At 44.6% G+C, this 70906-nt stretch overlaps 3 protein-coding genes across 6 annotated transcripts; 1 reads left to right on the plus strand and 2 right to left on the minus strand.

The window, feature by feature from the left end:
• Window positions 1-1568: 1568 nt before the first annotated feature.
• On the minus strand, window positions 1569-32485 carry GOSR1 (golgi SNAP receptor complex member 1). 3 transcript variants are annotated; one of them, XM_074922942.1, is made up of 10 exons: window positions 32408-32442; window positions 32315-32331; window positions 31798-31906; window positions 30020-30107; window positions 29696-29803; window positions 29170-29261; window positions 28905-28979; window positions 13551-13580; window positions 4703-4785; window positions 1569-3371 (listed from the first exon to the last, which is right to left on the minus strand). In XM_074922942.1, the coding sequence occupies exons 1-10, from the start codon at window positions 32440-32442 to the stop codon at window positions 3247-3249; spliced, it is 762 nt and encodes a 253-aa protein (XP_074779043.1). In that variant the 3' UTR covers window positions 1569-3246. The 3 variants fall into 3 exon arrangements, with proteins under 3 accessions (XP_074779043.1, XP_074779042.1, XP_074779041.1); XM_074922941.1 differs by lacking the exon at window positions 32315-32331 and having other exon boundaries at window positions 32412-32485; XM_074922940.1 differs by lacking the exon at window positions 32315-32331 and having other exon boundaries at window positions 31792-31906; window positions 32412-32485.
• A 245-nt stretch (window positions 32486-32730) lies between these two features.
• Window positions 32731-60207, minus strand: CPD (carboxypeptidase D). Of its 2 annotated transcripts, none has more exons than XM_074922583.1 (21): window positions 59547-60207; window positions 56826-57073; window positions 48851-48993; window positions 47988-48157; window positions 47018-47385; window positions 46417-46608; window positions 45347-45514; window positions 44042-44151; window positions 43515-43617; window positions 42898-43040; window positions 42148-42317; window positions 41241-41552; window positions 39843-40038; window positions 39444-39579; window positions 38478-38627; window positions 37963-38058; window positions 37808-37872; window positions 37519-37650; window positions 36942-37127; window positions 36530-36629; window positions 32731-35865 (listed from the first exon to the last, which is right to left on the minus strand). In XM_074922583.1, exons 1-21 carry the CDS (start codon window positions 60194-60196, stop codon window positions 35639-35641), a joined length of 4065 nt encoding a protein of 1354 aa, XP_074778684.1. In that variant the 5' UTR covers window positions 60197-60207; the 3' UTR covers window positions 32731-35638. The 2 variants fall into 2 exon arrangements, with proteins under 2 accessions (XP_074778684.1, XP_074778685.1); XM_074922584.1 differs by having other exon boundaries at window positions 38478-38595; window positions 39424-39579; window positions 45347-45502; window positions 46405-46608.
• Window positions 60208-67245: 7038 nt separating this feature from the next.
• TMIGD1 (transmembrane and immunoglobulin domain containing 1) lies at window positions 67246-70649 on the plus strand. The gene is made up of 5 exons (XM_074923004.1): window positions 67246-67324; window positions 68336-68614; window positions 69112-69390; window positions 70244-70347; window positions 70617-70649. Exons 1-5 carry the CDS (start codon window positions 67246-67248, stop codon window positions 70647-70649), a joined length of 774 nt encoding a protein of 257 aa, XP_074779105.1.
• The last annotated feature ends 257 nt before the right edge of the window (window positions 70650-70906 follow it).

Below are 70906 nucleotides of genomic sequence, written 5' to 3' on the forward strand. Positions count from 1 at the left end.
AGGAACTGACTCTTTCCTCTCAATCTTAAGACCGTCTAAAACTACAAATAAAAAAATCCAGTTGATTATACAGTGTAATGAATCCAGCAGGAATTTATACCTGCAAAACCTCCTGAAATCAATATTGGTTAAGAAAAAACGTGCCTTCCCAGGAAAAGCAAACTCTCACGTTACCAGAAGCACCACACTGCTTGGTCCCAGAGACACACAGGTCAGCAAACCCCTGCCTCCACCCGAGCTCAGGCACACTCACATGCTGGGGGTAAGGTAGGGCTGTGGTCAGGGCTCCGGCCACGCCAACGCTCACCACTGACTCCACATGCAGTGCTGGGTGCTGCCCCAATGCCATTCCTCTGCTCCAGCAACCAGTGCTGAAAGATCAGATAAACGTGGACAAAAATTGTCTAAAGAACAAGGATAAACACATTTGTGTCCGTGTGAAGTGCGGCATAAAAAGTTATCAGTAGGATCCCTCGTGTTCTAATGCCTAGCTAAGGGGTTGCTGGACAGGTTTAAAATAGGTGCTTTCTCGTGTACTAGCAAGAATAAAGCAGGAATTTAAAAAGTGCGTGTGTGGTAATGTGCCCTGTAGAAATATTATGGATTTACTTGCTTCATTTCTAGGGCTTGCCAGTAATTTTCTTCGCACAATTCTATCTGGTTGAATTATGAAACTGCAACTTTGCCAGGAATTGCAGAAATGAGAATTCTTTAACCACATTTTTTTTTCTCCTTAGAGCAAGAGGAACTACACAGAATGGAAAACTTAGAGAACATATTTAGCAACAGGAGGCATACAAACCTATATTTTGAGATTCGAGATTAAATACTACAATCCACTGTTTTCAGTTTAGAGTCCATGGCTCTAACTACAGGCCCATGTTATTAGAGATGTTCAGGAGAATCTGCAAGTCTTTCCCCGGGCTATATGCAAGCACACCACTGCAGAACACCTGCTCACATTGCTGGAGGACTACAAGATGATGATGAAGGCAAGACTACAGGTTAATTAAATGTATTTTCCAGCACAAACCTCAGTCTGAAAACCAACACAAATAAAAACCATGGAGGGGTTGCCAACACTGAAACCATTTCCAGTAAAGCTTTATCAGAGATCATTCAGCACATTTCCGTTATTTTATACTAAAATAAAGCAGTTCCTCCATAATATTTTCATAACATGAAAAATCAATTATGTTTATATATTTATTATAATCTACATATTTTCCATAGCAGCTTTTTCACACAATAAGATTAAATATATGCACCAAATAATCAATTAAGTCCAGTAAAAAGACTGGTTCTAAGATTAAATAAGTGAATTTATTTACGGTACTGCAGATCTCATATTGCCAACTATATAGCAACCAAATCCCACAAATCCTAAACAGAAGCACGACTGCTGATCAGGGTCCCTTAGGGTGGTGGTGGAATCAAAGAAAAAGCACTGGGGAGAAGAGGTTTGATCTCCCAACACACAGATTCATTAATAAACCTCCTTTATCCATCAAGGTTTTTCATAACCCCCCTTTTTGAACACTTCATTTCAAACCAGGAACATTCCCAAATCAAACAAATAATCACCCTTTATTTAAAAAACAAGCCCCACAGTTTTACACATATTAATTCCAAATGCTTTCTAATCCCAACAAGACGACTGATGAGAAGCCTTTGCTGACTTTTTAGCACAAAGTTATTAGTCTGCAACTAAGCCTTCAAATTCATACAAACATTTTAGGCGCAACTGTGTGGTTCTGCACACTACACAGGCACAAGTCTCTACTCCCTCCAACAGGTATTTCACAGACACTATAAAAAGCAGTAAAAAATTGTGGCTGTCCTGCTAGACATTGTTCCAGAAGAGAACCTGGAGACTATCTGACATTTGTGGGTAATGGCATCCTAGAAATCTGTTAGAAGCACTGTAAATTGATTGAGAAAGGAGTTAATCAAGTCCTTCGGAAGGTATTACAGTGCCTCAGTTTGAATTTATTGGGTTATGATATGCCAGATGGAAAAGAGCTGTTGAAAGAGCAGAAAAATCTGTAATTTGTGAATCTGCAATGTCAAAGCCATTCCTGACATCAGCTTTGTTTAGAGTCACAAACACAACAGGATTCTTGTTGCATGTCTGGACACACAAAAAAAAAAATTCTCCCCCCAGAAAATGGTAAATAATAATTGTTTCACTATTCATACATTCAACTCTTTACTATGAGGAGTTATGGCCAAAAATTATGCACGCAGATACATTTGCCTCAGGTATGACCGTCATAATTTTCATTTCCAATTGACAGTTTAGATTATATCCTACTTATAGTGTAAAAATATTAACGCTATTAGAATAACTTTATCTAAATTACAATATAGACTTTTCAAACTGCTTATCGTGTCTTTATAAAGACCTTTATGATGCCAGCCAAAATCAAAGTATTTACACCCAAAAGACTACTCTTAGGTGAACTCATGTTTGGTCACTTCTCAGATGACTGAACACTATAGTAAACAGCTGCTAGGACACTGTGCTCCCTTTTTACAAAGGGGGACTTGTTAGTCCCTTTAAAGCCACAAGAAACCTTACAAATCTTCCTCAGAGGGTAGTTTATTTGTATTCTGTGCAAAAAGTGAATTGAACAACTTTTTTTTTTTTTGAACTTTGAGGAATTTGTGTGAAGTACAGTTTTCACAGCACAAGTTATGCAGAAATAACCAGTATCTCAACCATGAGTTAAAAAGAATTACAGAACATGTATTTAGTAGTAAAGCAACCCGATGGCTTAAAGCTGCAATATTCTCACAGGGTGAAAGTGTTCAGTACTGTGCTTGGCTTACAGGGGAAAACAGCATCCTGCTGAGTTTCCACCCCAGGCAAGCGTTACAATCTTTTTTTCCACTTACCAGCCAACAACAGACCTCCCCAGCACTGCTGAGCACAGCAACTGTTCTATCAGTCCTGGTTAGTGTCCCATATTTACTTACCTTTGCAGTGAGAAAGGGAATTAAAGACAAACAAATCCCACAAAATTTAACCAAAGGAAGATGTATGGCAGGGAAGGAGAAACACTGCAGCTTCAACCCAAACCCAGTGTCGCAGTCTACCATCGTAAGCTCTAGACATCATGCTGATACTCCCAGCCATGACGAGCAGGCTGTTGGAAGTCTGTCACTTCCCCCACTCCCTTTTCCTTGACTGGGGGGGCAGGGATGGTGGTGATGAGTTTAGCAGAGTCCAGGGGGGAACATCCATCAATGAAAAGCATATAGCAGCAGTAAGATGGTACAGATGCCAATAATGCCACCCAAGATGAGGGAATCTCGTCGTTTCCGAAGGTTGATCCTTTGAATCAGGCTGTTCACTGCTGGAAACCGATCTTGAAGGGGTTTGAGTCAAGGTTGTATCAGCAAACAGTATTTTCACTAACATGCCTCAAAGTCTGTATGTGGAAGTCTCATTACTGCAAGAAATGCAGACCTACTCTCAAGCTGGAGAAAGCAGATGCAGTAAAAAACCCCTGATGGATAGTTAGTTAGCAGGATTAGTACCTCACTAATAACAGACAACCCAAGAGAGAAAATAACATCTCAGAGTTCACATTTACACAGAATTCATCACCTTATCACCTAAATTACCAGCACTTGATATACTTTGTTCTCCAATACATGAGGCTTACTTACTTTTAATAACTGTATTTAAACAAGAATTTTAAAAAAAATAAAGAGTTTATTAAATAAAGAAGTTACATAAAACATCTGTGGAATTTATTTAATGGAATTCTATTACTGGTGAAGGGATGAACCAAAGGCATTTGACTGAGAAAATCATGCATGTTGCATGACTATGCAGTGTTCAAGTGCAGCACATAAGGAAGAACTCCTCCTAATGTAATATCATAAAGATGTAAATCTATCTTTTAATGTACAAAATACAATTGCCAACAAGATAATAAGTTTCAGAGCTTCATGTCTTTGGAACCAAGAATCTTTTAAGGCCAAAGCTTATTGGATTTTTTTTTTTTTTGTTCTTGTCAGTTGCTAAGAACTGTAATGAAATTTATGGGTTACCAAGATACATCTCTTCAGGATGTAATCTGTCTAATCAAATGATGCTAATGTTGTTCTTTGGGCCTTTATGACAGAAAGGAAGGAATAGTGGGAAAACAACAAACATGCACAAATTGACAATCTGGCACATTCTTTAGCCACGAGCACAGAATATGAAGAGAAACCAACAAGCCAAAATCCTAATATCTACAAAACTGTGACAGACAAGAGGACGCTCAGGTCATTAATACTCTTAGCTGTAAACCATAACAAGCAGCAATGTATGCCAAGCTTCAGTTCTAGACAGTCTTGAAGGCAAAAAGTAAAATGAAATTACGCTTCTACAAAATCATATAGCAGTGAAGGCCATAAAATCCCATTGCAGATCTCTTACCTGAAAATTAAGCTCCATTGATTTATATGCAGTTCAAATTTGAGTAAAAACAACTTATGCACCACATTCATCATTAAGATGCATAAGCGAGATTATCAAGTGAGACTGCTAAAAAAAAAAATGGTCTGTTTGTCACCAATGACAATACCACTACAGGTCATGCAGCCACTGACATTGCAAAACATTCCGATCCCCAAGTGACAGAGTGAAAAATTGTACTATACCTCTTGTTATGCACTGGCAGCACAAATTTTTAGGAAAGGATACTCGCCAAGGTATTCATCTTGCTTTGTATCGACTTCAACATCCCTCTTTGAGAAGTCATATTTTCTTTAGTTGCCATGGCGATGCTGAAGAAAGAAAAAGAGTGGATCAAGTTGTTGGTGCTAAGAATAATCTACAGCTAAAACAAGAGGAGAGCAAGCAGGCAACGCTTCTTTAGAGAACAATGAATGAGGTGAAGTAACATGAATGAAATCACTTTTTTTTCCATTAATCTCTATCCTGTACACTTAAATGATTTCTCTTTTTCTATAAGTCATTAACAACTGAAAACACTGCGATTTCTTGAAACAGGCAGGATTTTGGCATATCTCTCCCAGCCCCAACAAAAAATAGTACTATGTTACAAGCAAACCTAAGGGTTTCTTTTGGCATAAGTTTTAAATTTAGGAGTTTGCTTCATCACAGAAGCCCCATACTTACTTTGACTCTAGAGAGCATATGAAACTTCTTCTCTGCCATCCGGATATGATGGTTACAGAAGTATGAAGCAAATAAGAGCTGACTCACAATTAAAAATCAATTTGCAAAGCGAACATGCTGGCTGAGAGGAGATGCAAGTGCAGTTTGAGACCTGACACAGCTCATGGAGCTTCACACAGGAGGTTTCTGGACAGTCAGGCTGGAATAAAGAGTCACCAGGTCTTTGAAGACATTTAAGCACAATGAAGAGTTGGGATCTGCTTGCTTTGACTCAAGATTAATACTGTCACCTGACTCCAGGTAAGTGGGCAAAGCCTGGATTCTCCTGCATTAACATCTCTCCCCAGCAAGCCTGATCTGACTGTTTTCCATAAGCTGGAATTGAGGGAGCTGGTGTATAATGCAATCATATCAAATGATGCTTCCACCACAACAGCACAGATATTGAGCTTTGGTCCTAAGAATATCATCCATGGGTATGTAAGTTTTCATACTCCATTTCCTTACTAATACATGGTCCAGCTGTATGTACTTTATCCAAATATAAGAACACAATATAGGTGAATATAAAACAATTTCCCATTTAAAATGTGATACATTCTGAAAGTCGGAAAAAAAGCAACTGTGCTCTTAAAAATAAGACATTTAAATGAAGATTTACAGAACTACTCGGCTGACAAATATTTTTCGCTACGTTAAGTTTCTCTTCAGCTCGTAAAACAAAGAGTTATAGGAAAATGAAAGGGTAGGCTACTACTTGTAGCCCCAGGTAGTATTTCTTGTAGCTACTTTGACACACTGCAGACTCACATCTAGAGAAACAGTACATAAAAGTTCAGGCTTTTGAGATACAGTGCTTAAGAAGGAACAGTATGACAAATACTGCTCTCCTTGGCTGGCATGCATTTCAAAAATAAAACAAAGTAGGACATAAATACAACATGGCTGCACAATAACTCAGAAAAGGTCACCTATATTGCTGCTGACTGTACCTACATGAATAAGAATGATTAAAACGAGTTCTTGGACAAGTTTGTCAGCCTTAAATATGGAGAAAGAATGTTCTGGAAGAATAAAAGTTAAGTGGAACAAGACAATACAACAGCTATAAATATGTGAAAAGGGAACTAAAGCTGTGATTTCAGAAGAGAACAAACAGACAGGAAAATGCAAAATGTTTTTCACCCAATACAGACATCCAAATTTTCAAGAGCATTTAATGCTTGCTCACACTCAGTGTTTGTATGCAAACACGACACAAACATCACAGCTAACCTGAGAATTCTTTCTAAGGAGAGGCAGGTACAAAGCACCAAAACACAGAGTCCAAGCTCAACATTATTCTCAAGTCCTGCAGTATAAACTGGACATTGCATTTTACATAAAGCCTTAGTATTTACTAAACTGCCTGAATACACGTGTTCAATACATCAGGTCCTCAAGCACTGTTCTGTACTGAATTTATCTGGGTTTCAAGGTTTTCAGCTTATATTTCCGTAGCAGCTAAAATGTTGAAACACCAGTTGTCCAGATACTAGTACTAAAGACTTAGGTTGATTTGGCATTTTGGTACTGGAAGGTGATAAAAAAAAAAAAAGCACCTTTAACCACCCTAATGTATCTTTCCATGTAAAACTGGTACAAAAAGTCACACACACCAATTTGTACACTTATTAAACACAGAACTGGCATTCCTGATATTTTTATAACAAAGACCATTAGACACATTTTATTTCAAGTTTCTCTCTGAACAAAACAATATTTGGAACGAGCAGCTCTGGATCATTCGATGTACCACTGGCTTCTCTACTAGGACACCACAGCCAGTATCACAAGAATAGCTGACAAAACCCAGCAGAGCCAAGCCTAACAGCTGTCCTTCAGGATTCACAGCGAAAGGTCAGTGCCACTGTTCACAAATGTCTTAAAAGAAGAAAACAGGCCAGATCAATGATCCCTAAAGCATTTCTGGAGCAGCGAGTTCCTTTGGGCTTGCTTCCATTATATCTGCCTACTCCATTTCAAGGAGCCCTTCAGCCTTCCTAAAATGTGCCAGGCAAACTTTATGGGGAAAAAAGAAAAAAAAAAAAAAAGAAAAAAAAAAGAAAGAAAAAAAAAAAAAAGAAAATGAAAAAATTTGCTACCACCTCTTCAGGTGAAGGCTGCCTTTTCCAACTCTGTTTTTGCCCATAAAAACTAAGAGATCACCATGCTAAAGCCCGAGTGTTGTAAGTGGTAAGATTTTTTTTTTAGCAGCAGCAGAATACCTTGGAAAGCAAGACAAGTTCATCACACAAACATATGTGAGACACAGGTGACAGAAGGGCCAGCCTACGGCTCTCGCAGCTTTCAGGTCACAGAAAATACTCTCTCAAAAGTTCTATACAGTAAATTCTTTTAAATAGAACAACATGCATTGACAGGGCAGATCAATATATTATTTTAAGGTTATATCAGCATTCTGGTAAACTTGGACACACATTAGGAAATCCAGAGTTTATCAGTCATAAAGAGAATATAAACAGTTTGGTAATATGTAGGCAAAACCCTGACATTTTCAATCAGCAGTTCTATGATTAGAATGCTAAATCTGTTCCTAAGTTTTAAAGTATTAGGTTTAAAGAAACAAACAAACCAACCAAACAATGGAAGTTTCAGGGCAGAACTATGAAAAACCTTCAAGTATTTTTTTATTTACAGACAGCTATCTAGCGTAGTTTCTTTTATACTTTTGAAGTGCCAAATCAGCACAAAGTGAAAATGAAACTCACAGTTAATTGGAAGCAACTGGGCTTGCAGTCACCTCCTTGGTGTCTATAAAGGAGTTGCTACAACCAGTTAACCAAAGCTCTTAATTTCTGCAAAAATAATGAAGAAAGTCTACAGAGCCTCTCCTCCTAGACTGTCTAGTACTGAACCTCAGCACACTGTGTATGCTTGTTCCTGGGGAATATACCAACTCATCTAACCCATAAATGCAACTGATTTATTTGATTATACAGCACAGCCTTTTCAGGACTAAAATTAGGAGAAAAGTTAAAATTAGATTAGATGAGAAATGAAGAATCAAATCATTGCCTACCCAACAGTGCATGAGTATACAAAGGAAAGCATCTAAGAGAAGGTGTTAACAGAAATTCTGAACAAAGAATAAACAGCTGTATATCAATATAGAAAAAAGCAGTCACCATCAAGGGCTGAAAAAGGGGCTACAAAATCAGAACAGTTAAGTACATCAAACCGTATCACATGCGTGAAGATATGGCATTTGACAGATTATATACATTTACAACTCAGCACACTGGTATTTTAGTTCTCTAAAGTAAAAAGCAACAAACCTGCAAAAACATTGCATTTTCTATTGAGAAGAGCATTCAGGAAATTTTGAAGTACTAAGAATCAAGTTGGAAAAAACCCCATCTCCTAGCTGTACACAGGAAAGATTCCTCAGTAACCTACAGCTTCTTATCTTACACCCCCACACTGACTTGATACTTGTCCAGATAAAGTTTAATACAGCATTTCTCAAAGCACTTCTGAATTAAGCCACATGTTTTCATAAGATGCATCCAATGACTAATTAAGGCATCCATTAATTTACAGATGTGAAAATACAAAATGACTGCCAGGATATAAAGTGTTCCTGAGATACCTCCAAAATGCCTTTAGAAATAATTATTGCAGATTATCGTGGAACACAAGGTTCCTGCTTTAACATCTGAGGACTGACACTGTCCATTTCGTATAAAAAGGCAGAATGTAACTGTTTAAGTTTACATAATACAAGACTGAAACCTTCTTCCTTTCTTTTATCCAATATTTAGAAATATTTAGCTCAATGGGCTAAGTTTTACTGAAGAGCTCTGAAGAAAAAAAAATAATTGTTGTGAATATGATATGGTCTAGTAATGAAATGTAATTCTGATATCCATGAACAAGAGTTTAACTGGATTCTAGCTACCATTAACAAGTCAAAATTAAAGTAAAAAACCCCACTGTTATTCATGCATAATTTGATTACTCAAAACATGAGCTGGTTTACCTAAGCCTTTGTATCTGTAAATGAGACTATTAAATTTAAGAACTACCAGAAAACACGCAACTCCTGAGGACTAGTCCACTGATTTGTCTTGTACAATATTTAGTACTGCAGCTTCCTCATATCCTTCATTAGACAGTTTTGGTTTCATTCCCATCCCTAACATATGCTTATTGGCTTACTGTTGCCATTTCTTCACTGACAAATGCATTTAAAAAAAAATTAATCATATTCTTCCCATTCACAATATTGGCCCCATTTCGTTAGTCACCACCATAATCCCCCCAGATCAAGGATACCTTATTCTTAGGTTTTAAAACTTCTACACAACATTTACAATAAAAGATTAAACGCATCTTACTGGAATCAAGATGACCCTGATTTAACGTTTCATTTGGAAACTAGCATGAACTATTCTCGGTGCTGCACTGGCTTGAACTACTATAGTTGGGTGTAAACCAAGTTTCTAAAACCAGATGGTATTCTGCTCCCTCTATTTAATATTAAAGCACTGCTGAAGTACAACATTAAAGACTGCTGCACTACTGAGGAAATCTCTTCTAGGTAAGCCTGAGGTCACAGCCACGAAGAGCCCACCCATCTCTCCCACAAATCAGCAGGAGTATCCCAAATTCCTGTGTTTGCAGACATACTTTCTCAAAATTTCACTTACATTTCAAGTTTGTCCTTGAATGTTCAGTAGGACTGTGGGTATGCAAGCAGCCAAATTTCACTTCAGAAGCAAAATAACTGATATTTGTACACAGTTTTCAGTTTTCACTGGCACGAAAAAGGGCAGAGTAATAAACACTTCTAGCTATTACCACAGTCAAACTAATCTAACATGCAGAGATACACTTTTAATGCTGCTTGACTTGGAAGCAAAGTGTTTTTACCTAGACAGATATTTAAGCCATTAGGTATTTTCACCCCACATAGCAGCGTATTATCAAGTGAAACGGACCAAAAAGTCAATTCCTTGCTTCACCCATTGAGACAGCTCAATCAAATCTACATTGATGAAGAACTAAACCAAAGCTTTAAAGGAACAAGACATGTTTTGAAAAATCAAATAATTGATGTATTACTGGAACTTATCCTTCATTTTGTACTCCATGAATCATACCTGCTCATTTAAATTCATGACAATGTCTATGATTAAGGGAATGGACTCTGTGACTCTGCACAGAAATGCAATCTCTAGTTATTAACTGGTAAAAATTCTGATTATATTGATCATTCTTTGCATATACATACATATATGTTCGTATCTATAAATATACACGTGTGTATAATATGCATACATACACACACACAATCTTTCAAATTACTTTAAAGACTATTGCGTCTTTTGATGAAGCCTAAGATGAAAACAAAAGGAACATTCCCCCAGAAATGCAAGTGATTTTGCCTAGACACTCTGGCAAGGCTCTTCTGAAAAGAGCTAAGGCTCCAAATCTAATTCATGCCTTTCCATTCCATAAAGTCAAGATTCAATGCAATTGAATCTTTCCCTTTTATTAAATCCTAATTATTATCTAAAGAAATACCCAAACTACATAAGGAGATGATTTTTAAAAAAAAATTAAATCTATGGCTTCATAGTGAAATAGTCCAATCTGTGAATATACAAACACTGACAAATCAGCCTGAATCAGGCCTCAGAAGCAGTAACACAATAAGAACTTGTCACACTGTACATGCAAAACTATAAAAGAATTCAAACTGAGCCAACCTAAAAATGTAAGTTGTTGGAAAACAAAAAATAAATCATTTGCTATTTTGGAAAAGTGCTAATGTTTGAAATGAAAACCTGAGAACATCAAACATATTAAGCAAAATCTATGCTTATATTTAAATATGGCCAACAGAAGTGAACACTGTTCTAAAAGAACTGCAGTATCACATCCCACTCGTTTCTGGAAAGAAATATGCTGCAGTAAGAACCCGTGTCACGTAAATAATTTTTAAATTGATTAAAAGTTTAGTACTAACAAAACATCTGGAACGACAGCCCTACTCATCACTTTAGTTACTGAATCATTTCAGCTTAGGTACCCGTAAATCCTCTTGCACATATGTTTGCTCCCGTGGAGGAACCACACGGAGGAAGACTCAGGCTCTGCACTTCCTCGGTTCTCTTTGCTACAGAAAGTTAGAGCAAGGGTTTCACAATTCGCACTAGCTGTAGTGTCCCTGGCAGTGGGGTCAGTGGTGTGCAGCCTCTGCACACTCAGAAAAATGCTTTCCAGTGTTTAGAATCACTGCTTAATAGCAACCCCTAAAAATATAAAAGTGATTTCTTGACTTCCTGAATTACACCCAAATAATGAGTAATGAGCTACAGCATATGTAAACCTTGAAGACAGAGCAGTATTAGTAGCCAGAATAAGCTAATTACATCTGACTTCACTCAAGGAATCTGCATTTGAACAGCTTCCCCTGCACAATTTCCTTTTTTACTTGGTTTACAATAGATAAAGCAATTGGTAATCAGAAGCTGAGTACATTTCTGTCCAGTGAAAAATCACTTAAAATGCAGCAGGGTTTACCACCAATTAATAACATACCTGAATACTTGCAATTACTGGGGATGACAAGAAAGAGTAAAACAAAAGATTCACCCTGGTTTCAGAGTCGGAATTGAATTAGGATAACATAAATGAAATTACATTTCCTACATTTCCTGCTCAATGTAGTTACTGAACAAGCTCTTTTTCTACAAAAAGAAACACAGAACATTTTTGGCAACAACCACAACAAGAGGTTCATTTACTATAGATAATAAATGGTGCAACGAGGAGTGCAGCCTCTTAAAAAAAATCAAAGTTAATTTATTAACAGAAGGAGCACTTCCAGTAAACAGCACCAAGCGGCTCTGAGCAGTGTGTGGTGGGGTCTGCTGGGTGAGAAGCAGTCACTGTGGAGATAGCCCATCTGTAGTCAACTACGGGACTGCAGCTGATGCAAATGAAACTCCAAGCAGTTTTAAACCAGCCAGAACACCTACTGATGGCACCATGGAGCTTCTGAGTAGGCTCAGGACTGAGGGAGGAACCTGGTGGGTGATTCAGGTGGCTGCCCAGTTCCTGAGCTCCAGTTTGCTACAGCTACATGCTCTTGCACTGGTTAATCGACATGGAGGTTCGTATCACACATACAAACACTCTCAGCTTCTCTACTGACACACAATCAAGAAGCCAGGCGAAGAGCTCAAGTGATAAGATGCGAGTCATGCTGCAGGATATTAAGCTTAATAAATCACCGTATGCTGTTTAATGCTCTAGTTACTGGAGTGGCAGCAAATCAGAGATTGAACAAATGTTGAGCACTTTTATGAGACAGAAAAGTAGCACTACAAGCATGGCAATAAAGGAGAGGATTTTTAATCAGGAAAGGACTAGAACCCAAAGGATACCAAATATTCTCAATAACTGTGCCAAGTTTGGCAAATATCTTTATGAGGCTGTGGTGAGATTACAGTCACATTTTCAGACATCATTGGACTGACCACTTCTGTTTCACCACTGCACATTAATGTGGTTTAACACGTTCTTCCACCATGTTAATTATACTGAGCCCACTGAATGTACATAAGCTAGCCAGCCCTTAATGGACATAGAGCCTTGCTGCACTTATAATTACTCTTCTTGATCACTTATGCCAGTATATGCATTATCTGAAAGCATATCTTGCTTTCTTCCTTTTTTTTTTTTTTTTAAAGCAATAATCTAAAATTTAAAACCATTAAGTCAGGCACTCTGAATTATTGGTTTGCAAAATCCCAGAGTTCAATGGAAGATTAGGAAGGGCACAGATGATAAAAGTAATTTATGATGCTATGGTTCTAAAATTTCTAGATCAGTTAGAGAAGGTATTGCTCAAGTATTCAAACCACATAAAAAAACCAAAAAGATAACTATACAACAGCAATAACCTCTCAAGCCCTTGTGGTAAAAACCCTTACCTACACCAGCTGCACACTAGGGTGCAGAATACACTGAAGGATTACAGAAAATCGTGTTGTAGAAGAGTGTCACTGTGAGAAGAAACAACATGACTACTAGAATAGCCCTCAACAACTCAACCTGAGATTCACTCTGCTCGATCATTCCCTTTGTTTTTGTAGGGGCTATTCACCTTCGAACGGAAACACAGATTTTCTAAACTAGGATGAATAAAATATTGAAGTAACACCATTATGTCAATATTAAATAGAAAAAAAAATAAACCCAACCACCAGTTCATTGTAATACCGCCTATGAGCTGTAAACAATAGTTATTGTATAAAGTGACTGATATCTTTAGACACAATTCAGTCTAAACACTGATTGTACAGAAAATAATGAAAATTAGTAAGTTCACTCCTACCTTATTGTTTCTTCTATCAGTCGATCTGAGCTGAAAGCCAAAAGAAAAAAAAAAAAGGCAGTTAAAAAAAGTAACAAGCACTAAGTATTATTTTAGATTACTAAATCAATGATCGCCATATTACGAACCTTAACAAATTTGCCCTTCCAATGTCTTATTTTAGGATGTTGCCACTTTTTGCTACTACATAGATTTGGTATATCTGATGAGAGTCTTTGGAGAAAATGCACATAGTGTCCTCTGGAGCAGCATTTCCCGTCTTCAAGAGCTCAGGAGAACACACAAGGCACCGAGAAGTCCGAAAGAGGGGAATGGGCTCCATGATTCATGGCTAATTAATGTTAACTGAGCCTGATGTGCACCAGGTGCCCAGGACAGTTCAGAGAGGAGTAATAAAGAAGGAAGTACCTAGTTTTATTGCTTTTTAATCCTGGTCAGTCCTGCCCACCCCTTCAAAAAACATAATTAACAATAAAAAGCTGAGACTTGGTTCCAGGTAATAACATCTCAGAACACTGTTTCAGAGCTAGTTTACCAAACACTGTTTTACAGTGGTTAAGGAGGCAAGTTCTTTCTATAGTAATACCAGTTGGATGAGAATTAAGCGATGCTTATGGGAAACAGAATACACGCCATCTGTAAGAGAAAGACCTTGATAACACGTGCCCCTTCCCCCTCGCTACCACATATTAATCAAGTTTCTGTGTAGCATTGCTGGGAAAAGGCCAGCCTAAAATACAGCACCACAGAGAGAACATTTCATTAAAAAACACGGATGTGCAAGATTAAGGTGACAAACATGATCCTCAGAAGACTTGAGCGATTTCTCTTTTTCTGTACTTAACTTCTTATAGACCGGATTTAAATCACTGTTTTACAGTCAATTAAGAAATCCCAGAAAAACATATTTTGTTACAGCAATCACTATCTCAAATGTAACACTGACATAGGCTAGGTGACTGCATCATCTCTTCCCATATTGTAGAAACAACGATGCATCCCTGCAATTGCTCAGTTTACCCCACAGATTTATGCAAACTCCTAGAACTGGAAAAAAAACCCAACAGTGAGTTTGCAGTTTAAGAAGAAAATCTGACAGAAAGAAGTTCTGTATTGTACTGGATATTGCTTCCAGTACTAAAGCAGAATTTATTGCTGCTAAACTAAAAGGATTAAAAAACACTGGAAAGGCCACGACTGTCTTCATTTTCCACCCTCCTTGTTCCAAGTGTTTTGCCACCTCAGGAAGGAAGGTACCAACGGCCTCCGGCGCAGCACAGTCCTGCCTCTGACTCAGCCAAAGCTGCCCGATTTGGAACTTTTCTTCTACCCACAGAAACTCTGGAGATCCCCCCACACCTCCAGCTGGAGGCACGGTGAAGGAGCACGTTGTGCAGCCTGCACGCACGTGTGTAAACTGCTCGGGGTGGGGGAGATGCTAACAGAATGTCCTTATTTGTCTGTGAAGAGGAGTGAAAACATGAAGGTTGCTATTTCAGTCTAGTCCATGGCTTGAAATATGGAGACAGCACACAGAGCACTAAAAATATTTTGCCCAATTTTAAGTTGAGAGGGACTCAAATGGGGCAGCAAACACTGAAAACACTGGAACTGGAACCCTCCTTTCTGCTCCTAAAACAAAGTCACAGTCCAAAGATTCACGTCGGTTGGAAGTACATCGGTTTAATCAAATAAAACAATTTTCATTCACTGTGTGGTATTTATCACCACTGGCACAGCAAAGTAAAACACCATAGTTATGCACACAAAATGATGTAAGCAGTTTCGAGTCTCACAGCATCTGATGTCCCCGAGGCAAACAGAACAGAAAAGCAATGCATTAAAAATTTCTGTAATCACTGATTCTCAAAGATACAAAATTCATCTGAGAGTGTGCCTTTCATACATAGTCTCTAACAGATAGGTGTATTATGTGGGCAGTGCATAGTAAGAGTAAACTGAAAAAACATCAGAAACCTGTCTGAAAAGCAAGAATGGTGAACAAGAATGCACCATTTTTGAAAAGGTTTGATTTTTTAAAAAAATTTATTAACAATAAAAAGATTTTAGGAGCCAAGCTGGAAATAAGTTACACTTCTAAAAATTCCATGGAACAAAATGTCGCTAGAACAGTCCTATTAAAGAAAAAAAAAATTCATTATGAGCATTACCAGCTCTTTGTCTATTTAACTGAAGAAATTACAGTATTTTTATGATGATGATCTTAAAACAACAGGGAAGTTGAATACATTCAAAGACCTTAAGTGAACTAGGATGTTCTCCAAGGTTTTCAGAGCACGAAAATTAGGCTTGCCAGTTCACTGCAGAGATACTAACTGCTTTTTTATGTTAGATAAAGCTGTAGTTAGGCAGTGTTATTAATTAGAGACATAAAGACAGAAAGTATTTAAAAGGTTCAGATTCAATTATTTTGTATTTATGTATGTATACACACACATAAAAATAAACTCTGGAAACATAGCTACCTGTAATACGACAGGCACAAGTTAATAGAAATGTATAAACCCAGTGAAAAACAGTTCTCAATACCAACAAACAGGGATGTCAGATGCAAATGCCAACAAGGCTTTTAACAGGTATCTGATGTCATGAGACCAATGTTCCTCAACTCACATGGAGGCCATCCCAACTATTTAAAAGGATGAGATGCATGTGAATTTTCTGCAGAATGACTGATGTATAGGTAAGGGTAAACTGAACTCTTCTAGTCTTAAATAAATAGCTGGGAAACATACAGATTTATGAAACACAACTTCCAGTATGAGCTGCCCATCCCAAGAAGCATCACTTTTTGACAGCCCCAAGAGGATTTCCAAAAACATCTCTACTTGGAAACCTCCAGCAGGTGAACAGCCTCCAGCAGAAAATGAACAGGAAAGAAATTTTGGTAAAGGCAGTGTGAGCAGGGACATTCTACGATAAAAATCTGCACATCATAATCTCTCAGAGTTCTGTTAAGTTTTGTACCTCCTGCAAAAGTTCAGTTTAAGCAGATGCTAGAAGCTTTTCTAGAGGGAACAACATACACTCATACAGCATCTCTTAACATCTTTCGAAGTTCTTGCCAAATGCAGATTGTAACATTCACTTACACTGATAACCAAAGAGGAGCAAGCAGTTGTTTCATCATTTTACAGTTCACAACCACACAAATTATCAGTCATATTTAAGGAAGATCAGGAACACAACATACAACAGGGCCCAGAGACCCAAGGGAAGTTTGCACAACTCTATTAATAACCTGGTTTACACAAATAAAAGTTGGTATCACAATTATGAATAATGTTCAACTGACAGAATAAAATAAAAAACATTGGAAGAGGTAATTTTGCTTAGCTTACACATTCAAAACACTACAAAAGAGGCTCTTCAGAAAAAAAAAAATAATCTCTTAACTTTGTTCTGCTTTCCAAGCAAAGACAACTAATCCAGTGGACATTACCTTATGAACATTCAAGCAAGCAAATGATGGTTCTGGGCAACATTAATCTGATTTGCCATCTGTTTCAATAAGCTATGCATTTTCACCTGTCGAGACAGATGGGACTTTGACAAAGCCATTTAAAAATACTATATGAAAGAAATGCTGAAAGATGCTGAGGCAATCACCTACTGTAATAAATGGCACAAATCCAACAGTAGCAGTCATGCATATGAAATAATCAGGCCTATGTGGTGTAACTGCTGTCTTCAGACAAGATTGTGCAGTTTGTCATTTAAATATGCAGACAGGTAAATTAATCCAAAGGAAAAAAAATAAGTTAAATACGCCTCTAGGACAGAAAAGCAGCTTGCCCATCACATCAAGCTTTTACAACTAAAGAAAGCATTTTATGTTCTTTGTTTTTTTTAAAGCAAATCTCTATGCCAGTAGTTAAAATTCTACTGAATATAGATGACTGCTTAGGTGAGGACTGGGTTTCTCTCACATCCATAGATTTTGCTGCCGACTTACTAGCTAGATACCCAACACAAGCACTTGCCAGAGAAACAAGATAGAGCAGTAAGACTCATCTGCACACAACTCATTACACAATGCACTTTTTAGACCCTTCAGATGAAATGAAAGGCAGTATTATCACAAAGAATAATTTAAAAGTTTTAGGGAAAAACCCTGTAGAATAAACTAATATAGCATTTAACTATTTTCTTACTTTCATAAAGAATAATTACAGAAATAATAATTTTACTTTGTTCTTTCTCTCACTGCAAGATCAATCAGTAGTCTCAGCTCTTTCAAACTGCCTGCAATAAATCTTTCATATTTTCACAGTCCTGGATCACCAGGCAGTGTGGAGCTTCCAGGAGTGCAAATATTGCAAAACATACTTGATATTCTAATACAAATATGCAGATTACAGTGAAGCAAATCAGACTTATACAGTCAGTTATTTCCACCATAATAATCATTCCTAACTCAGAAGTGAAACACTGTGCACACAAAAAAACCCCAGCTCTGACTAATTTTTTCTGCTTGCCATCAACATACCTTTATCATCTAAACAGATCAGAAGATTGTTAAGCTCTTTAAAAACTTTAGAAGAATGTAAAGCAGAACACTCTTTTTTTTCCTGTCATAACAAACACGATATTGCAGATTTTATGAGACTTGTCTCAAGCTTGATTCAATTTAGTGTCAAGGAAAGAGCAAATTCCAGTGGAGCTGCTTAGCTAGCTTGGACAGTCTCCTACAGTTGCTAATGAAAACAAAAATCGGTGTATAAGCCTACTCACCGACTGAGACCCAACACAAGAGCACGGCAAGGCAAACATATCTAGGGTATACAACACCCAAAGAGAAAAAAAATTATACTAGAGGACTGAGCAGACACCACAAAATTCACTCCTGTGTTTTTATTGAAGATCAGAAGTAGCACCTGCTATGAATGCAGCACATGCAACAGCACAGGGAGGAAAAGGATTATATTTGACTACAAAGCATACATCTTACACTTCTGGCATAAGAAGAGCTAGTTGGTCAAAAACAAAGATGTGAAATAAAATGGGCATTTTCAAGGAAGAGCAGTTTGCCCACAGAAACCACACTGAAAGCAGAGAAAGGTTCAAATACAAACACAAACTGCTATATTTTGTGGGTTCCCTTTATATGTTAACTAAAGCATAAATCTGGATGCTAAGGAGATGAAGTGTTTTTACACTTCCTGATCCAGTATGTAAAATGCAGTAAGAGCCTACAACAATCAAACATAAAACCCAGCACAAACATGAGCATTAAGTCAATGCATAGATTTGCTCCAAAGGAACAGTATGTTATTACCAACATCAAACCTACAACCTCTGAACATGGAAGCTTATTTCTACAGATCATTGTACTGGGGAGCCTTGACACTCGGTAATCACTTCCAATAAGAATGAGGTAGTTGCAAAATTGGAAAAGAAAAAAAGCACAACAGCACAACTTCACACTGCTTTTAATCAATGCAAGCAAGTCTTAAGTCTAGAATGAAAGGCACTGGAACATAATCCACTGCTCTAGGCAGGAGTTAACAGACATTATTTGGTGTTGAATTTCCTTCCAGTGGTTCACATGTATCTTAAAGGCACGCTTTTCACCATAGGGAATAATCTGCCAAAGGATCTAGAGGGAGAAAAAAAAAAAAACAACCAACAAAACGGTGAAATCTGCTCCCTCAAACCTACAATTCTATGACACAAAATTCCCTAAAAATTGGACTCCTAGCTACATCCTTAAGTAAATGTCCCAACAGCTTATCAATTCCAACAATTTGGACTTAAGATAAGCTAATATAAGTACTTTTTTGCAGCTGTCTAGCATCTGTAAACATGTCTATGTATGCACCACAACCAATGGAAAGATTAGTTGTTCTCAGTTTAAAGAACAATTTAATGGATGCAAGCAAGTACCAAGGGGTGCTCTCACTTTGTGGGGAAATCCCTGAACATGGGGACCCACCTTCACAGGTCTGAGAACACCAACAGGTTGTTTCTCCTGGATTTCAAAAGGGTACAGTCTGCACCTCCACTGAACTCCATGGACTTGTCTGGGAATTATCAACAGAGTGAAAGAAATGTTTCTGCAAAAAGAGGAGTTAGCCAAGAAAGCTCTTTAGCGCACAGAAAGAATACTGGGGAGAGTGCCTGATGTTTGAGAGTCCCAAGAGGGTGAGCAACAGCAATACTTATTCCCTTAAAGCGAATCTATAAGGAAATAAGAGCCTTCTCAATAATCTGCAGTATACAGTTTACCCAAAGAACGCAGTTAAAAACTTAAAATGAAACCAGCTCCTATGGTCTAAATGAAGTGCAGCAGCTGGTTGCCTATTAGTAAGCATAAACCCAATGCCAGGATGGCACCAACAGCCACATAATGAGGTTTCTAGGGGCTCTCTATGCATGGTTGTGAAAGTTCCTGGACAGATTGACCCTCCCATATAATTGCTCCATATTACCCATAGGAACAAAGTTAAATGAACTGAGAAGGGCAGGCCTTACTGTAAGTCATTATCAGCAACCACAACTGTCAGAACAATTCCAGTAACTTACTAATGGAGTATATCGGCATTTCCTCAAATTTTACATGCTGCATGCAGAACCAGCGTTCAGTGGGAATGCTGTTTTCATTATTACCTCTGGTTTAAAGCATACCATTTGGCTTATACCTTTAATTAAAGGGAAGGACCCTCAAAACCAAGCAACAGAGCCTTTGATATCCAACAGAGATTTGATGAAAAATGAGCTCTTCCGAGATAACCTGTCATTACTGATTTGTTGGGCACACACAGACAAGATAGATGCCCAACTTACAAGAAACACAAGCTGTTTATAATCTGTACTGTAACAAAAAAGATTGTGCCACTTTTCTAGCTCAGTGGTTTTTGACTAAAGCTAGACAAAGCTAAAAAAATTGTTCTACTACTCACACTCTCCTAAGCAACCTAGAAAAGAGAACACAAGGAAGAATGTCTTCCAGAAAAGCCCCATCATATAAACAACTCTGTAATTAATATCTTTTTAATTTCCAGTGAAGCTAACACAGAAATGAAGTGAGTTATGCCTAGGATGGCAACCCAATTTTAATTTAGTATGAAACCCTAAAATATACATTGGTAGAAATGCATTTTGCTTCCTGACTACATTTTCACCTGCTGTGGTTTTGAGGGCTTGTCTGGCAGATGTAGAAAGCTGTATGGCTTTCATCCAGGACTTAGCCAAAGCACCTAATGTTACAACTATCTACCTGCCTGTAAAGTTTCAGGACATGATTCTTAAAGCTGCACGGTTAACTATACAATATAATGGACAACTATGGTTTGACAGTCAAAGTGCACACAACATTTAAACCATCTACAATCCAAATACAGGATGCAGTTCATTAATGGGTGAAGAGCTCAACATTTTTCTTCTGACCCAATTTCACTGTGTTCTTAGGCTTGCCTTTTAATCTAAAACTAAACAAGATGCATTCTTCCAGAAGTGTGACTATACTTAACATAAACAAGTCTCTCAAGTGAGAGGAAAGCACTCTGCATCTTTCACTTGACAACAAAACTAAGGTCCTTGAAAGGCTCTAAGCAAAACTGTATTATCAGGCCAAAATAGGGATGCTTTAGTGAGAATTTAGTGATCTAGTTCTGCTTACTGTCATGGATTTGATAGAAAGTATGTACCCTCAGCAGATGGAGGTTGATGCTTTTTAACAAACCACTGGTCAAACAACACGCTTAGGTATCTGCATAACCTACCATACAGCAGCCAAGAATGATGAGAACCTCATTCTAATGCATGACCACAGAGGTTCAAGTTAAATAAACTCAAGAATTACATTTATACAGTTATGTGATAGCTTTCCAGAGATATGGTCTGTATGAGAAAAATGGAAATAATCACTATTTAACATATCAATATAAATCAAATTAAATTCAACAGCTTGTTTTTACTGGAGGTTCCAATAACAAATAATGAACAATCACTTCTGGCCTTAAAGAATAATGAAGTACACAGCCACGCTGACAAAAAAAAAAAAAAAGACATGCCACATTAGAATAACAATTCTCAGATTCCACGAAATAAATTCTATAAAACTCCACCATTGTTGATTCAGTTCAAAAGATGCACCTACTTTTCAGAACCAACCCATGTAAGAAGGATTTCAGTACCTGTCAAAGTCCTAATTTCAATACAGACCCTGGGAGTGTGGGGGGGAAGCTGTCCTAGTTAAGAAATGGTGTTGAAAGGAAAGCTAAAAACAAATAAAACATGCATCACTGACTTGTTTATTTCTGAAATGAGCAAGAAACTTCAGAAGCAAAGCTCTGAAGTTTGAAGTGTGGTTTTATATCCTTCCCTTTCCTCAAATCAAGGGCATAGTGTTGTTTCCAAGGTAAAGACAAGAACTAGAGACGAGTTTTAGTCCTAACCACCCTCCTTCTGTGATATATGGAGGAAATCTTTCAACACTGTGTTGTGAGGATTTGTTCTTTGGTTTCTCCAGATATTCATAAATACCTCGGACAGTTTCTGTAGCCTCTTTCCCAGGGGGTACATGGAAGTACATGCATAAACCTTTGTATTTTATACAGACGAAAAGCAAGCAAAAGAGATTGAGGTTCCTACTGCCAAGCCCTGTGTGACTGCCATCCTTTGTCACCCGGATAATTCCATTTCGTACTGGAAGTTACAGAGGAAGTCCCCAAACTAGGTTTTGTGCACGCGTGTGGCGGGTCTGTTGGGTTTTTTTATTTGGTGTGTCCCACCTCTTGCCTTTCTTCAAATCATTCATTTTAAACATATTGAAGCATAAAAATATCACAACAGTCATCAATCTCAGGGAAATTATTGATTACAGTATTTTCTAAAGCAATCCAACTATAAGGAAAGCATGAAAATAAACCTTGTGAGATGAACATAATCTTTTGGGGTAGGTTTGGTTTTTAAAGTCCTAAATACAGCACAGGAAGATGAAAAGCACTAGTTGATTTTACTCTAATGAAGCTCTAGCTATTTTTAGAGGGAAAACCTCTTTTAAACCCTGAAGTGCTTGGCTGATTTTCATGTTCTTTTATTAAGTTATTTATAAATAATATCAATACCCAGGAGAGCATCTTCCTTCATTGCCTGCAAGCTTTGAACCTCCCCAAATTCTCATTAAACTACTTCAATAACTTGCTCATAGTCATATAATTACAGTCACATAACAAGCAGTGAAGTTTCTTATTTCCAGAAGACATGAACTGTCTCCCTCATTGAGCAGTATTTACTATTAAAATAAGAAAATGGGTGAGTTGTGCTCAGTCTGGTGTTGCAGTTAAGTATATGATATGTCCAAGTCTTGTATAAAGTCTGGGACTGTTACAGGGGAAGCTGATCCAGCCACTTGCAAAGTGGCCTTGTGTCATTCTGCCATGAATCTTCAAGAGACAGAGATTCTGCCAGCATGCCTACAAATAAAACCCATTCAATCCATGCAGAGATAAGGCTAAAGGAAGGAATCACTGATGCATAACTGCAACAGAGAAAACTCTGCAGTAATAGGACACAGAGCACAACAAAAAAATGGAATCATATTTTGAAACAGGATTACAGGACAAGTTGGTGTGCATCTAAGTAAGCTTTTGCAATACCAATAATCCTCCTTCGTTCAAATCCCTTCCTTGAAAACCACTTTATTTGTGCCACTGCTCAGACAGAGCATGTATCCCTGCCCAAAAAGTTCATGTTATGGCTATTCAGTGGTAAGTCGGTCAGTAAGGTAATCACCACTGTCACCCTGACTGGCTAACTGAGGCACTAACACGCACTTCTGATGCAATAGTTTCTCAAAGTTCCTTATTCTAGAAACAAAGAAAACACGTGAATGGTATTGGGGAAAACAGTTACAAGACCAGTGCCACAGCTATTGCAATTAATGGCCAGAGAAACATTTTAACCCAGATTCCTCGCACTGTATCTTCCAGTTCAACAGACAAAGCACTGCAGCCTGCCATTACTACTGCACAGCAAGTCTGCAGCCAAATTGCATTGTAGCCAGTGCTTCTTGGCAAACTGTCCAGACCAAGGCCATGGATGGCATGTATTGTCTTTTCATAGCAAATCTGGTTTGTTTTTTTCATTACTGCTATAAAGCAAAGAAAATTATTCGTTATCAAGTGCTGCTTCAGTTAAAATCTGTATTAAAATTAAGAGAATGGAGCGGCAAGAACACCACATTCTGCTTTTACATGAACAAAAAAAAAAAAAAGTTTAATTTAGAGGCAAGTTTTGCAATTAAGAAAAACCCAAAACCCTTCTTGGGCCTGGCTAAAGCAAAGCTCAGCAGTTCTGAGGCTGCAAAGCAGGCAGCCAGCAGGAACCCAGGGAGGAGGCTCATCACACTCCTCCCTCCCTGCTGCTTCCCCAACCACCTTGGGAAGGAAAAAGGAATTGGTGAATTAGCTGTTTTTCCTATAGTCTTTCTCCTTCCAAGAGAAGATGAAAGAGGTGCAGTGGTGAAACACCAGAGCAGTTACTGCCCAAGCATCTGTGTGTCCTCCCCTGGCGACTGGAGGCTTCCCCCTCCCTGGGGATGGAAGAAGAGACAACAGCACTTCTCTGGTTTTAATCGAATACTGAAGTTGCACTGAAATCCGCAGGAACCTGAGCAGTAACAGCATGGTGAAAGGAAATCAGGGCGTGTGGAGCAGAGAACAGGGATAACAAAAGAAAAGGAAATGAGATTAAGGCAGAAAACTGGTAGCTTTTTGCCAAAAGATTGACACACCTGTAATCAAAACCCCTGTAAGGTGTCTCTGCATCTCACGAAGCTAACTTCTCTGTGCAAATCAGCACTGAAGTGAAAATCTGTAAGCAATATCAATATTTAGAGGAAAAATGGTCAACAAGTCACTCCCTCTATTAAGATCTGGACTGTATTATTAACAAAGTTTGAAAGCAGTTTCCCGGTGATTATTCTCTACTGAATGTGGCCATTTCTGCCCAAACAACAACAGGAAATTTGAAATAGTTCTGCTGAAAAATGAAATCCAATAATAATAGCAATAAAAATATTCAGTCCTCCAGATTACTTTCACATATATGAAGCACTGCACGAACATTAACTTTACCCTAATCATCTCCACGAATCAGGTATGTATTATTAATAGCACAATTACACAACTCCTGCAGATTCCCGTTATTTCTTTTGCTCACTTCTCTTATTCCTCTTTTTCACATGCAGAACACATCCCTCTCTGATTTATCTGCTCTCCCCTTTTTCTCCTTCAAAGTTTCTCATCCACCTATTCTGGCACCCCTACCCTCTCTGTTCCCCGTGCTAAACCTTTTAATACACAAGGGATGTTTTATGTCCTTAGCACAGGCACCTGCTTTCCCACCAGCCACTTCTTTTGGAAAAGGACAAATGTCTGAATTTGAGCACTGATTAATAAAGCAACAGTGATACAGTGGCCCTACAGTGACAGAACAGACCTGCTACCACAAATGCTAGCAACCGCTAAGTGGTCTAGTTTTATAATAAATTCATCATAGGGAATAAAATCTGTAATTTCTATCTAAACCTTGGAAGCCTTCATCAATTTTTACACAAATTCATTTGTATCACCTGATACAGTAACATTCACATATAATGCAAGTACAAGGGAAATTTTCATTTGCATATACACACACAATACTGCAAATTTAATCAAACGCATTAGTCCCTTCTTGGCTGACTTAGACTACAACTCATCAATAACTGCAGAATTTCTCAGGGCAAACACTAAGTTGACAGGACTCTTTCCTCTGAGGCAGCACTTTTCAGAGCAGTTTTTAAAATGCTAAGCTAGATCTATTCATCAAAATTGTTTTCTTTAGATGGAAAACCGTATTACAAGAAAAAGAATGACTTGTTTACCTCCCTAGCCAAAAGTAGAAGAACAGAAAAGATGAGACAAACACCTTTACTGAATGGCACAGGCCCAAGGAAACATGCATTCAAAAATCAACTGCAAACATGACCAGCCTAGATCTGGCATTTCTTTAAGCATCTGATATGCCAAAAGATCTGGGGTATTAGGTAGGAATATTAACAGAGCATCAATATTCAACAAGACCTGTCTTCCAGCCTCCTTTTAATTAACAGGTGTTAAAATTTTCATTAAAAAATGTAGGTATTATTGCTTTGCTCTCTAGAGGTAGGTTAAACTATCCTTGAGTTATCTGTATAGAAGTAGGAAACTGGGTGACTTATAAACTTCATGCCTGCTAGCCACAGTCAATAAAATTTCCAGACAAATCTCCCTTCCCAATAAAACTCAGAATCAGCCAATTTATAAAATGAATTGAACCAGCAGCGAAGCTTTCAGTCGAAGAGAGAAGAACACGTCATGCTTTCTCTAACCCTCCCAGAACGGAGGTGCATCAGCAGAGCGCCCAGCATGCCCCCAGCCCGGGGGCTGCCCCAAGCACCACCACCCTGATGTGAAAGTGCTCAACACCCCTGTGCCAGCAGCACTGACACAGCAGCCGGCCCCACCCGGGGAAGGCGAATCCAAATGGATGCACGATCCTCATGGCTTAATGGACAGCAGTTTATGTATTACAGGCACAGCAAGGCCTCGCACAGAGCTTCAGCTGTTGCAATTCCCTTGGTGCTTAAGACACGCTGGATCCTTTTATTCATTGAAATTTTGTACTCACAGATTTCTTATTTCCCCTCCTTTTTAGGATTACCTACATACGTAAAATTAAGACAGATTTTCCTTCATTCTTCTTTCAGAAGAGATGATGTTCAAAATGTGACAAAAAAATTAAAATAAAGATTTAGGCAAAAAAGCAGAGGTCCATCTTCTCGCCGAAGTCACTCCCAGAGACGAGCTTTCTAGCTCTCCTCCTCTTACTCCCCAGTGAGATACCACCAGAAACAACGCTGCCTAGGGCTGCCAGCATGCTTTTTAAAGAGCATTCACAGAAAACACCGCCAAGAGTAAACTCAAGTTTCCGCTTCTCCTGTCTCACATGGTAGTGCATAAAGAAAAAGGCTGACAGATGAGTCTGGTACTCTGCAGTGGGGTAATAACTCATGCAGTCTCCATTATCAGATCATGGAATAAATATGTAATAGGTTAAAGTACTTAATATGAGAAATTACACAGGGTCAAGACCAAGTGAACGCTCCAGTATTTGATACGAATATATAATTTCTGTGACATAATATGCTGCAAAGTAATGAAATAATAATACACCTGCAAAGTTTCTGTTCCCATCTCCATTTTTCAAGCTCTTTTTATAGGTTTCACAACTTCACTAAAAATACATTTGAGTTTTTACCGCTGTGTCTTTGTGACAATGTATATATATATTCATTATGTAGTTAAATCAATTAGTCTAACACCTTAATTTACTGTGCTGAAAATATGCAGCATCAAGACTCACACAAAGCTTGTCAGCTTATCCTAAGAGCATGTTTGGTGTAATCTGCCAGCTCCTTGTGATTTCTTGGGACCTTTTGCTAGCTTTTACAGCTTTTTGGCATTAATAGCTCATTAACTGCTTTCTCTGAAGACAAATATGTTGAATCTCTTTAATAATTTCCTCTGCCAGTATCTCTTTCAATTCAAATCTCAATTCAAAAGTTTTGAACAACCTGTGAGCTCTGGTTTCTCGCCAAAGTTGTCTTCTGCTTCTACACCAGATTTCTTTACACACCTTACAGTCATCTCCACCATGCAGTGGTGTTCCAGGATTAGTTTTGGACCTGTTTCCTAAAGATCCCCAACTCACACTTCTTGTTTTCATTGTCGTGGGGTTTTTTTTCAAGTCTTGACATTTTCAAATAATCACCTAGAAGATAGTTTAACTGCTTCCAAAACTGCCTTATTTAATTCCATTTTTCACGCATTTTTATCCTAAAAACATACTGGAGAGTTTAGCATGTTTAAAGAGATTAAAGCAATCAATGTCTCAACAAATGCTAGGCTCAAATTCTGAAGACATCTGCCGGAAAATATTTACAAAATGGTCTAAATTTTCTTCTCTTCAGTGTTTCAAACTGTTCAAAATAGTAGAGGAATGCCAGTTTCTTACAAATATATTTTACAACTCCAGAAATATTTGTAGCCTTAACAAACTACCAGACACATAAAAGTATTTACTAGCCTTCCAGTAAGAAACCCAAGCAAAACAAAAGACCCCAAATACAACATCGGGAAAGAATCAGGTTTACTCAAATTAACTGACACCGATTCTTCAAAGTACCACATTTCAGGTAACATTCACCTCCAAAGTACTAAGACTGGGGTTTTTTCCTGGAAAATTTACGTTTTCTGATCATGCATCTTTAATAATAAATCCAACCTAACATAAGTCATAATTCAAGCTTTAAATGAATTAATTTCTAAGTTTTAAAAATATTAAAGAAAACTGAGGATGAAATGGTGCTAAGCCACAACTGAAAAACTTGGCTTTCATTTCCTGTAAAAGCTTTTTGTGCAGTTCTGGCTAGAAGTTTAAGTTATCTTTAAGAGAGCACATTTGAGAAAGCCACAGGTAATTTTTTATTTATTTATTTATTTTAAATTAAAGCCTGCCCTCTTGTGTAAGAATGAGGTTTAGCATGGCTACAGCCAAGAACACAAAGGCATGAAGATCAGTACTACTTCTTGACTATCTAGAAAACATGAACCTTCCAGTGCTCTTCCTTCTGACTGTTCTGCTTTTGCTGAATGGGGAACACACAAAGCAGCTATTCGTAATCTAACGCCCTCTCTGCAACAAAGATAAAAAGAAAGTGCTTTCTATTTTGCTTGTTATCTTGGTCAATAAATAGTTGCAAATTGACTGTAGTTAAAGTGCACAGGTGATTTTGGAATTAGTCTCTTCCATCATCTTTTGTACACATTCAGTTGAGTCAAAAGGAAAAAAAAGGTTCTTCACTGTCTGACAGAGAAGAAAGGGAAAACCAGCTAAATCATTCAGACTTTGTTTTGTTTTTTAACTCTTATTCCAGTTAGTACACTATAAAGGCATCTACTTCCTTAAGAGGGGCCAAGCATGAAGTCTGAGTCACAAGTGACTTGCAAAAACCCACTGAAGAAAACATACAACGTCACTTAGAGTTGACAAGATCCTGAAGTCAGAATCACTGAAAACTACTGTGACTACTACCTGCTGTATGCATTTCAGTCAGCATAAGCAGTAAATGTTTATCCAGCTGCATAAGTAGCAGCACTGTCACAGAATACATAGTGCAAGGCATTCATTGTGAACTTACACATCTACAAATGGACCAAGCTTTCACACATACTTGAAATTAAGAATGTTTCATCCCCCAGAAAAGTTAGGCACGTCCAACATAAGTAAGTAACAAGTAACACCTACTTTCGAAGGTGTTCGTGTTCCTTCAGGAATAGTTCTGTTCTTCTGTTATTCACACCAGACCCACTTTTATATGATCTAGAATCCAACAACAAAACAAAACAGAATCTTATCACAACTGTAATAAGAGTTGTGAATTCAAGTAACTTTTGTTTTATTCAAAGCACAGACAAATAAGCTACGCCAAGTATTCTCCTACAGGAGAGTTTCCCACCTTCTCCCTCCGAGGCAGTCCCAGACCATGGCTGTAACACACAATATGACTTACTCGATATCTTTTCGTACTGATCCCAACAGATTCTCCCTTTCTCGTATTGCCAAGAAGTTTGCTTTGGTTTTGTGGAATTCGTGCGTATAATCCTGTAATAAAACAGTTATTTCAAAATTAGGATCCTGAGATCAATTTAACAACCCGATATACTCAAGTAAGATCCAACCATCTTTTCAAATGTTAACTGTTCTTTAATACAAATAGGAAATTCACATCAGAACAGACCACACAGACAAGATAATTCACTACAGTACCCTTCCCCTTTGTAAAGACACCCTCATAAGATGACATGCTTTACTGTTCCTTCTTAGTTAGGTACTAGGCACCAATATGACATAAAAAAAGGTATTTCTTCAACTCAGAGTTCACTGACTGGGGTGTCTGGATAGAAGAAAATTGAGATGGGATCAGTGGCATTTAAATCATCTGGTAAGACATTCAAGCATGCTCTAATATCAGCACTGCTAGTAATTATTCCAATCAAAGAAATAAAATAAGAGCAAGAAGGACATGTGTTTGTTACCTGCAATATGTCTCTATGACGCTGTAATGTATGCATCAGTGCAGCATTCAGGGACGGGACTCCTGCACTATTTGTGTATTCTGCCATTTTGTCATTTATTCCAGTAAGCTAGAGGAAGACAAAAAACCCCCACAAAAACATGAAATGGCTTATTCTTCTAAGAAAGTTACAATGTGTAAGTTGAAGGACCTAGCTCTAATGGCAGACACATGCCTTTAGAAACACTTGTCTAACACCCACACACGTATTTCCTAACATTCATCACAGAAATCTATACTGCAATGTTTCCTAGATGCCTAAGTAAAACCACAGAACTTGAGTTACCTTTCCCAGAAGTTGTTCAATCTCCACAGCCATGGTCTCAAACATTCTGTCCTGGCTTGATCCATTTAAGAGAGGAGTTGTGTCAGAGCTAAGGAGAGAGAGGAGGAGCAGTTACTGAAAAGAACATCAGCTTTTAAAAAATGCAAGAAATAAGGAAACACAAGTGTCAGGTGTTGGCCAGCTCCACTACCCAGGTTTCCTACAGAGATCCATTAAGCTCAGAAAAATTACATTTTCTTCACATGCCTTTAACTCTTATCTGAACTAATGACACAGTATTATCTGGGGAAAATATAACCTCTCCTTGGAAGACATGCCTGACACCAAATACTTGTCTACTACCAGCACGTGTCTAGCACCAATGCCCTTCTCTCCCCAACTTTTAAGCTTGATTTATTTATTTATTGGCAGGAGGAGCGCTGCACTATTAGCATGTTACACCAGCTACATAATTACACCTTAGTAACAGTGTCAGGACAACCCACTGACCTATTAAGCACTCAGTGTTCTACAGAGTGATGTAAACCACACAATTTATGCCAATTACAGTTTCATACAGTACACCTTCCCTACATGCTTTTTAAGATAAACTAAAACCATAATCAAAAGTCATATATAAGCAACAGAACAGAAGCACAACACAGAGTATGCCAACCTGCAAAGTATGAGAACTAATACCTTTCAGAGACTACTCATTGCTTTGGTAATCCACCATCACCAGAGCAAGAAAAGTACATTTTGCATAGGACAGCAAAAATAATTAAAACAATTAGAGTATCTGGCAAGTAACAGCACAGAGCCAGAAACAAGAGACTAGGACTCTGATTCAAGAGTAACATGATCATTCTTGAGACTCTCTGAGGCTTCCAGAACCAGAAATTCATGTAAAGGTTCAAAACTGATTCAATCACCAAATAAATAAATAAAAATATCAACACACACACATACAGTAGTCACACTCACAACCAATACACAGTGGTGGGACCCACAGTTAATAAGCAAAGAATGGCAGTTTTTAAAGGTTGTGCCCAGTGATGGAGGAGGTGATAATTAGTGCTGTGGAAATCCAGGGAAGACCTCAACTCTAGCCCATAAGCTACAAAGACTTGAAAAGTTTTACCACATTAATTCTTCAGTCAAACATGAATCTGCCTAAAGCAAACAGAAAGTACTCATACGTGTATGTATTTATCTGGCTCATGTATATATATAAATGTGTATCTAGCTCTCACTATTAGTACTCATCTTGTAAGAAAGCCAGAAACTGCCACCCCTCTTGAAGGGAGGGTTGGTCCCCTGAGCAACCCTGGAGCAGTCACAGCTGCTCAGTGCTTCAGTTCACTTACTATTAAATCAAGGATTACAAATACTGCACCAGACCACCTGAAAGGTGTAAGGCTGAATTCCCCTAATACTGATATCCCTGAAAAGCTCTTACTAGTTCAATGCAAGAAAAATTGGAAAATAAGCATTAAAAAGCTCTTCTCATCGGCTCACACACTAACGCTTCAGTTACAAACTGAAGTTTAAACTCAGCTTCCCCTGCTCTCAGCCTGCACCACTGCAGCCCATCATGCACCTGACTCATGAGCCAATATCACTCAATGTTGCATCAAGACCAACACCAGCGTCACAACATCAAGAAGTGCTGAAAGGAGCTTCTTAAGAAGCTAAGCATAAAAGCCACAGGTGGGACTAGCATGAAGCAAATTATAAAAATGAACCAAGTACCACAAGCAGCGTTTAAAACATTAAAAAAAATGGGCTAGTACCTATACCTGTCGCGCCTTCCGTCTCGGGTGCTGCTGTAGCTGGTGCAGAGTTTGCTGAAGGAGACCAGCTTCAGGTCCAGCTCGTTCTCCAGCTGCCTCGCCTGCTTCCTGAGATCTGCACAGGGCGGCCCAGAGTGGGGGAGAAGTCACAAACCCGCCGTGACCCCACGCCTTCAGGGGAAATGTTTTCACGAGGTGCTTTCAAGCGCAGCTGGCAGACACTTCTCGAAAGCCCCAGAGTGGGTAAACCCACAGAGAAAGGGGGGACCGACAAGGGGGGGGGCCCTGACGATGGGGGAGCGCCCCACGCTGAAAGTGGGGGCACGGCTGAATACCCGCAGGCCCTGTCCCCCACGGCCGGGGGGGTCCGGCGCGGGGTGCCGCCCCCCTCCCCGCGGGCCCCGAGGCCTCCCCACCGCAGGGCTCAGCCGGGCACCGACGCCTCATGGCTGAGGGGCCGACGGGGCCACTGCAGCCTCCAGGCGCGGGCGGCGCCGGTCCCCCGGAGGCGGGCAGAGGGGACCCGGCGGCAGTTCCGCCCTGCCCAGGCCGCGCTGTGCCCCGGTCAGGCCCCGCGGCACGCAGCCACGCCGTCCCCACCGCCCCCGGGCCCCACTCGCCTTCCCAGTAGTTGCTGCTCCCCGCCGCCATCTTTGTTGTCCAACGTCAGCCACGGCCCGGCGAGACCGGGCCACCGAGAAGGGCGGACCAGAGCGTCTTCCTGCACGCGCGGCGCCCGACGGGACGGGCGGACCTCCCGCGGCAGCGCCCCCCAGCGGCTCGGTGGCGCCTCGCCCCGGCGGCCCCGGTGCAGCGCCGAGCACCGGCGGGGGGGGGGGGGGGGGGGGACGGGGGGACGACGACGTGCCGGCCCCCAGCATCCGCCTTGCAGCCCCAAGGCCCGCCCTGCCCCGTGGAGGAAGAACGAGACAACACAGGTGGACATCAAAATAGTTTTATACAGATTATTGGATCTCAGTATACAGGTAAAAAACAGAGGGCCTGGCTGAGGGCAGAGCCAGGCCTCGCCTCAGGCTGCCCCATCCCGCTTCCAGGAAAAGGCGATTCAAGTCCCTTTTAAAAATGTACATTTGAAGGCACAGTGCACGGACCGACACGCTCCACGGACAAGGGCCCACGGAGGACTGGCTCCTTGCCCGAAGCGGCACAGGCACTCCCGCAGATGGACGGACAGACAGACAGACCGACGGCGAGGGGAGGCCACTCCTGCCTTCCCAAAACTGGCAACAAACAGCCCCAGCGCTTACTTGCTGCGGCTCTGAGCACAGGGCAAGAGCCAGACACAGACCTGGTCCTGCTGTGTAGAAAAGTCTCGTACGCTTGCAAAACATCTGAAATCCACTCACCTTAAACATGACACCTACTCCAGGCTAACTGCAAAACGCACTCTCGGAGGGAAAGGGCCAGTTCTTAATGAGACTTACTGCTAGTGGGACAAAGCAAGGCCAGCTCGGTCCCATTACCCGCTGCCAGAGAAAACAAACCCCAGAGCTCCAAGAGCCATTTGCAAACTCAACTTTAATATAAAACCCCAGCTGTGTCTCTGGTTAAAGCCCTCAGAAGCAGGAGAAGTTTGGAGATTAGGCAGGGTTATTAACGCCACTGCGTGCTGCAGCCCATTACCGATGGAAAAGGGTCACAGCCGAGGACCAAATCCCATGCCCAGCTCTGCGCCATGAGCTGGGAGCAGGCAGAGATGTTCATGGCTCCTGTACAACACAGGCAGCAAGAGCAGCTCTTTCACACCACAGCGATGTGGGACACGAGCATGGGGAATGCTCAGCCTCACGTCCCTGTTCCCAGCACACCTCCCCAGCCACATCATGTGTTTCTTGCAATATAATTCCCCATGCAACAGGGTAGAAGGTATACTGGTGTCTAAGGGTTGTCTTTGTTCCTCAGAGACCTGAACAAAATCAGCCAAGACCATGAGCATGGCAGCACGGCCACAGGCACATGGTTCGGGAAGAGCATCTACTGCACACAGAGGTGAGGAACAGCTCCTTCCCCAGGTGACATGGCCCAACAGTCTTCAACAGTTTTCCCCCAGAGACCAGGTCAGAGCCCTGCAGAACAGATGCCATCATACATGTGGGTGCAAACATCTCCCCCACAGACACCATGTGCAGGTTTCACTAGTGGACCTCCCCAAGCTGCCAGAGAACAGATCAGCTCAGGGCAAACTAGGTGCCCAAGATATTGCTGCACCAGGCTCCTGCACCCCGGAGTTCAGGTCAATGGGGCAAGAATCAAATAAGAAAATGAGCAGCAAGAAAATAAGTGCCTATTCTAACCCCAGCCTTCTGCCCAGAAAGCACAGGAACACCAGAGATATATAAAGGCTTTGGAAAGCAAACGTTTCAGCCATTCTGGACATCCCTTCTATTCCCCACAAATCCCACGTTTCTTAGGGATGCACGCTGCGGCTCCTCTTTCCAACTTCCTGCCAAGTGCTACCAAATTTGGCTGCTTTTCCCTTCCCCTCCAACACAGTCGTTCAGTGCTCCCTCGTGCCTTTGCACCCAAGGCCCCGGCAGCAGCAGCCACAACTGCAGACACACAAGCAGGTGGAGCTGTTGCTACATACTTCGGAGATGCTGTAGTAGCAGAAGAGAGCCAAGCCAGCAGGCTAATCTGATGCCTACCATCACCAGAGCTCGATGAGAGGGTGTTTCCTAAGTGCTCTGATCACTAAATGGTATTAGGTAGACAATGGCAAATGGCACAGCTTTTTTCAAAATTTAAGACTAAAACTGGGCCATGGACACCCCCATGACCTCTCTTCCTGCTGCTCCAGTAATGCTCAGATACAAAGCAGCAGTCAGATTTCACTGTTCCCTCCTGAATAGTGGTGCACTTGAGCAAAAATGTTCAGGTGGAGTCAGTAAGCAACTGCTTTTCTACAGTATCCACCACACTCAGTTTAACCATTTGCTTAGAACAACCTTCAGTTGCTCCTTCAGACACTGTGCTGTTGTAATACTAACGTGAGACCCCGAGGGCCAAATCTACTGCACAAATAAAAAGCAACAAGGGGTGATGGGGATAAAGTTTCTTTCTTCCCCAGAAGTCAGGAAGAGCAGTACCGCAGAGCTGGCAAGCAACTGAACTTTGTCAGAGTTCACTGAAGCTCTGACATTTGCTCCTTTCTCCAGCTCACATCAAGAACTGATGTCATCTCCCCCAGCTTTCAGGATGCCAAGTCACTGCCTGGAATTAGCAACGCATCAGAGGTGCTCCAAAACCACTGCAGATCATAGCAGGCCACAGCATCTCATGGTGGAGAAAAGCTCCAAAGAAACAGCTGAGAACCAAGGGCTTTTTTTTTTTTTTTTTTTTCTTTTTTTGGTCTTTTTGCAAGGGCTGCTCTGCAGAACGTGGAGTCAAGTGAAGGATTTGGCTTCCCCCAAGTACAGAATGGAAAACATGAAATCAAAACTGGTAGAGAAACTGCTGTGGAGTGTTGTAACTATGACTCCGTGCAGGTCTCGGGGCACTTCCCCACCATCTGCTGACTGCTGAGATGCCGGGGAAGTGCTAGGAACTCTGCTGGCCACCCTGTTGTCTTTCAAACAACGTCATGTGGACCTCCATATCTTCACCCAAAAATGTAACAAGCCATGTCCTCAGCCCAAACACAGGCTCCAACACCCACTGATTTGCATGTACACAGGAACAAAGCAAACAGTAGACCGAAGCTGGGAGTTGCCACCCACATCTCTGGAGGACACAACCTGCAAGTTAACATGTCAAAACTGAACCACAGGGCTCGTCCCCCCGCCACCGAGTCTGGTCCATGGAAACCTCCTTTCCTGCCTGGGAGGTGTCAGTGTTTGCTGGAGTACAATGTTTCTTCTTCAGTGTCTGTTTCATCCTGGAATTCGTGGCTCAGGAGGGACTTCTTTGAGCCAGTGGACATCATACGGATTTCATCCTCATAATCGTCGTGGTGCTGACGGAGGCGGTGGAAGCCATCCTTGTGTCTGTTGGACTTAATCGAGCAGACACACCAGATGATACAGGCAGTGAGGACCAGAGCAGACATACTCGCACCTGCCAGAGACAAGGCATTAAAGTTAATGTCATGTTCCCCCACCCCAGAGGCTCCTAGGCTTGCCACCACCTCTCTTACCTTCTACAGTCACAACCACTTTCCTTGCTTCGCTGTGACCCGGCTCCTTCCTCCCAGGCCACAGAAGCCATGCCATGCAAGAGAGCTGCTGCCAGAGCAGCACTGCACTAGCTTTATTTTCTGTGCTTGCAATCTAGGATAACATCACTGAGCTTCTCTGCAGACCACTGGGTAGTGAGGGGTAGACCTCGCCAGCCTCCCCAGTAGCTTCCACCTTGACACACACGAAAAAATAAGTCTCTTAATGCTTACTTGGTGCCACACCACTCAAAGAAACCTTGAGGAAGAAGCAAGATCTGCTAACTCCCAGTATTATGCACAAACAGGCTTTCCCCATTCCAGGCAGCTCAAAGTCCATTCTGGAGCCTTCAGAACCCTAAAACACTCTCTGTGTCCTGGCCCCTTCCATCTGCTAGCCCAGCATCACCAGATCCAAGGGTTGCTGGACCAGTTTGCAAAAGGGACAGCAGAAGATAGCTTAAGTCTGCAGGCTGCTTTTCCAGTTCAGCGAAGAGAAGGGTCATTGTCAGCATGAACTGGTACAGAAAGAAAAGCTCAAAGCTTTGATCAAAAGTGTCACTTTACCTGCAACAGTCACAACCAGCTCCCTTGGCAGACCAAATATCCTGTTTTCTGTGTCAAATACAATGAACACAGAGCTGGGTGCATCATGACGTACAAAGACCTGCAGAAAGATACAACAACTCAGACTCTCTCAAAGCTTGCACCTCTGTTAGGTGTCCAGACAAGAGATACACTTGCTGACCAGGGCAAGACCGGGCAGATGCCAAAGATAAGTGCGATGGAAAGAAAAGCTAGTGCTCAAAGAAACCCTCCTGTGCTGGGAAATTCTTCTCCATCCATTGTATCAAGGCAGAAAACAGCTACTCTGGGCACATAATCAGGAGCTCAACATAGCCAACTAGGCAGAGCCCAGACAGGGATGCCTTCACATGGCAGGGAGCGTGGGGAAGGTCTCTGATACACATTCACATACCTTGACATGTTTCTGCTGGTACCCGTCGGCTATTGCATTGATGCTGTGCAAACCTGGAGCCAACAGCACATGGAAATAGCCACCTTCTTTAGTAGAGACCCTCAAACCTTCATTAAGAATAATGGTAGCTTTAGAAATTGCCTTGCCACTCTTGTCCTGGACGAACCCATGAACTCCCTTATGAACCTGAAATAAAGCATTTCAAACCCTTTGCATTCACATCCAAGCGTACGGCACATTTGTAACTAAAACAGGATCTAATCTTGGCTTCAAAATACAGCCCATTCTCCATCCCTGACCCCCATACTAAATAGAAGTGCACAATACTGCCAGGACTGCTCAGCCCACTGTGAGGCAACACAGCACCGATGTTTAACTCTTGTGTCAACACATTTCCTGGTCACTTGCTGCCTCTGTTCAATCCATTCCTCACACAGTCTAAATTATGACCATCTGTAATTACACAGCACAACAAAAACACAAAGACTCTCCATACCACTCTCTTCCTCTCCCCCTCCCCACGCAGCCCACTATCTTCACTCCTTGCCAGAATTTCCTCCCCCAGACTGTGGCTCACCTCCACAAGCATGCTAAGGAGAGATTTCCTGTGGTCTGCCCACAGGCCAGGAAGCTGTCCTGCACTCGGGAAGTAACAGCAGCTGGTATAAACAGTGATCTCAGGACAACGACCAAATGTAACGCTGAAATCCTGCGAAAATCGAAACCACAGTTACAACAAGAGGTGGTATTTAAACAGTTTGCAAAGTGCAGCTGGAGGTGGGGAAGTTTTGCCCAGACATCAGAACAAATACGCTTTTTAATGCTTCTTTAGCAGAGATGGAAAGCTTTGTGCCATGAAGAAGTACCTTCATGCTTCCCAAGTGACTGTGCCATTCAGAGCCACGGATCACACCGCCAGGAATATTCTCATCTGTGAGAGCAAGAGCACAGCTGTCAGATCTGCTCCAGGCAGGGGCTAGCACAAGCTGACGGCAGCGTTAAAGGATTTACCCAAACATACCTGACTTATTTGGACAGCCTGGCTGGCCCAAATGCATCAGCGGATGGTTGTTTGCATACAGAGATGCCAAATGCTTCAGTGTTTCTTTGTTCTCCACTACAAAGGGAAAAGTGAGACTTTAAGAGTGCAGCTCCTATTCACTAGAGGAGCAGATTCCCATTCTAACCTCATGATCCTGTATTAAACAGTGACATACTTTGTTTCAGGGGCATTCCAGATTTCCTCTAACACTGAGGGGTGGTATCAAATAAGACTTTATACTGTCTTTGGCAGAGGAAACTTTTAAATACTGTTGTAGGAAAAGAAATGGTAAGTGTTCTGATCCCTAGCTGAATCCTCTGAGGTTTCATAGCTTTACTTAACAGACTGTCAACTCCACATACAAAGGGCTGAACACAAAAGGAGGCTACAGAACATCACCAGTGCAAAAAGCTCTTACAAGTGGTCACATGAACTTCTGCAAAGACAGCCCGAGGGTAACTGTTCATGCAAGGCCCTGGAGGAGTCAGTCATACCTGTCTGTGCTGGCTTATCATATGGGTAAGTGACAAGCAGAGATCCTCCATCCAGCGCAACAGAGAGGCTGAAATCCTGCTTCAATATCAAGTTCTCTATGATGGCTTTGGTCTCAGGCTCTCGTTTCCCCGAGTAACGGGAGTAATTGCCTGTAAATCAGAACAACAAATAGAAAAGGGAATTGACAACAGTTTCCTCTGTTATTTGAGAGGCCAGCAGAAGTACATTCTTTGGTTTTGCCTGAAGCTCAAGTCTGCTGCATGTATTAAAAGGTATCTGTTAGATCTCAGCAGATGCACCTGACAGATCAAGTAAAGCACCTAGTCCACACTACCCATGGGAGGAATTAATCTACAGAGCTAAACAAATGTGACACCTCACATTTCATCAAGCTCTTTACTTCTGTAATGCAGAGGGTATTTCATGTGTGTTTGCTCTCCTCAATGCCACCAAACGGACATTTTCTTAAGAAAGCATTTGGGATGATCCCAGCCAAGCCTGGCCAGAGAGAACACTTGGTCCCCAGGAAGGATGGGCATAGTCTTGATTCTGTGCTATGGATACAGCAGGCAGTTACATGGAAACCAGCAAAGCATAAAAAGAGGAGACTGCTTCCAGGGAGCATGAACAGAGGGCATTTTTCAGAAATCAGGCGTTGAAAGAAATCAATTAATGGGAAGAATACATTAGGTGTTGTCCAACCTGTGGACTGTTCCTAAAGAACTTGGCTTCATCTTTTCCTTAAAAATAAGAGACTGACAATTACCATCTGTAAGGGGGATCCAAGCTTTGGAAGCTGCCCAGCAGCTATGCTGCTTAGGCTCCAGGACAGGGGTTCTGCTCTCTTTACAGGTAGACCCTGTAACCAAATGACTTCACCCAACCCCTGAGCACCCAGCAGACTTCTCCAGCAGCCTGCATTTCTATAGGGACACCACACATCACGTTGCTTGAGTTTGCTTTACTTGTGAAGTCTGTGTCCAGATCTCTGCCATGAGCATTAGTCTGGCCTATCTTCGATGTGCAGCCTCTCTCCTGTGCTCTCTCACGTCCGTCTGGATTCAGGGAAGGCACAATCACAATCCGTGTTCGGTCAATCAGCTGGACAAAAGGAGGAGAAACAGTACATAAAGTGCAATTAGTAGGGTTCATTCTCTGTACATCTCATTTGCCTGGATTTCATGTTAGGAACTGCAGTTCCTGGTTCCTACTCGCCCTGTGAATCTCACAACCCCTCCCCATTATGCACAGGATCACTGCAAGCCACAAGCCAGTGTTAACAAGACAAGTCTCTCCCAGTGAGCACTGTCTTCTCAGGACAGAGCTGGAAGGCTCCAAGATAGTCCCTTGCACTGGCTCCTCACCTTTGTAACAGCAGCGTTCTTCTTGTAGTTCATACAAAGAAATTCTGCCAGTGCCAGGAGAAGCTCTGTACCAACAGGAGCATTTCCGTGAATACCGGCAACAAATCGGATCTTTGGCTCCTCAGGCTCAGACTGGTTGGGTCTGTTGGAGATTTCGAGGGACCAGATCTGACGGAACTCAACGCTCTGACCCAAGCTGCCGAGAGATGAGAAACCAGAGCATCAGCTGAGGAACAGAGCTGCAGCCCTAGGCCAACCTTACACAGAAACCCCGGTGTGGAAAGAACTGCTGCCAACCTCCATGAGGAGGCTGCACAGACAAGTGACAGACAAAACACAACCACATCATGAGGGCAGATTTGCAGAGCACTGAACTGAATTCACTATGAACATCGGTTTGAACACAAGCATCTGTGTCAGAAGGTATCCAGGTCCAGATGTACAGGACACCCAATGCTCCATATATCTCTATATAGCCTATGACATCACGACTAATTTGGAACTGCTAAATCCCCCTGTGCTTCCAATACTGTGCTGTTTTTGTTTTTTTTTTTTTTTTTCCTTCAGAGCAGGATACATCTGGACATCAAAGTAAAGCATCCAGCATAGAGGACAAAAGCAGGACTATTTCCAGTAACACAGAAATTGTTGCCACAGTCATGCCATTAAGTTAGCAAACTGAATGCAAGCAAAGCAGGGAACACAATCAGGGCTGATGCAACTGGAAGGACAATAGGGGCTACAGATCAGAAAAGCAGCCTTGGCACCAGCAGGGACAGCACATGAGCACGTTGTGCCTGGTAACAACAAGCAAATGAGGCCCTGGGACAAAGAGATTTGTGCTTTCTGAAGCTGACAGAGGGTAAGCGCTACAGGTCACAAAGAAAAGTGGAGGACTGCAGCAGCTGGTCTCCTGCAGGAGGGCAGAGACCTTGGCTCAGGGCAAACTAACTCAAACACGTCTTGCACTACTGAATTAAAATCTGAAGGCAGACAATCAAAAATCTGAGAGATGTAAGACAAATTTGATCACTTTAACCGTGGACTCCTTAGCAGGGTGGATGTCAGAAAGGATCTGGAAAAGGAAGGAAACAGCATAGAACAGAGATATTTGCAGAAACCTGGGGCAACAATTCTGGGAATATCGCCAGTCCCAGGCACCCCTTTAAGTCAGTAAAATCTGGAAAAAGCACATGGACGCATCTGTGAGCTCCTGCAGCCAATGCTCGGCCACCGCACCCTTATGTGTGGGGTTGCCTTGAACGCAGGGACCGCAGGGAAGAGGGGGACGAGCTCCCCACCTCCGAGCCATGACATTCATAGCTCATCATTTCACTACTTCCCTATCCCATGCTGCTGCTCAGGGAGTTGCTGAGCACTGCTACTTTGAATTTTCACCTGGTGAGATTTGTGATGTGTGGGTAGTTCAGATAGAGGCCTCGGAGAAACTCCGAGAGGTCCTTGTAAGGGCGGTATCGGTATGGAGAGATGTCCCCTGAGGAGGTCAGCAGGAGGCGCTCCAGGCCATTCTCAGCAGAAAGGTCTTTGATTAGGGTCTCAAACTCCTTCTCGTTAGGGTCACTGGTGTCTGGAGTGTTCAAGACAGGCACCTTCCCCTCCTCCACTTTGATGTCTGTCCGTGAAAGAGTGAAGTTGACTTGCACCCCACCTTTGCTGCCAACTTCCACTGTTTTAGTGACTGGATCATACCTACCCAGGGAAGAGAACACACAAGAAAACGTCAAGGGTTCAAGGCCTCACACAAGCAGCCACCTGCTTCCTGACCAGACACTCACATGGGACCGCTAGCACTCCTCAGCCAAAAGTGAGGAGCATAAAAACAAAGAGCAAGAGCATTTCAAGGGGGCATGGGAATGGCAGGAGGACAGGGAGAAGCTCAGGGCCCAACATGGCGCTGAGCTGCTTTTGGCTCAGGTGTTGCAGGGTTACGTGGCAGACTGGCAAGATGACAAGTCAGACTGCTTTAACAGGGAGCTTTTGGCAGCAGCTGTAGTGATGAAGTCATTTCTGTGGGCAGCTGTCTGCAAGAGAATTTCCCCTAAAGACAGTAAGTTATCAACTCCTTCCCCACACCACCTCCAAACAAGGGAAGATTTGGATTGTACAATGGCACCAGGTGAGCAGCCTTTGACATCAGGGTAGCATCACATTGCTAACTCTGCACAAGCCAGAGGGCAGGAGGAACACCCATGCCTACATCTGCTGTAGGCAGAGGTGATGGCACTGCTCCTGACCGAGAAGTCTATCAGGCAGCTGTTTGCTTCTTGTGCCACCACGTACTCACCCTCGGGCAGATGCTGTGATTCTGTACGTCCCCTGGACCAAGAGGCGCCAGTAGTCTCCATCCTTGTAGGTGGTCACTGGATGGTTGATGTCAGCAACACTGATGGTGGCGTTGAGAATGCCCCTGCCATCCACAGCGTCCAGCACGAACCCCCAGACACCGCGGTGAACCTGTGCACAGACCCAGAGCCCTGCTGAGCACCAGCCCTCGCTCTGCCTCCCGCCCCACACAGCACTGTGGGATCCCACCAGCTCCCAGCCCTGGACATTCAGCATGTCCAGAGGAGCAATGTGTTCCAAAAGGCTTCAGGTCAGACTTGCCAGCAGCTGGCATGGACAAAGATCACCTGATGAGTACAATGAGTAATTGTTTGGCTCAGGGTGCCACCACAGCACTCTTTGCTCCACACCTTTGTTTGCACGTCCCAGGTGCGCAGCACTACCACCAACCCCGACTCAGATGGGAGCAGCACACAAAGGCCACTCCAGCCTCAGAAAACCAAGGTAGTGGTAAATAACAAGCCCACACCTGCATCACCTGGATGCTGCTTCCATACGGATTTCTGGTATGTTGAGAAGAAGGGGAGAAGAGGGAGTCAAGACCTGTTCTGATGGGAATGATTTCTGTGGAGCAGGTACCCAAGCTAGCCAGGAAGCAGCACTCACTTCACCCCACAGATCAGCCCTCTGGCACATCTAATGTAAACCCCGGAGGCAGCTCACACAATTGCTTGGGGTCAAAGCATCTCACCTGTTTCATGAATTGGAGGAGAGATCGGCGGTTCTGCTCCCAGTACTTTGGCAGTTCCTCAGCTTTGGGATATTTCACACAGCCCAACTCAATGGTCACTTCAAAGCAGTTTGTATTTAAGTAATTCCAGTCTTGCATCCCACCTAAAACAGGAATGTAAAAAAAAGTTTTGGCAAGGTCTCCTGAAGGCAATTGTACCACGCTCAAAAAAAAAAAAAAATAAAAATCAGATAATAGAGAAAGATGAAGTACAAACTACAACATGCATTTTATAACTGAAGAGAGAGGGCTTTACAGAGGGCAAGATTCAAGCATCAAAGGGATGCCAAAATAGCAGACAAATAACCATCCTTCTTGTAAATACCTTTCATGCTAATATACTGCTGTAAAATTTTATGAAACCATTCTGCTAATAGCCAGAAAAACTACACTATAAATTCTTTCCCCCAGGAATAACTTTATCTGGGTACATTATTTAAGAGGTTATAAAAGAAACCTGAGTCCCAGTAATCTGGCCTGACTAATGCAGAGTTTGTGACTGATCAGACTAAATTCTTTAAGCTGCATGTGCATTAACTTGAAGGTAAACAGTGCAAGAGACTTCAGGTCTACTTTACCTGGAACATTGTACCACTGAGCCCCATTAGTGATGCCATGTGGGAAGTACTCAGTGGGGTACATATCCTTACAAGGGCTTCCCTGATACATCTTTGTATTTTCCTGAAAAACAAGATGCAACATGTGAAGCTGAGCCTGCACTCTACAGCCACTGGCACTTTCGTTGTTACCAAACACAGAGGTTCATGTAGACACGTGTTTTGTGCTGCAGCCATACAACAGGCTGCACCCACACCCAACCCCAGCCCATAGACATCCTTGCTCTCCTCCTGGCCCGCGTACAGCACTTTCCACCACCCTTCAGGGCGTTGGGCCCTGTGCCTGCACAGAGCACTCCTCCTCCAGCGCCTGCAGACGGAACATGCTGGGCATCCATCCACTCCTGGAACAAGAGCCTCCCGCAGGGCCCTGCTGCCGGCAACGCCAGGCGCCCACAGTACCCGCACCCTCCTCCATCACCCGCTCAGGAGGTTCCCGACAGCAGCAGGATTTAACCCAGCAGGATGTTTTCCTGTTAGAGCTTTACCTTGGAGTAGGAAAGCGCCAGCTGCTGAAACACAGCATCGTCTGGAGATTTACTGTATATGGCTATTCCTTGTTCATCATCATCAAAGGGGTAATTAACCACCAGAGAACCTGCAGGGAAAACAAGCTTTGACTTGTACTTGCACACTTTCCAAGTGATCCTTCAGCCTAATAGGGGAAGTTTTTCTTTTTCTCCAAAGAGTGCCAAGTCTTCTCTTTCTGAAGACTCGGCATTAAACAAACCATTAAGCCCAGTGGCTAGAAAGACAACAAAAGCACAGGAAGAGATAAGACCACACCCAGTTGGGAAGGTGAACCCAAGCCAGGACACATCAAAGGTTTGGCTCTGACGTGCAAGAGGGATGAGCACAACCTCATAATTGCTTTCACAGAGGAGAAAGCAAAGGGAGGAATTTTGTAGAACATGCACAGTGCCCTTGGCCCAACTGAGGTAGTTTTTCATCCTTCTGGAGTTTATTGCAAGCACTGACAGATTATAACATCTTTGGCTTACTGAAGCCTTCCCTAATGTTGTACTAATAGCACTGTGGAACCCCAGACACCACCACTGCTGGAGAATTGCCAGCTCCCTTGTACCCACACACGGTATTTCTGCACTACAAAATTAAACACGCTAGCACAAAGCAGCCACCTGCAAGTTACCACAGCTACAAACCAGCAGACAAACTGTCTAGGGAATAAGCTGTAATATAGAGACTTAATTTAGATCGCTCCAAAAAGATAATTAAATTACAGCAAATTTCATATTTCCACCATGCAATTCAAGGCAGGGAACCCACAGGACTACGTCTTGCTCCCTTCACTTTATAAATACGATGAAGCCTTTAGCAGCCACAGCACTAGAACACATTCCCAGACACAGCTGCTGAGCAACCACTGACGGGTGTCCATCCCCATCTCCCAGTGGGCAGCGTGCTAGCTACTCCCTCACGCATGTGCTCCCGTCAGAGAAGGAGTTGGGATCCTTCCAGCAGCCTCTTCATCTCCCTACAAATGTGCCTGGGGACATGGCTTTCACCCACCCTCCCTTTCCAGCTTTTGATCCATCTTCCAGCAGCACAAACAAAAGGGTCGATTTACTTTTGTGTAGGCCCTTTGCAAATGGCCTTACCCCTGTCACAGGAACCTGGCTGCCTTCTCTCCTGCCATTTCACAGCAAGGCCAAGGGCAGAGAGCTCTTTGCAAGAGCTCCTCAATTCACACCTGAACACTGCGGAGATATCCCTGCAAACTCCCACCCCTTGAACCTCGGTGCGGAGGAAGGAGCTCGGTTGGGCTGTCATACCTCCGTGCAGGTTTGCTGAGAGTACAAATGGGTATGTCTTCAACCAGGTCATGACAGCAAGAGTTTCTGGCTGTGGAGGGTCTGCCACATGGAAGAACTGATCTGGGAAGTTCCGGTTCAGGTCATAGTTGTTGCTGTTGTTTCTGCCAACGGTACCTCCTCTGTCTCCTGAAAATTAAACACGTGTTCAAGCCTGTGCCCTATGCTATTTCCCCCTGCGGTGCAGAGGCTTCTTTTTCTTAACTACAGAGCTTAAATCTATCAATTAATGGAAAACAGCAGAGAGCAAAACAGTGCTGGGCATCCTACAGCCCAGAGAGATGGGGCCGCCACACGCCCCTTCAGCGACAGGCCTGCTCTGTGCACAGAGGCATCCGAGGGCCCTTTCAGCAGGTGTTTGCACAGGTTTTCAGGGCCAGTCAGACCACAGCCAGCAAAAAGGCAGCAAACCATGAACAATCCCAGCAGCCGGATGTCACGACCGCAGAAACCTCAGAGCTCACCTTCTCAAACCAGCCAGACAAGTTCTTTGTTACAAGGAAGCAGAGCTCTGCTTCCAGAAAATCATTCTGGACAGGCTTAGTTCTGCCAATCTGCAAGAGCCATGCAGTTTTAAGGACTTCATGAAGGATGTTTTTGCCAATTTCAACATCACAATAAAAGTCTGTATTATCCTTGGACAAGTGCTCTGCAGACAGCCTGTCTCCCACATCACATGTTATTAAGAGCATGGACTAAAGCACAGCAAGTATGAGCTGTGTCAAAGGAATGTCTTTTTTTAAAATAAGCCTTGGGATAGCCACAAGCCATAAGGGGACCCAAACAGGGGCAGCATATAGCACCGCTGAAGCATAAGAGCTCTCCCTCCCCAACACTTGACCATCCACATCCCGCCATGCAGGCTGTACCCACTCGTCCCACAGCACACACCAAGTCCCTTCCCAGCCTCCCTCCCAGAGCTTCCCTCTGCTCCAGCAAGGCTTCCAGATTTCTCAGAGAGGTACCGTGAACCCAAAGGCTTGTTCTTAGAACTAGAAACCTCATAGATGTTTCAACACAGACAGCAGTACCTTCCTGGGACTTCTCATAGCCATCAGGGTTCATGGATGGCATGATGTGGATCCGTGTGCTCCGGACCAGGTCAGTCACTTCAGGATCTGTGCCAAAGTTCTTGCAGAGGTACTCGATGAGGTTCAGGAGAAGCTCTCGCCCCACAACTTCATTCCCATGCATGTTACCAATGTACTTGAACTCTGGCTCACCTGCGTATACACAGCCGCAAGAGACAATTATAACCACTTACATTAAAGCTTGCGGACATATCACCACCCTGGGCATTGCTCTCTCAGGCCTTTCTGTGGGGCTGGAGGGCGTTTACCTAAAATTTACCCTTCTGCTTCCACAACACCAAAAAGGACAAACATTGTTTCAGGGAAGCCCCTTGGTCCTTCTGTCCCCAGAGCTCCATGATCGTGTAGATGTCCCTAGCAATGCTCTTTAACTCACACTAGTGCCACCCACTGCACTGGCCTTTTTAGAAAGGACACTGCAAGGAGCAGCTCAGTCTTCAGACAGGTGCCAGAGCTACACTCGTTTTTGCTCTGCCCATCGAGTCTCTCAAAGCAAAGGGACTGTCACTAGCGCCTCACTAAAAAGGATTTCCTGCATCACCTGCTTCGTGGATGCCAGGGTTGTCAGAGATCTCCATTACGTAGAGCTCCCTCAGCTCCACTGACTTGCCCACAGAGTAGAGTCGGGTTATGTTGGGATACTCGCTGGCGTAGCGCCGGAGAAAGATCTCCATGTCTGAGAAGTGATGGTGGCGGAAGTCCACAGGCTGGACGGGTTGATGGAAAGAGGTTGGGCTTGGAGCCTCGGCCTGCACAGAGGTGGGGGTGATGGTAGAGACAGGAGCAGGCGTTGCTGTGAACTGTGTGACGTTAAGGGCTGGTGGTATTACAGTCGGCTGTAAGGAGAAATCCACTTCTGTTGCAGCTCCCTCCTTCACCTCAACATTCTCTCTGGTCACTGGAGTGTAACTGTGAAAAAAATGAGCTGGTTTCATCAAAGAGGCTCTGCAGAACAGAGGCCAAAAGCCCCTGCAGCCTCTCCACCAGTCCAGCCTACTCCTCCCAGCCCAAACGTACTGGGCTGTTAATAACTATGTGAGAGATTCACCAGCCAACAAGCTGACAGGACTCATCTCACTGCCACCGGACCCAGGTATGCTGCTGTCCCCGCTGTGCCAAAGACTCACCTGTTTACAGACTCACCAAGGAAGAAGCCACAGGTGTACCACAGGGCTAGCCTAGGGGCAAGCTAAGCATTCACACCCAGACTTGAAACAGGATGAACTCTTACTGGGGCAACCCTAATCCACTTTCTCCCTTTGCCCAAAAAAGTAAGATGCAGGTTGATACAAGCAATCAAACAAAGGTGATAGAAATGCTGTGCATCCAACAGCACACCACTGCAGTGGGGCATGGGGTGAACAAACACAGCTGCAGCTCTAAGCTGGAGTCCTTTACTGTCACAGATTCCAGCCAAACCCTTAAACACACAAGATGCTTTGGGGGAAGAAATTAAGTGAAGGAACATGAGGAGCTGGCAGTGTGGGTGCAGGCGGTCACAGAGACATTACCCCATTACAGCTGCGGTCACGTTGTAGGTCCCAGGCACAAGCAGTCGGTGGTAATCACCAAATTTGCCTGCTGTGATGTTATGAGCAATACCAGCAACAACAATGGTTGCGTTCTCCAGGCCAGCTCCAGTGACTGCATCCCTGACAAAGCCTTTCACACCGATGTGGACCTGAGGAAAACAATACAAGAGCCTGGCTGAAGACAAGCAACATCAGGGGAACCACGTCCTCAGCCAGCAATACCCCCCTGCCCTTCCCCAAACACGGCAGAGCAGGACAGCTGCCAGGCAAAGACACGCAGTGCTTAGCCAGCCAGCAAGGACAGCAATTCCAGCATGATCTCAGGACTGATTCTCCCTAACAAATCCTCTAATTCATCAACATGGGCACACAACAAGATGAACACAGCAGGGCTACAAGCCATCTGAGGGACAAAATGCAGCCGCCTCCCTTCCCAGCCTAAGCTGTCACCTACTCAACTCATACACAGGCACCTGGAGACAGCTTGGCAGAGGACTCAGCAGTGCTGGTGCTTTTGAACATCACTGGAGGTTCACGGCACTGAAGCCATACAAGTACTCTGTACTACTTAGCGAGATTTGCATTGATCGGTCCCTCAGTTTAACAGAGTTTTGCCCCACGAGACCCCTCTGAGTGAAGCTCTGCTACTGTAGAGGATGTGGGAACTGTGGCAGAACCACAGCAGCTTTGTAGCCACCAACCTCTGCACAGCAACTGAAGCAGCTGTGTTACCGCACGCAGCAAACAAACCACAAGAGCAACTGAATACGGCGCTCTCAGCCCACCGTGGACACACGGGTTTCACGGCTGCTGCCCCCACGCCCCACCCCAGCCCGCACTACCTTCTCAATGAAAGCAAGGAGAGACTCCCGGTTGTTCTCCCACTCCTGCTGAAGCTGGGAGGTCGGTGGATATTTACAGCAGGACAGCTCCAACGTGATCTCAAAGCAGTTGGCCCACACGTAGTTGTAATCTTGCATCCCACCTGAGAAAATGAGGCAGACACATGTTCCATGAGCAACACACAGACATCCCACCACAGGATGCATATTTTTCCCTGTCCCTCATCCTCCCACAGCATCTCACCACGATGCTGTCCTAGCTCCACAGTGAACAACCTATGGAGAAGAGTCAGAAGAGATCACAGTGAGAACCTGTGCTGGGGAAGACCAAGCTCTGTTTCTCCCAGTAACCGGCACACTGGGCCATTCAAATCAGCCACAGAGTTCAAAGATGACAGTTCCTTTGGCCTCACTGCTCTGTCAGCTGTACTCAGCAGCAGAGCATTTGGAAATTCATATGGGTTCATTTTACTGGGAAGCCATTTTCCAGACACTACAAATGCAGTATTCCAGGGCAGGCACACTGCAGTTTGAACACTACTGCTGCCAAGTCCTTCGCCATGCATTCCAAGCTACCTTTAGATTTGTGAGGTCTTCCTGTAAGAGAAGTTATTCCACCCAAAATGAGCTTCAGACCTCTGATACAAAAAAGCACACCAGAATATCAGCCTGAGAAGTGGCAGCTTGAATCTGCAGGCCAAAACCAGTTTCAAGGGGCATACAGCTGTTATCCAAAAAAGATCATAGCAAAACTCTAGATGAGAGCAATGCTTCCCCTTCTCTACTTCCTCAGCTGCTCTTTTCTTCCAACTCCTTATATGAAGTATCATTTACTTGATATTTGGAGCAGCCCCAGCAGAAAGTCTGACAAGGTCTGACATGGTGACAGCAAGCAGTGAGCTGCAGCAAGTCACCTTCTGGAAACTCTCCTGATTTGGGAGGGCAGCGATGTCTCCCTCATCGCTGAGGACTCCTGTGATCCCGCAGCAGCCAGCTCCTGCAAGAGGAGAACAGGACACAGACTTGTCCACCCGAGAAACTCCAACTGGGAAATTGTTCTTTTCCCTGAGCCCTGCAGCCAAGTCACCAGCCTCCTCCCACATTCCCTCTTTAAGGCAGCAGCCTCAATCAATTTAAGGATGTTGCAGCACCTGGGGTCAGCTTGCTAGCTTAGTTTTAAACCAGCCAAATCTCTGTAAGCACCGGAACACAGGAGTGCACAGAGCTGTTTCCCAGTATTAAGCTCATATTGCTATTCTTACCCTTCAGAGAAACCACAGGCACTGCTACAAATCAGAAAGGTCACCTTGTTCCAGCAAGTGTCCTGACCCCATTTGCTGAAGTTTACCTTCAACCTTCAAGCAAGCAAACCTGTTTCTCAAACGAGGACGAATCATGTACCAGCAGGACCTGAGGTCTGCAGGTATCAACAGTCGTGATCTAGAGCTCTGACTTCAGCATGCTGCTGAAGATAGCAAATGTTCAACCCTCTAAACATTTGTGGAACCTTTCAATAGTTCAAAGGACATTTCAAAACCACCACAAGTCTGTGAAACAGGTTTCAGAGTCACCCTGACAAATCCCACCACATGACTGTAGCCAGATGTCATGGCCACATGACAGGATCGTGCCCACCATCACCACCAAATCAGGCTGTTGTGTCAGTATGGAAAACACACCACGCTAAGTTTTATGCATACTAATGATACCCCCTGGGTTACACAACCTTACTCAGTTACAATCCAGGCAGACTGGCGTGCCACAGCCTTGGCCTCCACTTCCTAGACAGCTTCATCCCAACCTGCACGGCAGCACCTGCACCCACTCAGCCCAGAGACCTCCACACACCAACTGAACCACTCCCACTGGTGTCCGCCAGACACAGGGGTACAGGCAATGAGTCTCTTCTGGGTAAGCCGAGGAAGTCAAGCTGGCTCTCAGAAGCCCATCTGTCACAGAAAAGCTATACATTTGCTCTGCAGGAGGCAGATAACTTCAGGAGGAAGGAAACCAGAAGACAGCCTGTAGCATATATCACTATCATGGCACCAGCCTACAGGAACCCAGAGGCCAGTCTGTAAGAAATGCATACTTTGTACTCCCACCCTTTGCTTTGCTCACAGGAGTGCTCCATTAGTGCTGTGCTAATAAATCTCACTTGCTTTGAGCAGTTCCCTAATCCTTCACAAGCAAGGGACCCTCTGAGCTGGCCAATTAACCTGCCAGCATGGATCAATACTGTGATGCAAATGCACTACCTGGCATTTGCAGAAACTGTGTTAATGCACAGCCAGGAAAAAGCTATCAGCAGCACTTTACTAAGCAGAGGAGGCTTATAATTAATGTGGTGGCTGTAAGCATTCACTGTCCCAAAAGGTCAGGGACTGCTGCTCTGAATTCAACAGCCCCACCACACTTGGGTAAAGCAGAGATGGACTGACGACATGAAGTAGGATTTAGAAAAACAGACCCTTGGGAAGATGTGCAGGACAGTACCACAACAAAGATGTCCCAGTTCCTCACAACTCCTCTGGGAGCCTGCTGCTAAGGGAACACGAAACTTTATTGTAACAAATCAAATGTCACTTGCTGCCAGAAACAGCATTGCAGCTTGTGCACTGGTTGAGATCAAACAGGAAAGAGACTCTTCTTGGCCCAGCACAAGGGGCCAAAAAAAGCGTCCGAGGACTTTAAAACTCTCAAACTCAGTTCAAGAGGTTAGAGGAACAAGGCCTGCGAATCTGACATATACTCAGTTCTATTCAGCTCCTGTTACCAGGGTCAGAAAAGTAACCCACAGCAGGCTGCTCTCTCGCCAGTAAACACCATGCAGAGTGAAACAATTTGCCAGCCTATAACCATCTGTTCATAGCAGGACACTAATGCATTTGAAAACATCCATACGTAAACCAGAGCCATTATGAAGCATATTTAGTGCTTCATCTGCCATTCAGGCAAATTTAGGACAGATGCTCACCCATAATAGAGCAGCAACGGACTAAATTAGAGCTTGCTACATCAATTTCAGTAAAACTGTCTCTTCAAAGAAGTAGTCCATTGCATACTTGAAAATTTGGACTGTATCCACTGCACATATTTGGCCTTCACTCGGCCCCGTTGCAGAGCAGGACAGTTATTTTTACAGCATATGGAATTACGTATTTTTCCATATACCATCTGCACAGCTTCTCATGGCTATGCAGAAGATCTGGAGGTATAAAGAGAGACCTGGACACAGCCTACCAAGAGCAGAGCAGAGCACTCCCAAGGCTATCAGATTACTGTGTTTCTACTCTACCTGTCTCTTTTGCTAATACCTGGGATAACTTGCTGGATTTATTCCAGCATTTTTTAATCACAGGGTGTCTTTTAGCCCACACTGTGTAAAGCTTCAGCCTCCCAATGAAGCATCATCCCTACTTTACCAGTGAGGAAAGCAAAGGAAAAGTGAGCAGCTTACAGTCACAGCAAGTCAGTCCCTGGCTGGCAGTAAGTCACAAAAATGCTGAGAACAAACCCCTCCCCTGCTCTGTCCCACTCCTTGAGCATCGGGACTGCACTTCAGGCAAGAATCCCAGACCTCCTGCAGCACACAGGCTGCAGAGTTCACGCTGTCAAGAATGGCTCTGCTCCCTGCCAAGCTCAAACCAGGCAGGCAAGCAGGAGAATGCAGCTCTCTAGAGTCAAGCCCGGGGATACAGATACCATAAATAACACCACGTGCCAGGAGAAGCCTTCCAGGCCAGCCAGGAAGGACTCTATTTTCAAACTGCGCTATGCAGAAACCTCTCTAATTCCAGCTCTCGCTGGAGCAGATATTAGGAGATAAGAGACCTGCAGCTAAGTTAAAGCAGAGAAATGGTCATGTCTACCCTGCAGAGAGAGCAGACGGCATGAAGGAAGCTAGAGACTTGATTAAATACATGACACAAGTCGCTTACTCTGTGGACAGATTGTTTCGTAGCATGAGACTGGGTGAGCAGCAGCACCAAACAGGCAGAGAAACGTTTTGGTCCATTAGTCTGCAATCATTAAAACTCAGAGGAGGTGAGGTTTGAGCAGCACATAGCCCAGAGTAACACAGTCCTGCAGCCTTCCCAGTGTGGTCCCAAAGAGGAGGGCAGTCTTCCCAAGAGCTGCACTGCCCAGGAGTTCACGTTAGAAGTGAAAAGCAGCATCAGACCCTCAAACCAGCAAGCCAGTATTTTTCTCAAGAAGAAAGAAAAAAATCGCAGTAATCATTTTAATGAAAACACTTACAAACACGTAAGAGCAGCTAATTGTGCGTATCCCAGAGAGACATGGCTGAAAACTTCTACCAGAGCTCATGCTGCAACTGCCTTCTACCGTGCCCTGGAAACAGCGGCCACCACAGTGATGCCATGAGCACCCACTGTTCTCAGCACTCATTTTAATTGCTCTGAGTTTGATGTCACTAAAAGCTGTTCAGAAGCTCCGTGTGGCTAGCAACCACAGTCAAAACAAGCTAGTAAGCACACATGTAACCTAATTCTACATTCAACCTGAGAAGTGCTTTCCGGTAGACACGAGAAACACCTCAAACACTTGGACATCAGAGACTCAAACTAGCAAGGAAAATAACTTTTAGGAAGGGACTGCAAATAAGGACAAGACCTTCCAAGGCTGCCCACAATATACCCTAGTGAACGTTATGTTGAATTCAGTTTCTAATCTGAGCTCTTTACAAAATAAGGGCAAGCATACCCTTCCCACAGACATGACCTAAGTGATTTCTTAACTGCTTGCCAAGCATCACCTGAACCATACACCAGCCCAGAGTTGCATGTATTTTCTTGATTTGAACCAGCCACTTGGTAGTTAAACCCCTCAGAGGTTAAAAAGGAAGGAAGGGTAAGAGCATGTACAACAGAGATAGCCCCTAAAAAGCATCCCAGTCACAGACGTGCCTATCTATAGCAGCTGGAACGCAGAAGCCAAATTCAGCTGTCTGGCAGAGATCCATCTTTCTCTGGGCACACTTGACCTTAACAATTACTCCAATGGTTTGTACTTGCCACCTCGGTTTGACACACATAAGAGGTTATTTGCAAACTCAAACGAAAGTTAATGGGATCTGGCACCAGCATAAAACTTGGACTGGTAACTCTGGGACAATGAATCCCATGGCAGTTTGCTTTCTGACATGTTTGATTTCACATGATAAAACGTGGCAGGAAAATTTCCACCTGTTGAGACATTATGTTCTCATTTCTTTGTTTTTCCTGGCTTTGGTTCACTTGGAGTCTGCAGTCTCTCCTGGCACAACCCGATCCACAGGCCACAAGCGCATGCCCTGCACCGTTCACAGAACCGTGTGCTCTGGCCCTCTCTAGAGCTCAGCCCAGCCCAGGGAGCTCCCGCAGCTTACTGGGATTTACCCAGCCTCATTTTAGCACACATTTACACTCTGCAATCACTGGGAAAGACCTCCTGGTCTGAATATGAGCCTCAGCAGCCCTTGGCAGAGAGCTGAGCAAGTCAGATGACTCAATACAGCCACCGTGGTGGTTTTGCCGCTTCTGTCACTTGCTCCATACAACTGACTCCCCTTAGCCTGGTCTTCATCCACCACTAAAAATAAGTGTTAACACCTAAAACCCTGAAGGGACACAATAACTTCACACAACATCAAAATATACATGTACTGGCCTCTGTGGTATCTGTTAGTTCACCTGTGCTCTTCCCTGGCTCTCAGCTCCCGTGGGTTACACTTCACATAAACTCCTCCGCCTGGGAGGTGCTCCGAGAGCTGCCATCACCCTCCACGTGTGCATCTTCAACAGCAACAAGACATAAATTACTACTCAGGGGAGAGGCCACACAGGTGCCCAGCGGCTCCTGTCTGCCACCTCAGCAATGCTCCATTCTTAGTTAGTGTCACTGCACCCTCCCTATAATCTCTGCCCATGAATCGCCTGCAGCCATCAGCACTGAGACTGAGATTGTGGTTTGTCACAGCAGAAGGATTCATTTCCACAGAGCCTGGATGCTGGAGGCTATTGGACATAATATAAACCACAGTGATGGCAGCACAGAACTGGTCTTCAGTTCACACCTTGCTATTTCCTGTGAAAGGAAAGTAGGTGAAACCTCTGCTCTGCTCGCTGGCAAGGCAAAGGCAGCCCGAAAGGTTCTTGCACCAGTACCACAGCCACCAGCCAGGTGTCTCGCATCCTAGCAGGAGAATGAAGAAGTTAACCCTGCAGCAAAAAACACTGCTCACTGGGAGCAGAGGAACACCAACCCAAAGCTCTGGAATCACGCTCCCTTCAGAGCACACCCATCCCACTTCATTACAAGGGCAGAAAACCTTAGATGTGCAGCTAACAAACCTTCCGACCGAGATGTGTGCTGATAATGACTGCCACCAGAACAAGGCTGCACAGCTCATCCAGGATATCCTGTTCCCTCATAAGCAAATTCACCAGATTACACAAACCTTCCTCCTGCCGGACTTTTCACAGCAGCAGAGTGAACCCTGAGCCAACAAACACCAGGGCTGGTGTGCTCGACAGGGTGGAGAGAAGGAGACAGCTGCTAGAGAAAGAGATAAAACTGCATCTTATTTGAACACGACATTTTATTTGAACAGTGAAATCCTGGGGAATGATTCAGCCACCGCTGAAATCAAGACTTTCTCTTCCAGCACAGAGGTGATATGTTCAGGTCCAACAAGGGATCCCTCCCCGCCTTCCCAAGTAAGGTGGAGGCAGGGTTAAGATAGGAGTCAGCTCTGAAGCCCATGTTTCAGAAAAACACCATCTTACTAGAATTTGTTAAGCCGTAAACTCTAAAGGATAAACAACAACATTTGATGTCACTGCTTGCTCAGCACTCCTGCTATCATCCCTCAGTCCTATGAGGGAAAGCAGAGCAGTCCGAGCGCAGCAAAGCAACGCAACTTCTTCAGATCATGTATGCAAGGTCTTTGTTGTGTCCTCACCGCAGATGTTTCTGCACTGTCTGGTGAGACCACGGTTGTACAACATCCGCTGAGGGGGCACAGCAATGGTAGAACTTCTTCGAATGACACGGCCAAGATTTCTGTTTCCGCCAGCTCACAGAGCCTTTCCCACAAGAACATCTTGTCACAAACTGTCACTTAAATCCCATTTTCAGCAAAACCGACGCACATAGAGCAGCCCACCACATGGCTGAGCCAGGCCAGACTCCTCCACACAAGCAGAGCGTTAGCACCAGGAGACAACTTGCTTATATTCACATCACTTCCAAAGAAGCTGCCTAATGGAGGGATCAGGAGCTCTCCTAGAAGCCCTAGCAGACTGAATTTTGGATCCCTTCTAGATCCTGCCACACTAGTGGAAGAGAACAGGCTGTGCTGGTTGTTACCCTCTGCACAAGTCTAGCAGCAGAGCAGTTCATAGAAAAGCTGCCTACCCTCTTCCAGCAAGAGTAACTAGGTTAGCTCAGACCATGTATTTAAATAATTTTACATAGCTTTACAACAGGCTCTTCTATAATTATTTACAAAATTACAAGTTTGAAGGTTAAAAAACCTCTCACAGAATACTGGCATCAGTTTAATACATTTAACAATAGTTTACTCTTTCTTGTATCAGAATTTAGCAACTTTCTGGAGACCTAACAACTGTTCATTTGGCAAATGAAGCCTCCCACAGGTAGGATAACTCGCCAACACACCTAACAGGGTCAGGAAGAACCCTCCAGTTTGCTGTGGTCTCTTCCCTACAAAACTTCTCCCAAGCTGTGACTCATCAAGCACTTACTGGTGTGCCTGTGATGCCACCTCACTTCATTTCAAGCTGTTAGAACACATTCAGAGCTAAAAATACCACTTCACCCACCGTCCTTTCCTCTGTGATAATCACCACTGGTTTGGATGTCAGATCCCAGCGGGATCAAGAAACTATTTCTGTAAGACACCCTCTTCAGTGACCTAGCAGAGTTAGAGCGATTCACCAGCACAGCTTACCTTCTACATCATACCACTGGGCACCATTTGTGATACCATCTTGGAAGGTCTCTCCCTCCTCGCCAGGGCAATTAGGTTTGCCAGTTCTCATTATGGGATGATGTGACGCATAAGCTCTTGCCAAATATTTGAACACTTCGTCATCAGCTGATTTACTGTAGACTCCTGTGGGCTTATGCGTGGGAGAGTCATCATAGGGATAGCTTGCAACCACTGAGCCACCGTGAAGATTGCCAGAGAGCAGAAACCTGAGGTTGGGAAGGAGAAGAAAAAGAAAGAGTCATACTGGAACAATTTCAACAGGAAGCTGGCTACAGCCACCCAACCAGTTATTCTGCTGCCTTCCCACCCAAACTGTGTTCTCAGGAGCCTCCAAACTCTATTTGGGATCAACAAAGCAAAACGTGCCCACTGGATGAGCTGCCCAGCAGTATTGCTACTTTGGAAGAGGAGTGATCAGACCCTGCTCCATTAGCCCTGCGCAGGCAGAACACCTGTGGAGCTGCAGCTACACCACAGTTACGTTAACAGATGCAAACTCATCCGACACCAAGTGGGCTACTGTTGGATACACCGTCCTGGGAGACATATCCCCCTGTATTAATGGCAGCCTCCAACACATCAAGCAGTGTTGTAAGAGGGTCTGAACAGCATCCAAGCGGGAGCATGGTGGAGAAGTCAGCAGATTTTTGCAATAAACCAACTCTTGGACTGGTTTATTCACTCCCCAAACTGACATCTGCCATTACTGGAGATGAAACAAGTTTCTTGCTGCAGCCTAAGACAGAGCCCTCAAACTCTGTGACAGACAAGCAGTGCCCTGAGCATAAAGCCACATACATGGCTCTTCGTCAAGCTTTGAGCAACACCTGGTATGTCCAACAGAACTGACTTGCAAAAATAAAATCTGGATGGGTGACAGAGCTGTCAAAAATCCAAAAATCAGAAAATATAGCCCAGTGTGGCCTTTATCACACTAATTTGATCACAGGCAGCATAAACATTTCAATGAATCCTAAAGGTAGTTGTCTCTGCTCTTCCTCTTTCCACCAAATACAGCATTGAGGGAAAAAGAGCTCTCCTCATTCAGTCAAATGGGATTTAGTTTCTGAGCAGACGTAACGTGACCAATACCTTTGCCTTGCTTAAAATAGAGCACATGAATTGCATTACACTCTCTATCTCTTTTTAAAATCAAACAGTTGTGTTTACCCATTCATTTTTTTTTATCAGTGGTTATGTTAGTTTAACAATTGTACCAGCATTAACTGGTGCTGCCAGGCAGAGGGATGCACAAAGCACCATGTTCTTCCCGTTTTAGCCTCTCTTACATGCAAATCCCACCTCAAACACTTGCAAGAAAAAAAAAAAAGCCCAAGGTATTTTCAAAATTATATTAACAATGTGCATGAGTTTGCTTAGTAACTAATTCTGAGTTGAACCAAATCTGGAGGGATTTTAGTGCAAACTGCTGCATCGGAGCTGTCCTAAAGGATCCTTAGGACAAGCGATAGTGGTGCAGTTCATGAAGTTCCTCTAGAGCAATAATCCCCATGGGCACCACCATCCACCAAGTTTTAATAAAGACAGTTTGTCCAACCAAATTTTGTTCCCTAAAACTAAGCAAACATTATACAATGCTGAACATTGTGTGTGTGTTGGTTGGATCCAACCAACAGCCTTACAGTACACTGTGGCCATCAGTCAGCCCCTCTCTGTTTCTCTCCCTATCCCCATTTTGGGAAAAGGGCCACAGTTTGTTCCGGTGCGTTGTTTGTATCTGATCAGACTTTGCCTTCTGGCTTCCTCTGCACAACTTCACACGGTTCGTTGCACTGAACTTAGTGGTTTGGACCTTCCACAGTTCTCTAAAGAGCAGACAGCAAATGAAGAGACAGTGCCCAGCCTGGCTGCTGAGCTTCCCAGGGCCGCCCCAGGCCCCAAACCGCAGCTGGGCTGCAAAGGTGCCATCTCCCCTCCCGGGCTGCCCTGCTCCAGGCACGGCAGCTTCCCACCTTTCATCCCCTTGGAAGGTGAGAGCCTTCAGGGTCAGCGTGGGCACTTAAGGCTCAGTCCTGCACACTTCGACAGGACAGAGGAGGAAGAGGGTCCCAGGAGCAGGGCCTGTATTTGGAAACGCTGCCACACAGAGCATTACTGCTAAATCCAGGGAATGTCCCATGAAACACAGAAATGTGGAGAAGCCCTGTTCAACACAACTCTGTCAATGTGTTTATACACAGACCACCTATACGCTTAACCCCAAGTATTTTAAGCATCCCACAGCTCAGGGTGAAGGAATTAGGGGCCCTAAGAGCAAGACCCACAGACAGGCTTAAGACAGAGCAGATGAGAAGTTTCCAGCTGCAGGCTCCTGGCGATGGGAGATCTGCAAGATGGCCACGGAGGCCAGGACCGCCCGGGTGCGTGAAGGCCACAGGCTGTGCCCAGGGGGGCTAGTATGGCTCCTTGGCAGGTGCACAGCGACTTGTGGCCACCAAACCACTCTTCCCAGCACGAGGGTTAGCGGGCACACGGTTGACCCTAGCAACGGGCCAGCCTTTATCGCAGAAGTGGGGGAAATGGCTTTTTTTCCCCCAAAACCCTGCCAGGAAGCGCTTGGAAACGCTGAAGGCAGGCTGAAGCCTCCATGGAACAGAGCCGAGGGTGTCCCTTTCCCCCGAGGAGGGTACCGGGAGCGCGGGGCCGGGCCGCACTCACTTGTTGCGGCGCATCCAGGCGATGAGGGCTCGCACCTCGGGCACGGGCTCCAGGTCGGGCTCGGCGACCCCGAACTGGTCAGGGAAGCTGCGGTTGAGGTCGCGGCCGCGGCTGTTCTCCCGGCCGCCCTCCGCCCCACCACCGCCGCCGCAGTCGCCTTCGCGGGCGCGCTCGAAGCCGTCGGGGTTGAGGCTGGGCAGCAGGTAGAGGTCGGTGGTGTTGAGCAGGCGGCCGATGCGCTCCTCGCCGCCGGCCCAGCCCCGCACCAGCTCCTGGGCCAGGCGGAGCAGCAGCGGCCGCGCCAGCGGCTCGTCCCCGTGCATGTTCCCCACCAGCTTCACCTGCGGCCGGCCGGGCAGGGCCGCGCCGCCGGGCTCCTCGCCGGCCCGCTCCGGCCCCAGCCCCGCCGTCAGGCGCAGCACCCACAGCGGCCGCCCCTCCACCGAGTCGCCGATGCTGAAGAGCCGCGCCAGGCCCGGGGGGGCCGCGGCCGCAAGCGCGCGTAGCGCCTCGCCCAGCTCGGCCGAGCGCAGGTACCGCAGCGCCTCACCGGGCACCGCCGCCTCCGCTTTCTTGATGTGGGCGGCGCGGGCCGGGCCCAGCAGCAGCGCGCAGAGGAGCGGCAGCAACCCCCGCGCCGCGGTCGCCATAGCCCCGCCGCTCAGCCGGCCTCGCCGGGCGACGGGAGGAGGTGGTGGCGCTCGCCCCGCCCGCGGGCGGGCACTCCTTCCGCCGCCCGCCAATGAGCGACGGCCGAGGGGGAGGTGCCGCGAGGGCGAGGCAGAGGGGACCAATGAGAGGCGGCAGAGGAGCCCTGCGTCACGAGGGGGCGGGGCGCCGGGGCCACCGCGGCGCCCCCTGCGGGCCGGCCTCGGCCTCGGCGTCTGTCCCGGTCCCGGCCCCAGTCCCGGTCCCGGCCCTGCGGGAGGGACGCGGGGGCCGCGCGGGAGCGTGAGGCGGCGGCGGGGACCGGCTTGCGCTCCCTGAAGCTTATTCCTACAAGGAGTCATTCCTCCTTAGGAAGAGAACGGCCTTCGGCTTTCCGCGCTCAGCCTTTCCCCTCCCGAAAGCCCCCGCAGGAGCAGGGCAGGGGCCCGCGGAGCCCATCCACGGCGCTCACCGGTGCAGCAGATACTTTTATTCATAATAATCCAGGATCGAGTCGCTGCAAACAGGGGGACAAAGACCAGCGCCTGACAACGCTCCCCGTAGCTCCGAGGGGCATCACCGCCCCGTTGCCACAGCACCTGCTCCAACAGTAAAAGCCTAAACACAAACCCCAAACGCGCTGGGGGTGGAAGGAGCGGGGTGGCCTCTTGCCTTGGCGCAGTGACCAGCTGCGGTTCACAGGGACCAAAGTCCCGCTCCCGGTGCCTGGCTTCCTGGAGGTCTGTCCTGACGGTGCCACCAGCTCCGGCCGGACCTCTGGGGAAGTGTTTGATGGTTTTTGTGTTGTGCGTTGCTGTACGGCAAAGCGCTGCAGAACTGAGAAGATACATCAATAGTACTTCAGGGTTTCCTCCATTCAGATCTTTGCTAATGCCTTTTTTGAGTAGGCGAGATGATAAGGAATAACAAGCAGAGTAGCTTACCCTGCAGAAACTGTGTTGCGGTCCATAACCCGTTGAAAGTGTCTGAGAGTGGATTCCTGTCAATTCCCGTTTAACTTTTCAGTAGTATCTCATGTACACATCTGCTTCCCAGCTCTGGCGTTTCCTGTTGGAGACACAAGCTCCGAGTCTAGCACATAAAACTGATTTTTCAGGGGAACTGTCAGTGGTGTGACTCTTTCATCTCACTGCATTCTGGGATCCTTTGCATGAGAGATCAGATGATGCAAACTTCTGTGTCAGCCAGGCGTGGTACGGCATCAAAGGGGCCCCGAGGAAAAGGAGAGTAAATTGGCTTCTTTTTCTTGGGGCTCATCTGCACTGCACAGTCATTAAGAGAGAGACGAGCAGGGAACAGGGATTATCCATCAAAAAGATGCCCCAGATCTAATTAGACTGGAAAAGCCAAAAGACCTTGGTCATTAAGATGTTCTTAAACCAAAAGGGAGAAGGAACTGCAAGAGGGAATTTGGCTGTCTCAAAAGTGATCACTGCTACATAGCTTTAAGTCCTCGGTCTACAAATAAATTGCTCTGGATTTACACAGAGTAAGTGAGCTCATTTCCCTTTTTAGCTGATAAAAACCCAGTTGTCTGGAGTTTCAACAAACCAATTGTAAAAGCAGCATGTGGCAGAAGACTGATGAGTCATCCACTCATTTTCTTGGCAGTAAGTAACAACAAAACCTTCTCATTTCCTTGGGCCAACCTAAGAGAGCTCTGCCTTCCCAATCCCTGGGTGAGCAAGGCTGTAGATTAGGGGATGACCTGCAAGAAGCCGCCTCCTCCTCAGATCTGCCCTCTGCTTGTGCTTGTTGAGAGCTTCAGCCCTGGCACTCACCGTGGTTACTCAGGGGCTGCGGCTTTTGCCTTACGACATTCTCTGCAGTGCTTCTAGCCACAGAGGAGTGAGGTTTCCTCCTGAAGATTGGCAGCAAATGGTTCCCCATGAACTGGAAAGATGGAGCAGCTTGGTCTTTGCAGATTCCTCGTGAAAGGAAAGAGGGATGATGCCACAGCAGGGAAGTTAAAACTGCTAATATTGTTTGGCAGCACTTCACAAGATCAAATCAGCACTTGGTTTTCCAGCAGAGCACTTCCAAGAAATCCCACTGGTGATGAAAGTTCCTAGGTAGACAAAAATAGCTGAGGTCCAGGCTGTAGAGCAGCCCCAGCAGAATACAGTCTTGAAAGAGAAGCAGATCTGAGAAATACTGCTAGGAAATGTCCCATACTGGCCATCAGAGAGCATCTAAATCAGGCAAGAAACAGGCACTCAGTTTAGCATCATCCTCAGTCATTTTTGTTTCCCAGAGGAAACAAAAACCCCTTGAAATCCAGCCCATCAGTGGCAGAGGAATGTTTCCTGTCCCCCAAAAAGAACAAATTCATGGGAACCTGGCAGATAATCTCTGCTATGATAGTCTTACCCCGTGGCAGAGGCAGGAGACTGCCTTACAAATTGCTTTGAGCAGGTAGGAAATGGAGTTTCATAAGTGGATGATGCAAAGTGAAGACCAATAGTATTAATTTCCCTGAGCACTGCTAGATGTGAAAGCTGAAAGCTACTAGACAGGACTCCCTAGATGGGAAACTACGACAGCCAACATTTAAGTGGAATTTAATACAGATAAGTCACTTTTATCTCCTGCAGGGGCCCTATATTGCTAATATAATGCCAAGTTCTTTTCACATTTCCTTTTATTTCGGACCATATTTCTCAGAGTAGGATAGCAACGGCCACACTGGTGTACTATCTTTAGTCTTCTAAGTCAAGATTGGTGACTGTTGGCACCCACCAGTGCTGGATGTAACCCAGAGTGGCGGGGAAAGGGGGGGGACCAGTGCTGAGTGCTGCTAACAGCCAGCCCTGTGTACTGCACTGCAGCGATTTGGTGGGGCTTTTGTGCACTGTTCTAAAAGTTTCTACAGTCCCTGGCTGCTTTCTTCACCACGCAGGAAAGACTCACTGGCAAGTGTCTTGATGCTCTTGATTAGAGGTTAGACTTGCCCTCCCGGAATGTGGTTCCGTTTCTTGCACTTGCTTCAAAAAGGGAGAGTTTAAAAGATCCGGGAGCAATTGCTTAACGCGATGACTGAATGACTGAGGTTCTCTAAACCTAATTTACTCACGCTTCTGAAAGCAAAATATGAGTATAGCAAGCTCAGGATATGGTTCCCTGTTGCATCACTAGGAGCGCAGACTCCGCAGGGGACTTCCCATAGCGCAAGAGGAAAACACGAGGGGAAATACCATCTCAGAAAGGCATCCTCCTCCTCCTCCTCCTCCTCCTCCTCCTCCTCCTCCTCCTCCTCCTCCTCCTCCTCCTCCTCCTCCTCCTCCTCCTCGCCCAAAGTTTCGGCAGACCTGTCCATGAGTGTGGCATTGCTTTAGCCTTCTACAGGCTTTACTGTCCCTGAGCCTCTGCCGTGGTGATCACAGGGATCTCATCCTGTTTCCAGGGCTCTCGGAAGGTGACTTTCCTCCCTCCCCGCCACTCGCCTGCAGGGCTGCCAGCTCCCCTGGCTGGGTAGCCAGTAGATGGCATCCGCGTCCAACACTTGTGCTGGAACTTCACCTTCCTGAGGGCTTTTCTGCTGCTTTGTTTTTTAATCTCAGGGTCTCTTTCTTCATTAATACCTACTTTTCATTTGAATGTTTAATGCCCTCTAAGCAATGTATTTTAAAATTTCAAAATATTCTCTGGTTTGGTGGTCCTTTCACTATTCTTATTCCTTCCCAAGAATAAAGATCACTTATTCCTTTGTGTTCAATGGCATAGTGTGTGATCTTTTATAGAAGGACCATCAGAACATAGAATTATTAACAAAATTATGAAAAAATTACTTGAGACCTGTCCATCTCAACAGCGGAAGATTCGTGGGGAATGGGCTAGGAGTCTGAGAAATCAGGGAACATGGCATCTCCATAATCTTTATACTTGGGGAAAAGAGGTTCTGTAGGAGGAATAGAAGCACCGAGTAAGTTCAAGCAGCATTTCTTACAGCCTCACCTTCCAGCCCAGCTATCTGGCAAGCAGAGGCAGTGGGTTTGGGTGTTACAGTCATTCTCTAACAATGGAAGTGTTGCAAAATATGTAGCACCACATATTAAAAAGGGATTAGGAGCGGGGAACCACAATGAGTAGGAAGACAGGAGCAGCCTTTGAGCAGGGCCCCGGGCACTGTTGCAGAAACATGTTTTCTGAAGCGGGATTACAGCTACTTAGAGGTGTTGTTTGCCTGACAAACGAACCCATAGATACAAACCCCGGCTTCCACACGTCTGTGCAGATCTTGCTATGCCCCAGACTCCAAGAGCAACCTTCAGCCCTCGCAACTCTTCTGAATACAAATCGAGTTCTTGTCTTCCAGTGAACATGCAGGGGGTTACAAGTTGTGTCCCCTACCCCTGCAGGTACTGGGGTAACCAAGTGGAACACAAACTGCTGTGAAGTTTGGAACTCGAGGTTAAAGAGACCCAGTGGAAAAGAAACTTCTTCCCAATCTCTATCATGTTCTAAATCTTCTCTTCTCGGGTTTCTAAGGCTTGGATTACACCCAGGAATAGACTGGTGTTTATTAATTAATTCCCTTTGGGGCTGTTCAGAGTCATATTTAACAACAGTCTTATTCTGGGTTTGTTGGTCCAGCGTTGCCGTAAGGATGACAAGCAGGAACCGGTGTGGTGGATTACTCTGGCTCCAGCCCATGGTCTAATCCAGCCTTGACAGTGTCTGATCCAAATACCTCAGAGAGGGCTGGATCCTTTGCTGTGGAGTTACGGAGTATCTGCCTCACTGAAGAGGTCCTCCCAGTCCAAGTCACTGGTGACTGCTTTACATTCTGGAACATGAGGTTTACATCCCTCCTAAACGTAATGGAAAGGTGGATAACGCAACCCTCAAAACTCTAGAACTCAGTAATTAAACACCCACGAGATAATTACACCCGGTATGAAAAGAAAAGTGTGAAAAGTCATTGCGAAAGTAATTCTTATTGGTTAAAAAGTGCTGCCTTTCAGTGCCTCTGGCCAAGTAACACCTAGCTTTTCTAGTCTCTCTTCCTTCAGCAGATCTCACACCTCACTGCAAAACAGGATGCTGCCATTGCCTTCATTTAAAAAACATAAACCAGATGAACCTGAGCTCACCTTGCTGCCCATCACACAGACCTGCCACAAACCTGGGACAGAATTTTTCCCAGGTCCCACCTGATGCTGTGCCTTGCACCATGACAAACCCACCACAGAACAGCTTCTGTCTGACACTCTTTTCCCTCACTCTCATTTCTAGACTAAAAAAATACACCAAAACTCCATGCTTTCATTCTTTACATCCTCACTTACGCTAAACTCCTTCTTCTCCTGATGTATCATCACGACACAGTGCCCAGAGGGGGCACAGACCTCTCCGTGCTCTCCTGCCTTTGGCTCATGTCTTGGCAGGAGCACACGAGCCGTTTCCCAGCCAGTCCCTTTGCCTCCCTCTCTATTTCAACTCAATACCAAACCACAAAGATCACTTTATGCTTTGGAAGATCATTTTGACTGAAGTTTGTACTGGATCATAAGCCAACATTTAGTCAAATGCTACAAGGACAGGACATATAACTTCCTAAAAATGGTCAAGCAGTGGAATTTATTTCTTAAAATTTCTTAAATTGAGTTTGAAGGTAAAAAGTGAGTTAAAGTCTGGACACATTTCTAAACCAGCAGTTTTCTAGAAGACGGGCTGAGTACTTTCTCCTTAAAGTGACTTTTGTACCCTTATTTTTTAAACTGAATATGAGTCCCTGTTAATTTTAAGGGTAAACCAATGAACACAGAAAAATCTATATTAAGAAACACTCAAAGGTGGCTCATGTTTGCAACAACCCTGCAAATAAATAGCGCTGTATGCTCTCTGTGTACAGCTGGCCCTCACTGCCCACCTCTGCACTGCTGAGCCAGGCCACTGCGTCTGCTGGCAAAGAAAATGTGTCCCAGGCTCCTCCTGCTCATGAAATGCACTTTATGGCTCTGGTGAGCCATAACTTGATGAGTGACGTGCCCTGTGCCTGCGGGGACACTGAGAGCAGTGAGAACACGGTCTGGAGGCTGCAAGGACCCCATCCTTTGCAACCACGTCACTGTCGTCCTGCTGAAGTACAAGCAGGCAACTTCAGAGACTTTTCCCCGTAGCTGAGTGCTTCAGTTGTGCCCTCCACAGACATGCAGGCCATGCACACAGCTGTCCCAGCAGCCAGGGGACCCTCACTCTATGTTGGGAGTTGCCCAGGGCTGAGCTAACCACAGGAACGCCCTGGGGGTACACAGCAGTGAGCAGGACAGTGTCTCTGCTCTCTCCTCTGCCAAAGTGCAGTTCAAAGTCTGAATCGGTGCATTTTCTCGTTTTCCACTTAAAGGAAGACACAGCAACAGAGCTTTGGGCAGGAAGGGGTAAATCAGAGTGTACTCCTGCTCTAGGATAATCTAGGATAAACTTCCTACAGCTTGAAAGAGTGTCATGGACACCAAGAAAGCTGAGAGAGAAAAGGTATTATTTTTGGCTGAAGGTCTTTATAGCTGATGCAGGAACTCTCTCATTAGTTACTCATTGCCTTGGCAAGTCTCATAAAACAGCCAGCAGAGCCCAGCAAATACTTCAGTGTCCTGGGAGCTCAGAAATCCAGGAATTGAACAAGGCCTTGAACCCATTTTATAGACTCATTTCTTACTGAGCTACCATAAAATATTAACATTCAGACCTTATAAATAAGAAGGGGAAAGAGCTGTGCATTTCTTGCAGGAGCAGCCTCTCCAGAGACTCTTCCAAGGTAAGTCCAGAGCTACGCAACCACGAGAGAGGTTCCCCTGATAGAGAGGTGATTGGCAACAACAAACTCGTAGAACCCCCTTGATTCTGCTCCAAACAGGAAAAGGCCCTGCAACAAATCGACTTAGTTTATTCCCTGGTGATTCTGTCCCTGTCTGTGAGGGCTCCCCCCAGGGTGTCTGATGACAGCAAAGAATTAACCCTGCGGGAGCCCTGAGCAGAGGCAGCAACGCTGTGACCCTCTCTCCAACAGACGCCAGCTGGGCCCCTCAAGATGGCACAGAGAAACAGCCTCACAGTTCTCTATGAAGTGCCTGTCCTCGCTGTTTGCTTTTTGGCATGTGTAGCCACAGGTAAGCAATGGAAAAAATCCATTTGTGGCTTTATCCAAGCCCCATCACACTGCCATGTGCCACTGGCCAGGGTTGGGCAGTGCCCGGGGTGATGTGCCACGCCGGCATCCCAGCTCTCAGATGTTCCGGAGCTCATCTCCAAGAGGACTGTCTGAAACCTGGTGTCTCATTTTGAGAGTAGCTGAGAAGGGAATGGGGAAGCTTCAGTGTTTTGCAACATTACTGCAGCAGCTGCACAGGGGTGACGAGGCCACCATTTTCAAACCTGCCCTAAGCAGTGGAAAGTGTGATAGCTTTGGCCACCTGGGAACACCAGGGAAGAGACAGGGATCTCAGAGTTCTTTATATTCACAGGACTATAGTGCCTTTTTACTCTGAGATATATTTTCAGTTCATGAATCTATGGCCCGGGCTACAGAAGTGAGTTTCAGGCCATTACAAAGGCTTATTGCCTATACTAGTTCTTCATTTAGGACGTCCTGAGGTTTGTGTATTAAACAAACTGCAACTCTTCAACAGCCAGACTTAGACTGGCCGGGGTATGGCTGAGGGGCTGATTAACTAATTTTTACACTCAAACTCATTCAGCTCCAACCCCAAAACAGCGTCTCAAACCATAAGCACAAAACCTGAGGGCACAGGTATGCTGCAGCAGAGATTTGTTGCAAGAGGGTGCCCAAGACTGGAGGGATGGGGATGAGCTTTTGCTCTGTGTGTTACATGGTCACTGCTGGTTTTCAGACATTTTTTTATTAGAGGTCAGGCTTTGGTGTTCTTCAGTCAGTTGCAAAAGCCTGATTTTGATTTTAAATAACTGTGAAGGGAGCTTTGTGATGAAGACAATTTCTTGTCTCAAAAACTAAAGTCCTACCTGAAAACAGCTGTTAGACTGAAGCCTGAAACTCTCAGTCCCTCCTCCAAGGTCAAGGGCCTGGAGAAGCTAGCAGGGCAGCTTTTGTGGGAAGGGTACAGCTGAGGATGCTTAGTGCCCTTGTTCTCCTTCTTTTTCAGGTTTGGAACTGTCTGTAAATAACCATGCTGCTGACTTCGCTCTGTCTACACTGCCTGGCCCTCCCCTCTCCCTCTCCTGCCTCGTACAGAACAGCAGCCAGGCTGAGGAGCTGCTCTGGTACCGAGGAAATGGGAGAGTGGAGCTGAAAGATGGGAATAAAGTGAATATCAGTAACATCTGCGTATCCCCAGTCACTGAGTCTGACAACGGAGTCACCTTCACGTGCAGGCTGGCACGGAACAAGTCTGTGCAGGTGTCTGTGACCCTGGATGTCCAGTGTGAGTTGTGGTGGTGGATATCTGTGCAGAATGGCTGGGGTGGGATGAAATCAGGGCCTGAGCACTTCAGTGTCTGGGCACTAGTTGAAGGTGGGGTGTTTTGCACCCTTGTACGCTGTCTTCACCGAGAAAAAATGCATTTAGGAGGAGATAACTCACGTGATAAGACACTCCCTTCCCACAGTGCTGCTTATGGCCTGATTTAATGCCTCTTTTATAGGGAGTGGGTGGGCCCTTGAGTAAGAAGATGTTCTGGGTATGTCCCTGCCTCCACCTAGATTCTTTCCCAAGGATACAAGTCAGGGCAGAGGAGTTACGGGAGTGACCACCTCTGCCACTGATTGTCCCGCTGATTCCCGGGGATCAGGAAAGGCTGCACCCCTGTGATGTGTTGCACCACTGAACAAGCTGCACAGGGATATGTAAATGGAACTTATTTTGTGTTAAATGGTGAACAGCATTACTAATGACCTGTTGAACTGCATTACCGTGAACAGTTCCTCCCTGGCTGACTGGAGAGGAGTCCCTCCAAATCGAAGAAGACAAAGATGTTACTCTGACCTGCAATGCCAAATCCAACCCTCAAGCCCAAGCAGCCTGGTATAAGAACAACACCACCTTGATCCTACAGCAAAATCGTTACGAGCTGTACCAGACTAGTGAGGTCTTTCAGCTCTCTATCAAAACAGTACAAAAGTCTGACAACGGGACCTACACCTGCGTGGTGAAATCTTCTTTGGGAGAGGGGAGAAAGGATTTCCACTTGATAGTTGAAGGTAACAAGGCTGCTGCCAAACAATAAGCTTTACAAATAATTCTCCATTCTCTTTTATAATGATAGCAAGCCATTTAGATTAAGAAGTGTAAGTGGAATGTGGTGAATTCCCCATGTTAACTTTTGAGAGCACAGCAACAGCAAGGAGCTCCCCTTGCACCTGTGCCTGGGACCACAGCACTAGGAAGGGCCTTTCCTTCTCCACCTGTTGTCCAGAGGCATTTGGCAAGCGCGACCTGAGAGAGTCTCAGCCCACTGTCCCACTTCCTACGCTAACAGGGCACATGCAAGTGTGGTTTAAAGCACCTTAGGTCTTACCTGAAGCATCTTACTCTGACCGTAGTGTTCCATCATGCCAAAAGAGCTTAAGGGAAGTTGTCCTCCAGAATTGGCTATAGCGTTGTGGACAACAGGGAGGTGGAAGCCTGGCTGGGGCTGGATGCTCAGATCTCAGACAGGTGACACAAGGTGAGGTGACCCACCAGGCATCCACTTCCCACCCACTGGCCAGGTCTCTCGCATTTCTGCACTCTTGGACCAGGGAGGAAAGCAACGTTAGCTGTGTCAGTGGTACTTCTGGCCACCCCTATTTCCATGCATAAGAGTGCCTTGGGGATCTTCTTCAGGGACTGACGTTTCCATTCTTCTTTCAGTTAACTAAAGTGCAGGCTTGGCTCCCTTCTTCCTAGGGGACTAATGCACACAGTTGGTCTGTGGACAGCATAGAGAGAACAGTTCAAATCAGCAGGGACAACCATGGGAAAAGAAATATGTCTTTCAGCAGTTCTGTGAAAAGCTCTGTTTTATATGACTGTACTAATGTATCATATGTTCAACCTCCTCTCTCTCGACAGATAAAAAACCTGTTTTCCCCCAGGAGGCCATCATTGCTGCTGTCGTGGTGGTTACAGTCACAGTACTTTTTGGAATTGTGGCTAGAAAAGATAAAATTTTTAAGGTAAGGAAAGCTCTAGTTTCTTAGGAAAAAATAGTATTGTTTTGTTGCAATGCCCTGTTTTTTTCTTCCTTTTCTATTCTACTTGGCAGTGTTGCTTTCCACTGTTATGAGAACTGCGACATACTACCTCCTGCTTTAGAATTACCAGGAGATAAATCAAATATTAGATGTTTTAAGGTGGAAAGCATTACGCACATGCAAGATATTTGTAAAAATGTCTCTGTGGCCAGGAAATACAAAAGATAACAAGACTGTTTCTTTATTTTCAGTGCTTCAAAAGATCAAGTGAAACAGCTCTGTAAGTATTTTACTGCTTATTCATGCAGCTTCCAAACGAACCCCCTTTTTTAAGCCTTGGCAGAACCTGGGAAACAAAAGAGCACTCAGCACACTAAACCCAGCCAGGGAGAGTTACCGAGCTCTTGCTCTGGCTGGCTAACATGAGCCCACACCTCCTCCCCCAGCAGAGAGGGGTCCATGGGAACTGGCAGGACACAGGCAGGTCCCGCCCCAGGCACAGCACGGCTTCTGCCCTTGCTCTGGCCATCCCAAGGTCCTG

Source organism: Athene noctua, chromosome 19 (genome assembly GCF_965140245.1).
Source record: "Athene noctua chromosome 19, bAthNoc1.hap1.1, whole genome shotgun sequence".
Lineage (NCBI taxonomy): Eukaryota > Metazoa > Chordata > Aves > Strigiformes > Strigidae > Athene > Athene noctua.

What these genes read in the sequence shown, in the direction of transcription:
- GOSR1 (XM_074922942.1), bottom strand. Translation starts at nt 32,442, where the DNA reads ATGGCGGCGGGGAGCAGCAACTACTGGGAAGGCGA. An exon ending in TTGAACAACTTCTGGGAAAG is followed by an intron (nt 29,804 to 30,019) that starts GTAACTCAAGTT and finishes GTCTTCCTCTAG; the next exon opens with CTTACTGGAATAAATGACAA. An exon ending in GTCATAGAGACATATTGCAG is followed by an intron (nt 29,262 to 29,695) that starts GTAACAAACACA and finishes GTTTTATTACAG; the next exon opens with GATTATACGCACGAATTCCA.
- CPD (XM_074922583.1), bottom strand. Translation starts at nt 60,196, where the DNA reads ATGGCGACCGCGGCGCGGGGGTTGCTGCCGCTCCTCTGCGCGCTGCTG. An exon ending in TCCTCCAATTCATGAAACAG is followed by an intron (nt 42,318 to 42,897) that starts GTGAGATGCTTT and finishes GTCTGTGCACAG; the next exon opens with GTTCACCGCGGTGTCTGGGG. An exon ending in ATCACAGCATCTGCCCGAGG is followed by an intron (nt 41,553 to 42,147) that starts GTGAGTACGTGG and finishes TTCCCTGGGTAG; the next exon opens with GTATGATCCAGTCACTAAAA.
- TMIGD1 (XM_074923004.1), top strand. Translation starts at nt 67,246, where the DNA reads ATGGCACAGAGAAACAGCCTCACAGTTCTCTATGAAGTGCCTGTCCTC. An exon ending in TTTGGCATGTGTAGCCACAG is followed by an intron (nt 67,325 to 68,335) that starts GTAAGCAATGGA and finishes CTTCTTTTTCAG; the next exon opens with GTTTGGAACTGTCTGTAAAT. An exon ending in TGTGACCCTGGATGTCCAGT is followed by an intron (nt 68,615 to 69,111) that starts GTGAGTTGTGGT and finishes TACCGTGAACAG; the next exon opens with TTCCTCCCTGGCTGACTGGA.